Source organism: Phyllostomus hastatus, unplaced genomic scaffold (assembly GCF_019186645.2).
Source record: "Phyllostomus hastatus isolate PE091 unplaced genomic scaffold, TTU_PhHast_1.1 phas_contig_159, whole genome shotgun sequence".
NCBI classification, from domain to species: Eukaryota; Metazoa; Chordata; class Mammalia; order Chiroptera; family Phyllostomidae; genus Phyllostomus; species Phyllostomus hastatus.
In genome coordinates, this window is record NW_025333640.1 from 5,270,518 (window position 1) to 5,342,304 (window position 71,787).

General features: G+C 45.4%; 2 protein-coding genes across 5 annotated transcripts in view; both read right to left on the reverse strand.

The window, feature by feature from the left end:
• Positions 1-2,361: 2,361 nt before the first annotated feature.
• Positions 2,362-20,401, reverse strand: ZNF558 (zinc finger protein 558). 2 transcript variants are annotated; one of them, XM_045831659.1, is made up of 8 exons: positions 20,036-20,401; positions 15,779-15,859; positions 13,293-13,405; positions 12,726-12,814; positions 12,105-12,231; positions 6,539-6,634; positions 5,966-6,048; positions 2,362-5,468 (listed from the first exon to the last, which is right to left on the reverse strand). In XM_045831659.1, exons 1-8 carry the CDS (start codon positions 20,287-20,289, stop codon positions 4,686-4,688), a joined length of 1,626 nt encoding a protein of 541 aa, XP_045687615.1. In that variant the 5' UTR covers positions 20,290-20,401; the 3' UTR covers positions 2,362-4,685. The 2 variants fall into 2 exon arrangements, with proteins under 2 accessions (XP_045687615.1, XP_045687616.1); XM_045831660.1 differs by lacking the exon at positions 6,539-6,634.
• Positions 20,402-51,575: 31,174 nt separating this feature from the next.
• STMN4 (stathmin 4) overlaps positions 51,576-71,787 on the reverse strand; it is a 21,077-nt gene continuing 865 nt past the window's right edge. Inside the window, exons 2-7 of one of the 3 annotated variants that reach the window (XM_045831416.1) lie at positions 58,706-58,797; positions 57,553-57,648; positions 56,801-56,881; positions 56,159-56,367; positions 55,088-55,279; positions 51,576-52,158 (exon numbers count right to left, since the gene is read on the reverse strand). In XM_045831416.1, coding sequence (XP_045687372.1) covers positions 52,099-52,158; positions 55,088-55,279; positions 56,159-56,367; positions 56,801-56,881; positions 57,553-57,648; positions 58,706-58,718 — 651 coding nt within the window. In that variant the 5' untranslated portion in view covers positions 58,719-58,797 and the 3' untranslated portion in view covers positions 51,576-52,098. The remainder of the gene's footprint in view (positions 52,159-55,087; positions 55,280-56,158; positions 56,368-56,800; positions 56,882-57,552; positions 57,649-58,705; positions 58,798-71,787) is intronic. The other 2 variants (XM_045831418.1, XM_045831417.1) reach the window with 2 other exon arrangements.

The following is a 71,787-nucleotide window of genomic DNA, read 5'->3' on the forward strand; positions in this document are numbered from 1 at the left end:
ACAGACTGACAGCTCTTGACAGCAGCTTTTCTCAGGGTTGCAACTGATAACTCTCATCACAGTCCTCTGCTATCCACTTCAGATGCACCTCAGCTGCTTTAGGTGGCTTACTAGGGGGGATGATCCAGAAACACCTGGTCACCCTGTCCGTCTCAGGGCACAGCTGCTACACTTGCTTATCACCCAAATTTGGGAAAGATATCAAGAGATATCCCAGCAGACTGCCAGAGTGCCAGATGTTTCGTCTGTCTTCAATGCCTAACATAAGTCCCATATCCTCCAGGTGGCTAAGTCACGGTGGCAGAAGCCTTGGTGACTCCTTTCCTACTGGCTTGTCTCATAGCAGTCGTAATGTTCAGTGGGGCTCTCAGTCTGTCTGCTTGTGGAAGGGTCCCCCTCTGGAAGCCAGGATCTTTAGGTTAATTATTTATTTTTATCCTCACCCAAGGATACTCGCCCAGAATGGGCATTGGACCGGGGATCATTTGCGCCGGGGCTGGGGATCATACATACCCACATCAGGAATCAAACCTGCAACCCAGGCATGCACCTCTACTGGGTATGAACCCACAAGTCTTTGGCCATGAGACGACACTCCAACTTAGCCACACTGGCCAGGGTGGTTAATTTTATTTACATACATATTATATTTATATATTATATATATTTATATTATATATATCTATTTGGTGGTTAATTTTATTTATATATATTTATATTAATATTGTATGTTTCTTCCCAAAAGCCCCATGGCCCATCATACGTGAAGGAGGCGGCGACCACTGTAGACTGCAGGTAGGAACAGCAATACTTTGGCAGCACTCAGGACAGTACAATAGCTGATGGAATTTCTGGGCAGGGGTCTAAAGTTCCCACTCAGGTGATTCACAAGAGTAGATTCCAAGAAGCGAAAGGAATAAACATTTCTGGACATTTTTCATTAGCCCCAAAGGATCCCCTTCTCTATCTTCTGTACCCAGGGTTAGTCGAGATAAATCACATCCATGGGCTTTCTTACCTTATAGTTTCTGGTTGGGTTTGGTCAATGGAGAGCTTAGGCATTAAATAAAAAAATGAAAGAAAATGAAGTCTTGCTCTGGCTACTTCTTGCAGAATTGGGGCTGGGTACTATTCCTGACTTCCTCTTAACTCCCAGTATGCACCTCTCTCGTCTCCAGTTTTCAATAAATTGTCCCCTCCCCTCGCCCCTTCAGGTTTAGGGGTATTAACAGAGCCCTGCCCTTACCATCTACTGTGTACCACTCACCTTTTGTGGTTCTTCTCTACCCTATCTACAACAGTATGAACAGACCCTTTACAAACACTCTACTCAGATATTTGTTTCCTGCTGGGACTCTGACTGATATGCCAACTCACTGAAAGTGTAAGGAAAAGTCCTAACAATGACCCATAAAACCCAGTGGGACAAGAATCCACCAAATCTGACCACATTACCTTCTACCTCTACTGGTCTCTGAACGTCCCCCACTTGTCCTGCTCTGTTCACACTGGCCTTCATGTGGTTGGCCTTTCCACATCAACACCACTCTTGCCACACAAATTCACATGACTCGCTGTCCCAACTCATTAAAATCTCTGTTCAAGGGCCCCTTAACTAAGAGGCTTTCCTTTCTAATTCTCTATAAAATAGCAAGATCCGAAACTCCCTTAACTATCTTACAGTACTTCAGTTTCTCATATAACACTTATAATAACAATGTTATTATATGTTCTCAATTTTTCTATAACCCGTCTTTCTCCTACTGGGGTGTATTTCAATGGCAAAACTTGAATTTCATTCATTGTTACAGATACCAGTGTCTCTAACAGTTTGGCGTATAGAATACATTCAATAAAGAGGCCAGTGGTTAACTGCACAGACTGTGTGGGTTCAAACCTGGGCTCTACCGCTTACTAGCCACTGCACTCAGGTAAGTAATGTAAGTGTCCCATACTAGTTTTCTCATATGCAAAAGGGGGATATTAATGGTACATACTTTTGGAAGCTTATATTGAATACTCAGTAAGTTGACATTCATAAGGCATTCAGGAGAGTATCTAGTATATGGAAAGTGCTATTTAAAAGCTTGATCATTTATTAATGTATTGAAATACCTGGCTATAAAAATATGGTCCCTATGATAAAAGGAAACAATTCACAAGAAAATAATTAATCCTGTTGCTTAGTTATGGTACATCAAAATATATAAATAAAAAGGACAGAATTACAAAACTGAATGTTAATTTATAACCAAAGTGAAAGACCTGAACACACATCTATCACTAAATATAAACAAGTTTGAGCAAAAATACTCTGAATCTGTATACTGTATCAAAAAACAATGAATGTGAGTTAATGGGTGTATATATAATCTGTATTTAAAATTTATTGAATGCATAATGTTTTCAAACAAACATGGCACATTTATAAAGTTTGACCAATAACAGCTTTACCAGTTAGATGTTGAATTCAGCTGGACATTAGCACAACACCTCCTTAAAAACAAACCCCCCAAATCACTTTGGCTCCAGTCTCTCAGAGGTTACTTTTAATCACATATGAAGCCTAGGAATAAGTCATTCAGAGTTGATACAGCCAAAGAAGCTTCTGGGGAGCCTATATCAGTGTGACTTTTTAAAATTATTTTTTTTTGTCATCATAATCAAAACATAGCTCTTCCAATTCCAGGTCTTGAGCCCACTTTCAAGGGAAAACTTAGTTAAGATGCATAGAATATAAGAAAGGTGAACAAGCAGATGAGGGACCCCCAGTGACTTCTGCCTACTTCTTACAGCCAGCACAGCAGGTCCACACACCTCTGAGCTTTAGGGAAGCTTTACATATTGAGTATTTTCAATATTGTTTGACAACTTGAACAAAATGTTTTTTTCGTTAAGTGAGTAAGTAGGGGAGAATGGGCATTGGGGAAGAAGCTAAAAGTAACTGCTATACTAGGATATAAAGATAAAAATGAATCGACATCACAAAGTCCACTTAGTTGACAAAAATGTAGTTAAATTAAAAGTGTATAGTCTATATAATATTTCATTATGATAAACTAAATCACTCAGCAGATATTCAGAAATACATTTGTAGCATACTGCTATTTTAAAAGTGTAAATGATGATGAACATATTAGATACCAAACTATAGAACATAACTTTAGGTTTATGGTATAGCTATAGACATAAATGTTTATACTAAAACAAAACAACTGAAAATTCATGAGCTAACCGACCAACCTAAGGATTAGACACTGTTAAAGACAATACCACACTCATAGGGTTGATGTTTTCCATTCCCAGTGAAGTTATTTTGTGGCTGCTCAGTGAAGCAGTGAGGCTGAGGCATCGTTGCACTGACTGCATTCCTAGTGTCTCCCTCCAGTGTGAGTTCTCACAGGTCAACAAAGACTGGAATCACAGAAAGATCTTCCAAAATTAATATGCTGACAGGTTTTGCATCCAGGGAGAATTTCATGTTTGTTTTTTTTAATGTAGAAGCTATTATTAAAGGCATTCCCTCAATCTTTATATTCATAGGTTTCTTTGCAGTGAGTTCTGTTTTCTAAGAATGGGAAAAATGGAAGACTTTCCAGTACTGATAACATTTAATCAGTCTTTCTCTCCAGAATAAATCCTCACATTTCTCAAAAATTGAGAGAACATCAAGGCTTTTCCATTGCATTCAGAATATCTCACCTTTTGCTCAGTAATGTGAATGCTTGTGCTGTAGGGTTTTCACATCCTTTATATGAGTGTTTCGCTGCAGTGATTTCTCATGTGTGTTCTAAGGGATGAGTGCTCCTCAAGTTTTCTGCATTCTGATACTTGTAAAGTTTTACCCTCAGTGTGAATTGTCACGTGACTCTGTAGTGGTATCACTGAAAGCCTTCCTATAGCTATTACATTCCTTGGGTTTCTCCCCAGCACATGTTTTGTGCCCATTAAGGTGATTTTGAGCTGAAAGCTTACCACAAAGACTGCACTCATGAGTTTTTTCTCCAGAGTTAATTAACATGAGAGTTTCTGAATAATCCTTCACATCAAACAGATTGAAAGGCCGAAGGCCTTTCTCCATTGATTTCATGGCAAGCTTCTCAGATGGTTCCCAATGATCTCTCTCCTGGTATACATTCCTGTTAGTCTCCTTCCACAGTGTATCAGGACTGGTCTGTATGTCCAACACAATACGGAAGTAATATTATGTCCTTCCACAGGTCAGCCATAAAAGACAACATGGCTTCAGCACTAGCTCTCCCTTAGACCAATGCTCTAGAGGGAACCTGCTGCTATCTTACAAAAATACTTAGACCCTGCGGAGATGCCTAGATGGTGAGGAAATGAAAGTTCCCTGCCAACATCCAGCACTAACTTTCCAGGCATGTGAGTGAGCCATTCTGGAAACAAGCTCCTCAGTAGTGAAAATGCAGATTAATTGTAGCTCCTGCTGACAATCTTGACTGAGCCCTCATAACAGATCCTAAGCCAGAACTACAAAGTTAAGCCATTTATGAACTTGTGACCTACAGAAATTGAGAGATAATAAATGTCTGTTGTTAGAAGCCACTATGTTTTACAGGGACATTTGTTATGCAGCAACAGGTAACTCATACACCTAGGATGAGTTACCACAAGTCGTCTGAGGGACAAGAAATCAATGAATGCTTCCCCAGTTATTGCATTCAAATCCACCTGTTATGTATTTTCTTATGCACAGAAAGGTAAGAGTTAGTGGTGAAAGATTTTCCACAATGATTACATTCATAGGGTTTTTCTCCAGTGTGAGTTCTCACATGTTTCTTAACAGCTGAGAGGTTATTAAAAGCTTTCCCACAGTTACTGCACTCATAGGGTTTCTCCCCGGTATGAATTCTCCTGTGCACAGTGAGGGAAAAGCTACTACTGAAGGATTTGCCACACTGAGCACACATATAGGGTTTTTCTCCAGTATGAGTTCTCATATGCTGTGTCAGATAGGAGCTCTTCCTAAAGGTCTTCCCACAATCATGGCACTCGTAAGGTTTCTCCCCTGTATGAATACTGTTGTGCCCAGTAAGGGAGGACCTTGTGCTGAAGGCCTTTCCACACTGATTACACTCATGATGATTCTCTCTCGTATGAATTCTCTTGTGGCTTTTGAGGTTACAGCTGGTACGGAAAACATGAAAACACTGGTTACATTCGTAAGGTTTTTCTCCAGTATGAATTCTTACATGCAGTCTGAGGGATGAGGGATCATTGAAGGCTTTCCCACAGTCATTGCATTCATAGGGTTTCTCCCCATTATGTATTCTCTTATGAATAGTAAGATACGATCTACTGCTGAAGGATTTTCCACATTGGTTACAGTCATAGGGTTTTTCTCCAGTATGAATTCTCTTGTGCTGAGTAAGGTTAGATTTTGTGCTGAAAACTTTAAAACACTGATTACATTCATTGAGTTTCACTCCAACATGATTTCTTTCCTGTTGATAAAGAGATGAATGAAAACTATAATTTGTAATATTTTCCATATTCGGTTTTGTCATAAATTCTCTCTCCTAGGAATTTATTACATTATTATCACTGATGTTTTCACTGTTTTAGTGCTTGTACATGACTTCTGCCCGGTGTGAACTCTTAGAAATTCAAAACAATACATGCTTTGCCTCAAGTCCTTACCATGCTCACAGAGCATTTTTACTAATTTAAGACCACTTTATGATTCAACAGACAGTATCAGAGACACATTTAAAAATCTTAGTCACATTTAAGGAAATATTTACTTGTGGAAACTCTCAGTGAAAAAAGTTTGGAGCTAACATAATTTCCTCCGAATTCACCATTTTTTCACAGCATCACTCCAGAGACACTATTTTCTTTTGTGTAAATGATACTTTCTTTTAATGACTCTTTTTTTTTTTTTTTAACTTTTAGAATTCTCCTACTGTGAAAAACTAAGAATCACACATGTTAGTCTTACCGCTTTTACGCCACTAGAACGTTTTTTTCTAAAAACATGCTTCTTAGGAGTTAACCATTTGGCTTTAAGTATAGTCTCCAAATCTGAAACAGATTGAAAAGAAATTTAAATTGATAAAGAAAAGAAATAGTAAAGCGCATACATGAGTGAAGCTAGACTCAGAGGGATTAGGGTTTTTGAGGAGGTCTGCAGTGAGAGGGATATGAGTATGAAAACTGCAGGTTTTAAAAAAGGATTCTGGAAGGATTAAGATTTATCAGAGATTTACAAAAGAAGGAATTATCAAGGATGCAAAGTATAAAGAAATAGGACAAAAAGCTCATATGAGACTTTTATTTTAAGAAGGAGATGTCTTTTTTTTAACCTCTGAGTACAAAGTAAAGTATGAGATGTTGAACAGAAGTTTAAAAAAGAAAAAAGAAAGTTAAAACCAAATGTTCTTGGCCATCTCCATTAGGAAAAAAAAAAGACATTTTCTAATGTTCTCTGATATTTCTTACTGTAATAATCCCACATCCCCAATCACTGGCCACAGCTATTCCTCACAAGGGCTCATATCCATGTGGTGCTCACCTGGACAAATGTCAGGGAGAACTCCTCTCCCCTCTGCCATCACCTTGTCTTCTGGCTCCAACGGAGAGATTAGGCTGAGTTTATCAACATGATACCCTAATCATGTAGAAAAGACATGTTGAAGGGGGACTATGCAGGTGACAAGCAACTCCATGAAACTGAAGCCAACAATTATAGAGATGACCAAGTGTGACTTTTGGAACAGTGACTAATTATACCTAAATTCTTTTGAATATTATGACTCTCAAGGAACAAAAATACAAGCATCCTCACTCATATCTAGGTGACGGCATAAATACTGTTGACACTGGGATGAGGGGTTTAGTGGCGCTGACCACCTGCATAGTGAAAAATCTACACTTAATTTGACTCCCCCAAAACTTTAGTTGTCCCTTGGTATCCATGGGAGACTGAGTCAAGGGTCCCCTGTGAAATGAAAATCCACAGATGCTCAAGTCCCTTATATAAAATGGGATGGAACAACACATACAGTTGTCCCTTTACATTCACAAATTCCCAACCCATGAATTGAAAACTACTTTTGATCTGTGGTTGGCTGAATCTTCAGATATGAGGCCTGGGATATGAAGGGCCATCTGTATATTTATTGAAAAAATCCACATATAAATGGACCCACCCAGTTCAAACCTGTGTTATCCAAGGGTCAATTTAGTCCCAAAGCCCATGACAAAGTTTAAGTGCACACTTCAGAAGCTCTAAAAGCTTTAACCATGGAGACATAAAGACAGGGTAGGAAGCAGACACATTCAGTTCATAGTGGAGACATCAGTCGGTAAGCTCTGCAAGGGTAGAGAACACGTCTGTCTCATTCATCACCATACTCCTAAACCAAGCACAGACCCAGGAACACAGAAGTGCTTAAGAAAGACTTGTGAGAAGTAATGACTTCGAAAATGAGGAATATTAAACTTCAAAAGCCCATCCTGCACAAAAACTGTGAATAAACTGGCAAAAACTATCAGAATGAACTTTATTAGAGCTCTGGAAACTTATCACAAGATTACCGCAACTAGGAGAATGCTTAATCAAGAAAAAAAACCCACCACGACAAATGACATTTTAACTGATCCTTGATCCACCCTGTATTCCCTCCTTTGTCTGTGACCTTGAAGACAACATGCCACATTCCTACTACTGGAAGGAGCAGAATGGACCATTACCTCAAGGAACTGTGATAGTTTTGACCTTTCTGAAGGTCTAGCTCAAAGGGCTTGATTTCATTGATCCAATCCTAAGCTGGACAAGGGCTGAGCTGGCTACCCAGCGGGTATGCACTAAACACATTTAGAGGCAAATCTATCAACAACCACCACCTGAAGCAAGGGAAAACAGCAGAAGAAAACAAAAGACTGGCCAGAAACTTAGAAGGAAAAGTGTGGAATAAGATATTCTGGGGAATTTTTGAAATGCTCATATTGTGGGGAAAAAAGGGGTGCTGTAATAAATCATAAATTCCTAACTGGGCAGGTCATGGTTGTTAGTCACATAACATAATTTCTTTAGGGAAAGGTTTTTTAAAGCAAGTCCTGCCCATTGGTTTTAGGCATATATGTTCACACACTTTTGAAATGCCAGAAGTAATACCTCTTGAAGGCACAACCATCCTCAAGAGAACACAATCTTAACTCTCCTGTAATTTGTTCTACACCTTGCTTTTTCACACCTTTCTGTAATCTTCCTTGTGTTCCCTCCCTAATTTCAAATACATAAAAGAAACCACAAAACTGGCATTCTCTGGAGCATTTGAGGTCTTGATTCCTGGCAACTGTCTTTGGTTTTGCTTAAACTCTTATAAAATTTTTGTATAGGTTTTGGACTTTTTTTTACAGTGACAATTTTAATATAATAGCGTCATGCATTCCCAAGTTTGGGCACATGCTCAGAAAAAAACCTGAAAAGGCATGAAAAGACCTGAAAAGACACCATGCCTTCAACTCTGGCTGACCTTTAGGCTCTACATAAGCAGGATGGGAAGGCTATGGCAGAGTGTAAACCCCTTTTATATATTCAGAGCCCATCTGCAGAGACTAGTTTTTTGTTTGTTCGCTTGTTTGTTTTTGTTCCAGGCATTCAAGGAGATTTCTTAACACAGCAGAGCCTTCCGTGTCCATGCACAACAAATTTAGACATTATAAAGTTAGTTCACAAACATCACTAAACATACATACAGCATCAACTACAACAAGCAACAACAACAAACTCTGGGGAATGGAAAAATATTATTCCAGAATTGCCATATTATACTATTCCAAATGTCCAGTTTTCAGCAAATGAAATTATGAGGCAGGCAAAGATACAAATGTATGGCCTGTTATAGGAAAAAAAATTAGAATAGTCCCCAAGAAAACCTAAATATTAAACTTACTAGGTAAAAAATTTAAATTATTTTAAATATGGTTAAAGACCCAAAGGAAACCATGTACAAAGGGACGTCCACTTTAACCACCCTTATTTAACATAGCACCAGAAGTCCTAGACATAGCAATCAGATAAGAAGAAATAAAAGGCATGCAAATTGTAAAGGAAGAAGTAAAGCTGCCATCATTTGAAAGTGACATAATACTGTATATACAGAACTCTAAAGATTCCATCAAAAAACCACTAGAATTGATAAATGAATTCGCTGAAGTGGCAGTATACAAAATAAATATCCAGAAATCAGTTGCACTTTTATGCTCCAATAATGGACAATCAGAAAGGGAAACTAAGAAAACAGTCTCATTTACAACTGCACCAAAAAAACAATACCTAGGAATAAATTTAACTGAGGAGGCAAAAGACCTGTGCCAAGAAAATTGTAAGACACTAAAGAGAGAAATTGAAGAAGATATAAATAAATGGAAGCATACACCATTCTCATGGATAGAAAGAATAGTTAAAATGTCCATGCTACCTAAAGCAATCCATAAATCAAACACCTATCAAAATACCTACCAAAATTCCTATCAAAATACCAATGGCATATTTCATAGAACTACAACAAATAATCCAATAATTTACATGGAACCATGAAAGACCCCAAATAGCCACAGCAATCTTGAGAAAGAAGAACAAAGTTAGAGGTACCATGATACCTGATATCAAACTATACTACAAGGCTATATAGTAGTCAAAACAGCATGGTACTGGCATAAAAACAGATACATAGATCAATGGAATAGAATAGAGAGCCCAGAAATAAGTCAACACCTATATGGTCAATTAATATTTGGCAAAGGAGACAAAAACATACAAAGGGGTTAAGACAGTGTATTCAATAAATGGTGTTGAGAAAAGTGGACAAATACATGCAAAAAAAAATGAGACTAGACCACCTTCTTACACTATACACAATGATAAACTCAAAAAATGGACTGAAGATTTACATGGAAGCCATGAAACCATAAAAATTTTAGGAGAAAACATAGGCAGTAAAATCTTAGACATTTCTCATAGCAATATATTTTTTTTCTGATATATCTGCTCAGGAAAAGGAAACAAAAGAAAAATAAATAAGTAGGACCATGTCAAACTAAGAAATGTTTGCACAGTACAGGAAACTATCAACTGATGAACAGACAACCCACCAAATGGGAGAATGTCTCTGTCAATGATACATCTGGTAAGGGGTTGGTATCTAAAATGCATAAACAACTCATGCAACCCAACACCAAAAAGGCCAAATAATCCAATTAAAAAATGGGCAAAGGACCTAAATAGGCACTTCTCCTCCTAGGACATACAAATGGCCAATAGACATATGAAAAGATGCTCAACGTCACGAATCATCAGAGAAATGCAAATTAAAACCACAATGAGACATCAGGGCATACCTGTCAGAATGGCTATCATCAATAAATCAACAAGTGCTGGCGAGGATGTGGATAAAAGGGAACCTTGTGCACTTGGTGGGACTGCAAACTGATGCAGCTCCTATGGACAACAGTATGGAGATTCCTCAAAAAACTAAATATGATATACCATAAAACCCAGAAATTCCACTTCTGGGTATTTAGCCAAAGAAAACAAAAACATGAATTTGAACAGATATATGCACCCTTATGTTTATTACAGCATTATTTACAATAGCCAAGCTATGGAAGCAACCTAGGTATACATCAATAGATGAATGAATAATGAAGATGAAGTACATATGTACAATGGAATGTTATGCAGCAATAAAAAGAGTGAAACCTTGCCATTTGTGACAACATGGATGGATCTAGGAGGTATTACGCTATATTAAATAAATCAGGCAGAGAAAGAGAAATATTGTATGGTTACACTTATATGTGGAATCTAAAAAACAAAACAAAGGAACAAACAAAACAAAAATAGACTCATAGAAACAGACCAAAGGGATGGTTACCAGAATGGAGGGAGTGGGGGCTGGGTAAAAAAGGGCAACATAGTCAATAATATTGTGATAGGTTTGCATGGTGACAGATGATTACTAGAATTAGAGGGGTGATCACACTGTAAGCTATAGAAATGTTGAATCATTATATTGTACATCTGAAATTAATACAACCAACATAATACTGTATACCAACTGCACTTAAATTTAACAAATTAAGAAAATGGAAAGACACCACAGAATGGAAGAAATTATTTCTGAATCATATTTTGAATAAAGGTGTATTCAGAATATATAATTAACTTTTATAACCCAGGAACAAAAAGATAAACCACCAAATTAAAAAATTGACAAAGGACTTAAACAGGCATTTCTCCAAAGAAGATATACAAATAGTCAACAAGTACACAGAAAAATGCTCAAGATCATTAGTCATGACGAAAATGCAAATCAAAACAATGAGATACCACTTATACCCACAAGAATGGCTATACTCGAAAAACAAATGTTGGGGAAGCTGCAGAGGAGCCTGAACCCTCCTGCATACAATGGCGAAGATGCTGGGCAAAACAGTTGGCCGTTTCTTAAAAAGCTAAACATGGTAATATATGGATCCCAGCATCCCATTCCTAAATAAATACCCAAGAGAACTAGAAGTACAGGGTTAGGTAAAACTTGTATACGAAAATGCATAGCAGCATTATTTATAACAGCCTGGATGTAGAAACAAACCCAAATGTCTATCAACCATTGAATGGGTAAGCAAAAAGTGCTATCTTCATAAAAGGAAATATTATTCAGTATAAAAAGGAATAAAGAACTGAAATACATTCTATAACACAGCTAAACCTTTATATATTATACTGCCTGAAATAAATCAGACACAAAAGATCACATATTTTATGATCCAATAATATGAACTGTTCTAAATAGGCAAATTCAGAGACAGAAAGCAAAGGAGTGGTTGCCAGCCACTGGGAGGGAGTGGGGGATGTATGGGAATTGACGACTTAATGGTGATGACAAGGTTCTGAAACTGATGGTTGCACACCACTCTGAACACACCAAAGCCACTGAGTTGTATACTCTGAAGTGGTTAAGACAGTCAATTTTATGTTATATGAACGTTACTTCAATTTGAAAAAGAAAAAGAAGGAAAGACTTGTTACCAGAGTCAGTAAATAAGTGCAGGAATGATGTCGGGCTTACCAAGCGACGCCAGGTTCCTGCAGTTCTCCAGCATCACATCTTTGTACAGTGTTTTTTGAGAAGGGTCCAGCAGTGCCCACTCTTCCTGGGTAAACTCTACACGCACATCCTCAAAGGTCACCATGTCCTACAACCAACAAAACCCTTAAGGCTTAGCCGAGGACCACCCCACTGAGGCCACACAGGAAAAGGGCCAAGGGTGACAAGAGTGGTGGCAGGGAGTCCAAAGCAGGTGTACATCCGAGTTCTGGGCTCGACTCTCATTTGCTTCTGGGTTCAGCCCTCAACCTCAAAGGTTGAGCATAGGCCTGGGACATTGCAGAAATCAGGAAATACTTGGTAAGTGTATAAATGATTTTCCTAATGGCCACCATCAATTGCTTGAGTTTAGGAAGCAGTCACGTCTTTCCTTAGCATCCCCTTAAGAACTATCAGCAGAACATGATGTAGACAGTGACCTTGCAGGAAACTTTGCAATGCAGTCAGTATTGACATCTGCTGACCTTGTTCGGGCAGCCCCTCAGACCTGGTCTGGCTGTGAGGCTCCAGGTCACTGAAGGTGACAAGTTCAGCTTTTGGCCAAAAAAAGGAATGATTTGGAAAAAGGAAAACCTGACTCACCGGTAACCAGCCTGTCAGGAAGCCATGAACAAACCCTTCCTCCTCTGTGCAGCCTTTCTGAGGAGATGCTGGGCACAGGGGAGACTGAACTGGAGAAGAAGAAATGAGTCACAGGTGAGTCACAAGGACCCGGCACTCACAAACTCCCCTCCTCCCTGAGAGTAAACATCCCCCAACACACCCGCCCTTTCATTAAGAAACCAGTGCAGGGCCCTGTCTCATCAGGGTCAGAACACAGGGCTCAAGAGTCAGAGTGCACTGAGGAAGAGACTGTTCCCATTTCACAGATGAGGAAACTGGAAATCCAAGGGACATCATCATTATTTTGTCAAGTTGGTAAAAAGAATTAGAGGTAAAATTCAAAAGCTCCGGCACATTTACTATACAGGTGACATCTCCCTGGACACTCACACCACTGAAGTCCCAAATACCAAAACCAAATTAGGTACCAGTGACCTCTGGGCTCCACTCCCGCCTCATCTGCTCAGCCCCCTCCCCCTCCCCGCTCTGTGGTACAGGGGCTTTTAACGCCTGGACTCTGAGAGCCTCCACGACCCCACAGCTTACCACACGTGGGGAACAGAACCATGGCCATGATCCTGTGATTCAGATGGTAAATTTTCCCGAACCACAGGGCAGTGGGAGAACCAGGGCGCTCCTCCGAGGACTCCCACAGTGCTCTATGGAATAAATGAGAAAATAATGAAGATCCATAACCTCTCTCCCTCTCCGGATTACCAAGGACGACTGTGGCTTAGCCTGTCCATCATGTCCTCCTGCAAAATGCAGGGTCTTTGTTATTGGGCCTGTATTTTGCCTAGCAGGTGACAGACCCAGAGCCGTGTGAGGGCAAAACTGGTCTTCTGTCCACCATGGTACGATCAACGTACTATTACCGCTCCATCCCATTTTACATCTCAGCTTCACTAAGTCTCTGGGCACGTTCTTCCCATCCACGTAGTGGTCACAATCACGCCCCCAACCTCAATCCCTATTCACTGGAGACTGCGGCCCCACCTCACCCGGATGGTGTCAGGCCTCACTCCACCTGGGCCACACACTTCCATGGGCACCGCCTCAGGCTTAGTCTCCACCCAACACTGTCCCGCTGTCCAGGACAACAGTTCAGAAAGTCCCCTCTCTTTGAACAAAACCTCCCAAATTTCTCCTCTATTCAGTCTTTTTTTTTCTCCCCACATGTGCCCTTCTACCACATAAAGAACAGTCCACCTACTATCCTACTTTCTTGCTACTTACCAGTTACTTTCTCTCCTCATTTCCTGTGTATCGAGCTTGGATTACAATGTCCCTCATTTCCACAAATGTCCTTACCCCTCACCCGCCCTTCCCAGCGCTCCAGCAGCACTCCAACCAGGTGACTGCAGTCACCTGCTGCTCTGTGGCAGCACTGGGGCAGGCCAGCCTGCAGGAGACCTGAGCTACTGTCACCTCTAGATAAACATGGTCACCAGCGTGGAAAGGGCCCTTAATCCTGCAGGACAATCACTCCGATAAGCTGATGGAGCTTCCTACACATCACGCCTTCTCTAATCTCTTTAAATCTCATACATCCTCACCTTTTCCCCTTACAGTAATCAGCTTCCTAGATGGACAATGATTCAAGCCTCCTGATATTCACACCTGCATTTCATTAGGGCTGAGCTGCGTGACAAATAAAATACTGTGGAGGTGACTTCCAAGGTTGGGTCATAATAGACACTGCAGCTTCTACCTGGGTCTCTGGCACTGCTTGCTCTGGGGAAGCCATGTTGCGAGGACACTCAAGCAGTCCTGTGGAGACAGCTACTTGGAGAGAAGCTCATGCCCCTCTCTGACAGCCAGCACGAGATGCCGGCACGTGAGTGCGCCACGTGGGAAGTGAATCCTTCAGCATCAGTGCAGCCTTCAGATGACTGCAGTCCCAGCTGGTATCTGGCTAAGAAATCACAAAAGTGCCTGAGCCAGAACCTTGAAGCTAAGATGAATTCCTGAATAACAAAAACTGTAAGAGACAGGAAATGTTTGTTGTTTTAAGCGACTAAGGTTAGCAGCAGCAGATAAGGAATACACCCTCACTTTCAGCAGATGGATGACCCTGCACCCTACTTCTCAGAGTGATCATCACAAGAGGAATCTACCTTCTTGTCTTGCCACCAAAATGACAATCTGAACAGGGCATCCTCCGTGTCTTCTGTTACAAACCAGGAGCTGTCTTCCCTTCTCTGTAAGGCCAGATTCCACAGCTTTGTTCTGTGTCCCACGCCGCCTGCCTTCAGGAGCTGTACGCTACTGATGGTCTCTCGTTTACCTTTCCCTTGAAGCTCCCCCACTCTACTGAACTCAACTGCACATCATTCAAACCTAATGCAGTATTCTCAGTAGTGACGTAAGTCCACCCTAATGGTCGTTGTCTTTCCAAGTGCCTCCACACCACTGAGCCTCCTATTTTAGAGATTGTGGTGGATTTCAATACCGACCCTTTGGGCTGCCCATGTGTTTTCTCTTCCTGCACTTTAAATTCCTGTTTTTATGTTTTAAATTCACCAATAAAGAGGGAACCCATGAAACCTTAGGCCCCTACCCTATACGCCCATAAAAGGGGAACCCCAGACCCATGCTCTCTCTACCTGTGACCTCCCTGTGGGGCCCAAGCTGTGCTTTCCAGGTCTTGTAAGCAATGAACCTGTATCTTTTCAGTTTCCTGATGGTTACTGGTGAAAGGCATCTTGCAATCATAATCAAACCCACAAGGGCTGATGTAGTCATGTCAGTTATTAATAGACTGAGATCAGTCCAAAACAGTGAGAGTATTCACTGTGGCCTTATTGACAACATCAAAGGGTTAGAAACAACACAAATGGTCACCAATAGGGAGTCAGTTCAATAAACCATGGGATACCCACATCATGAAGAAATAAGCAGCCAAAGCAAAGAAAAATATGCTTTTTAGGTATTGATAGAGTCTTAGCTCCAATAAACTTAAGTGAAGAAAAAATCAAGGTACCAAGTGGCATATATAGAATATTTCCTTTTTATGAGAAGGGAACACCTACCTCCTCTCCCTGTAGTTACAGAATAAAATGTAATTCCATAAAAGTAGCTTCTTGAGGTCTCTGTGTGTGTCCTCCAGATACCTAAAAGATGAAAGTGATAGGGGGTGTGAGTGTGTGCAGGGAGGGGAACATTAGACCCATAAGTGAGTGTGGCCAGGTGCGAAAGACTTGTAGGGAGTCGCTGCCTCCTGGGCTCGTGTGACCCCAGATAACGCTCCCACTTCAAAGACACCGCATTCCGCTCAGAAGCTGTGGCTGTGCTACCTTACCCGGCAAAGAGTTTTGCAGATGTGATTAAGGTAAAGATACTGAGGTGGGGAGATGATCCTGGATTATCCAGGTGGGCCCAGTGTCATCACAAAGGCCCCTATAAAAGGGAGGCAGGAGGGTCAGGGTCAGCAAAAGAGATGTGATGATGAAAGCAGAGGTCAGAGGGTGAGAGGGAGGTGGGAGATGCTCTGCTGCTAGCTCTGAATTTGAAAAGAGGGGCACTGAGACAAGGAATGAATGCAGGAGGCTCTATAAGAAGGACAAGGCAAGGGAACGGATTCTCCCCTAGACTCCAGGGGGAATGCAGCCCTGCCAACCCATTTAGGATTTCTGAAGCCCAGAACTGCAGGAAAATAAGCCTGCAATACTTTAAGCCACAAAGTTTATGATAATTTGTTACAGCAGCTATAGCAAACTAATACAGCTTCTCACATCAAACCCTCCCTGAGCCTCGGTGCCAGTCCAGCAGACCCACACAGCTGTGGCAGAATTTCCCTACCTGCTGCAGGTGGAGGATGGCTCCTTTCTCCCCACCAGGGACCCTGTTTGCAGTTACGAATCGGCACAGTCACTGAGCTGAGGAGAAGGAAGAGCCAGAATCCAGCCACCTCACAGAGCCCCACGAGAAAAGGCGGCTGACAAGGTGCCTGGGAATTTCAGAACCCAAATACCCCTTCAAGGTGTTTTGGCAGCTAAAGTCTCACATGAGGACAGAAGGGGGCTCTGTTTGGTTTACAGATTCAGAGACTTCTGTCCCCTCTTGGATATGTTGGTGCTGGGAGGGTCACAACAGAGAAAGGGCCACCCAATACCACTGGTGCCCCACAGAACCTTCAGTAATGGCAGAAATGTTCTGTAATTCTGCTGTGTTCAATATGGCAGCCACTAGCCACAGGAGGCTACTGAGCACTTGAAATGTGGCCACTGGGATTGAGAAAATGAATTTTTAATTGTATTTTTCATTGGTTTAATTGCAATGGCTACATGTGGCCAGTGGCCACCATGGTGGACAGAGAAGCTGTAGACATTCTCAGGCATGGTTTTCTTTAGGATGTGGAGGAGGGGCATGTGAGTGGCAGAGCAGGGTGAAAACATAGACCTGGGTGAGGGTGAGGCCTGCAGGTTCAGGTGGACGGGCACTAGGAGCATAGTGGGTGTCCTGTGCCTTCTGACAAGTGCATGCATTCATTACATTCTCTTAGTTCTAAACTCCAAGGTCTCTCATTCCTTACTTGTTTCCTCCTCCACAGCCATGATTCCAGGGTTAGGGAACAACCATCTTAATCTTAAACTTCTTCCTAACACCTCCTATCCTCCCTCTTAAGTCCTTATTCTTAACCCCGAATTCCATTTTAACCATTCCATTGTGCAAAAGCCAAAATCACACGGCCTCTTCGGTGCCTGCTCATGGGCCCTGGAACAGAGTCCAGGGCAATGCCTGGTCTGGTCCTGCCTGCCTAGCTGATCAGCTTGGCTCATGTGCCTTCCCCATGTCGCTGTCTTGACTTCAGCCATCCCTGTCTCCCCAGTTCAGGGAGCGCACCAGAACACGTGCACTTTTGGCGTTGCTCTCAGTCAGTTCTCTCCACCTCGGCACTCTCTCGAAGGTACCCCCACACCTTCACTCCAGTCTAGTCCTAGGACCAGCTAAACCCAGTCCCAACCTCAGCTCTCAAGCTAAATATCAGTCCTTTTCAAGATGGCTGGCTTCCCTATTCCTTGAGGTTGAGTCCTCTGTGCCAAGCTCCCACATCAATTATGTGATTGATTATTTAGAATGCAAACTGCATGGAGGAAGACAAGGTCCGCTTGGTTCTCCCCATGCATCTGGCCTAGAGTCTGGCCCATGCAGATGATGAACTGTCCTGGTTTGCCTTTGACTGCACTGGTTTGAACACTGACTGTCCTGTACCCTGGCAAATCCCTCAGCACCGAATAAATAAGGATGGATGGCTGGTCATACTATCCACTGCATAACAAGCAAATATTCCCCTCAAGAATGCTACAGGAAAGCTGATGGAAAAGGCATGCGTGGGAGTGCACTCACATACAACATTAGTAAAGCCCAACCATTGAATATAAAATTACTTAACATGCATCTCTGCAATATGAATCACCAGACTGTTATTTCAGGGCAGTTTTAAGAAACAAAGTTAATTTCCATTAGAAGGCAATTGTGGAGGTCAGTCCTTAGAAACTGGTGTCCTACCCTTCAATCTGTAAATTGTTGCTTGATCCTCCAAATGATTTCAAATCTCATTAAGAAAAAAAATGCACTTGCTCAAAATACATCTGGTTGCTAGTTAGTGTAAATGTCTATTATGGGGATGGGGCTGGATGGAGGGGAGAGATTGATAAAAGAGAGGAAGAACTCATGGGCATGGACAACAGTGGGGTGTTTGCGGGGTGGAGGGAGGGGGAAGAGGGAGGGGGAGGAGGGTAAAGGAGGGGTAAATTGTGATGGATCAGACTTGACTCAGGGTGTGAGCACACAATACAATGTACAGATGTTGTGTTGTAGAACTGTGCACCTGAAACCTGTATAATTTCATTAGCCAGTGTCACCCCAATACATTCAATAAAACCCCCCATAAATTTCTGTTATTGATATACGCTCAAATAATTTTTCCTCCCAACATGCCCATATTTTGAACGTTTGTAGAATATTTATAGAGCTTTAGAAGTCCAATTCAATAGGCCTGAGGAATGCTGCTAAGTAGTCCTGCTGGTCTTGAGTTGGATGACCTGTCATCCTTCATATACAGGTAAAATTAAATATTTATACTTATACAGTATACCCTAACATTTTTAGTCTTATGCAATGTGAGTAAATACACATTTCTAAAGTTACACATTTTATTTTAGTGTGTACTTGTCTATATATAAGTACATATATACATACTTTTTGCATATAACTGTATTTACTGATTTATACATACATAGTCACACACACCTGTTTCCTTGAATATAATCCACCAAACATAAATCATTTTTCTTAAGATTCTCTCACTGTTAGTGGCTCCCTGGGTTTATAATCTGAGCTTGGTAGAGCCCAGTAGCTGTTTTCTGCACAGCAGAGGCAGCTGGAACCTGTTGTTTCAAGTTTCACACAGCCCTCACCTGCTCACAGAGAAATCTTCCACCAGTGAGGAAAGGTGGGCCTTGATCAAGGCTGGTTTCAACTCAGACCTGAGCTGTGGCGGTGCTTGTCTTGTCTGGGGCGCAAAGAAACAGCAGATTGCTCTTGAGTCCTTTTATAGGGCATAATTCGGTTGTTGAATGGAAAAGCATCCCATTCATTTTTCTTTCCCCTATTTACTGATTAACGTGTAATTGTTGGCTGTGACTGGATTTTCCGGATCCCATCCAGCCACCTGCTCCCCGAGTGGGAGAAAGCGGGTTCGTGCTGTGTGCAGTTGGCTTGCTCAACTCATTTGGCCGGATGGTTAGTTGTTGGTGACTCCAGACACTTTAAATATGGCTTGTCACTTGGGGGTCCCTGTAAGTGACTCAGCTGACTTGTAAAGAATTCTCACAGTTCATTCAGGGATTCAGATTTCAAGGCCCTCGGGCAGGGTTTCCCATCCTCGGCCCTACTGACATTTGGGGCTGGATAACTAACTGTTGTGATGGCTGAGCACTGGAGGTCGCTGAGCAGCAGCCCTGGCCTCCACCCTCTAGATGCCAATAGCGGACCCCCCCACCCCCAGCCATTTGTAATAACCCAAACAATGCCACTAGACACCGCTAAAAGTCCCTTGGGGGGCCAGAATTACACCCAGTGAGGGTGATGATGGTCGGGGGAAGCTCTCCAGGAGCGACAGCGCCATCCAGAGCAGGGAGGTAACAGCAGCTTCCGGCCGACCTGAAGGACCAGCCCAGAGGAGGAAACTGGGTCCCGGGAGGGGCGGAGAATCCCTGGGCCGCGACGGAGGTGCCCTAACCCCATGCCCCTCCCTGCACCGCCCCGGACTACCCGCGGCTCACCTAGTCCGCCCCTCGCACTGCGGCCACACGTACCACGTGAACACGTCCCACCCAGAGAAGACCGAACACGTACCGCGCAGCCAGCCACCCACGACTGCGTCCACGGCGCCTCCCTGGGCTTCTACTTCCGGTCTCGGGCTGGCGGCTCCACACGGAAGTTTCCGGTCATGGGCTGGCCACCGCGGAGAGCGAGAATGCCGGGGTCTAGGGGCGGAGGCGGTGATCGGAGAGAGCGGGGGCGGGAGGAGACCCATGGGCGGTTCGTGAGCGGACGCTAGTTTCTGGCGTCCAGCTGGCGTCCGGGGCTAGCTAGGCTCTGGCGACTCCAGACACAGACCGCAGGGCCGTGAGCTAAGGCCAGTTCTCAGAGGGCGGGTTCGGCAGGGACCAGGCTGTGGGTGGCACTAGGTCCAGGGGGCGTGGTCGTGGGTGGAGATCCTTTCTGCCCGCAGTCGAGGGGACCAGGATGTAGGCGGGACCAGGCGCAGTGGACCTGGTTTTGGGCGTGGAACCAGATTTGTGGTTAAGATTGCGGGTGGGTACCAGACCTGGGGGCGAGGCTGGAGTAGAAGGTACGACGAACGGTGGGAAAGACCAATTCCAGAGATGGGGATGAGGCAGGGACGGGGCTGGAATACAGTAGGCGGGTTGGACAGTGGGAAAAAAATCGGCTCTAAGGGCGAGGCTGATGGTGGGGCTTTACCAGGATCCCTAGACTGTACAGGTAACAGGAAGGGTAACCACAAATCTTTCCTCACTTTTTCCACCAGGTTCACACAGCCTCACAAAGCCTAATAGGATGACAAGCTCATGTTTATGATTTTAAATTTTTGTGCGGAGTTTTATTCTTAATTTCTTTGTAAAAGCGTACCATATATTCACATTTCTCTACAACTTGCTGTCCCAAACGAATAGAGAGGGATCTAACACTGTCGCTGTTTTATTTTTAAAAAATGTTTGTTTTTTTTTGACGGGGAGGGACTACATCATAGATAAACATAGTAACACTTCAAAAATGGCCACAGAGTCAGTAGAATATTCTTACTCCCACCACTGTCTCCCAGTCCTTTTACCCAGTGTTGGGGGAAATCCCCCAAAGTCTAAATTCAGGATGAATTCCGAAGAACTGACACATAGCCTTACTCGAATTCGTAGGAGCTTTATTAAATTCAGAGCAGCCTTGATAGGGGAAACTTACATGGGTAAAGCAACTGCTTGTTTCCAGTGGTGGCTGCTGGGAATAAATCCACCCCCCTCCCAGGACAAGGTCTCCTTTTTATAGGGGTTAATAGTAAAACCATATGGTGGGGAGTCACTGCAGACCACCTGCAAGAACAATGAATGCATTTCTATGTTAACATCAAGACGTTATCCAAGCTCTATACATTCATTACCCATTTCCTGGGGCTTGACAATTATCTCTGGGTGGCGTTCTGGCTTTCTGGGTAGTCAGCTAAACCTCAGGCTGCAGAGAATTAAACAGTTGCAGAAGGTTAAACACAGAGAGTCCAACCTTTTCCAGGTGCCTTTACTGCTGGAGACATACTGCATGTCTAAATAAGTTCCCCTACACCCAGGTGTAAACATCCTTTTCGCCTCTGTCCTTCCAGATAAATATAGTGGTGTCCCCAAGGAAAAAAATTGAAGCTGGTAAATTGTCTCATGCATATGAGTCCACTGAAAACAGATTTATATTTCTAGTGCAGAGTGATGAACCAGTGATGAATTGATAGGAAGAAAACAAAGCAACAAGGGAAGTTTAGCATTTTAAAGGTCAAAAGAAAAAATTAGGAAGAAAATGTGTTCATATTATCCTGATGGCACTTCTCTGGATAAGATTCATGTCATAAAATGGTAAATGTTTAATAATAAATACTGAATTTTGATTTTTTGAAATTCTTTAAATAATTATACTGGGCAAGGTAAATTATGTTTTAAATTCTGTAAGAGAAGTACATGCTAATTTTTTTTTCAGAGAAGGAAAGCATGAGAAAAAGTTAAAAGCTGAAAAAATGGAAAAGATGTACATGTAGCTAATGTAGAAAATAGGGTTACAACCAGAAAAATGAAGTTGTTTCTGGAAGTCTGAATAAGCAGTGGGGCAGCTATAAGGCTTTCATTATAAGACTTGAAGTATTAGTTGAGATGAATGTGGAGGGAGACCTGAAGTTGTGTTTCAAAGGGGTCATCAATTCTAAGAGGAATTTATAAAAATGATTCACTTTGCAACAATGGAATATATCTTGAAAATGGCACAATTCAAGAATAAAAGTAAAAATCTGTGATCGTTTTGGTGGAAAAAATGAATGGGTGTTACTTCCCAATGTACATGATGATAACCATTTTACATATGTTATTTCTAAGTTTTTTCACAGTGACTCATAAGGAACAGGCTATTACCTATCATATTTTACAGTAGAGGAAGTTGCTGGTGGCATATTGCTAAAATGTTCATATTACACAGAACTTCCAAGAAGATGCTTCAGGTTTTTTATGCTTTATTTATTTTTTATTGTTGTGCAAGTACAGTTGTCTCCATTTTCACCCCACCACACCCCCTGCCCCACCCATTCCCGCCTCCTACCCTCAATCCTACCCCACTTGGCTTTGTCCATGTGTCCTTTATACAAGTTCCTTGGCCCTTGTACATGGCCCTTCCCCTGTTTTCCCCCATTATCCCTCTCGCCCCTGCTCTGGTTACTTACTGTCTAAAAAGATATTTTTAAATTGTTTATTGAATCTTCTTTTTATTAACAACATAATGTGTACCATTTTAACACATAAGCAAAGAGTATGTAAAAAACTAATAAAGCTCCAGTTTTCTGACATAGCGATCACTTTAAATATAGCGATCACTTTATTATTTTACTATTGTCTGCCTTACATCTAGGAAGATACATCCTATTCTAAAGGTTTACTAAAAACTCTACTAAATATTCAAGAATCAGACTATTCCCAAATATGAAAATTTCCTGAACACATACACAAGTACCATTACAAGCCAAAATATTTGATATGATAACTTTAAATTATTAGCTGATATCCATGCAAATCCTAACTAGGAAAATGTTAAAATTTTAGAAATTTAGAAAGGTAAATTATTATATTAGTGGATATAGAAAGTTTTTTAAATTTTACTAAGTGCCAGGAAAACATTTGGGAAAATGCATTTCGACATTATTCATAATAGCCAAGAGTTGGGAACAGCCTAAATGAAAGCTGATGGATGGAAGGGTAAGCAAAAATGCTATAAAAGGAAATGTGTGTATATGTATATGTATATGTATAAAAGCATATGTACACACACACAATTAACTATTACTCAGCTTTAAAAAAGAAGGGAATCTTGTCATATGTTGCAATAGGCATGTACCTGATGAGTGAAATCAGCCAGCCACGGAAGGACAAATATGGGGCGATTCTACTTAGATGAGGTATCAAAAGCATTTAAACAAAGTAGAACGTTGGCTGCAAAGAGCTGGGGCAGAGGTGGTGGGAGGGTTCAGTGTGAGGGGAAAGTTGTAGTCATTCAGGGTGTGGTGTGGTTCTGAGAACCTGTTGCACACTCATGCACGTGGTCAACAGCACTGCGACATACATGTGAAATTGTTGGCAGGGTGAATTTTGTGGTTTGTGTGGGGAGTTTTTTTTGCCACAGGAAAAAAAAATACAATACTCATTTCTAATATATAATTCACAGAATGAGAAGACATTTCTTAATTGGTAAACATTAGAAGGTCCTTAAAACCTTATTAGTTTGCTGGGGCTGCCATAACAAAGTCCTTGCTGGGTGCCTGAGACACCAGAAATGGACAAATTCCTAGAAACACAGCTTACCAAAGTGGAATCACAAAGAAATAGAAAATCTGAATATTCCTATAATTAGTAAGAGGATTGAACCAGTAATCAAAAACTTTCCAACAAAGAAAAGTTCTTACTGTCTAGAAAGATATTTTTAAATTGTTTATTGAATTTTCTTTTTATTAACATAATGTGCACCATTTTAACACATAAGCAAAGAGTATGTAAAAAACTAATAAAGCCACAGTTTTCTGACATAGTTAAATATAGCAACCACATGACTTCACTGTTGAATTCTATCAAATATATAAAAATGGTTAACACTAATCCTTCTCAAGTGGTTCCAAAATCTGAAGAGGAGGAAACACTTTCTCTTCTGTGAAGCTAGTATTACCCTAATACCAAAGTCTAACAAAGACAATACAAGAAAAGAAAGCTACAGATCAATATCATTTATGAATATTCATTCATATTTTTATTCTCAAAAAAGCTAGCAAACCACATTTAGTAGCTCAGGAAAAGGATCACACACCATAAGCAAATGGGACTGATTGTTGGAGTCCCAGGATGGCCCAACACATGGACAGTGACCGATGTAACACGCCACAGTGACAGAGCGATGGTAGGCAGAAGCGCATGCTCATCTGCATTGATGAGAAAAAGCATTTGAAAAAAACACCCTTTTATGATAAGAACACTCAACAAAGTGGGAATAACAGCAAATTTCCTCAACATAATAAGAGCCATATATGAAGAATCCACATCTATCCTCAGACTCCGTGGTAAAAGTGTGAAAACTTTCCCCTTAAGATTGGGAACAAGAGCAGGATGCTTTTGCCACTTCTAGTCAGCATAGTATTGGAAGTCCTAGCCAAAACAGGAAAAAAAAGAGAGAAAAGAGCAGAAAAAAGAAATTGAAAGTCACCTAAATTGGAAAGGAGAAAGTAAAATCATTTGTGTTTGCAGATGACATGCTCTTATATGTAGGAACTTCTAAAGATCATACATGCATGTGCACACATAAACACATGTAAACATATGACAGCTAATAAATGAATTCAGCACAGTTGCAGGATACAAGATCAAAATGGAAAAATTATTCATATTTCTGTACATTAACAATGAAGAAATCAAAAAAGAAATTAAGAAAATAATTCTGTTTACAGTAGCATCATAAAGAATAAAATTCTTAGGAATAAACTTAACCAATGAGGTGAAAGACTTGTCCTCTGAAAACTACACAATAATGCTGGAAGAAATGAAAGAAACACACTGTAAATAACTGGGAGGACATGCCATGCCATGGGTGGAAGACAGTATTGTAATGTGGGGTGTAATCAAGGGTGGAAGTGGGAGTGCGCCACTCATATGACCGCTATTGCCCCCAGGCACCCACTAGTAGAATTTTGGTTGTGTGTCCATGTGACTTTGTGCTCTGCTGGTTCAGAGTTCTTATTTCCTAGCGAGCTGGTTGTGAACCAGGAGACGCTTTAATTCTATTGATTTGCAAGTTAAGCCTGTCCCCAGCACTTTGGTCACCTAATGCCTCTGAATCACATTTTGGTACTGGCTGGGGTGACTGACCCTGATTATCAAGAGGAAATTGGCCCGCTGCCCCACAAGGGAGGCAGGCCAGCCTATGTTAGAGATTTGGAATATGCCTTAAGATATATCTTTTTATCATCATGCTTTGTGATTAAAGTCAATAAAGGCTGTAAGAAACCAACCCAGGCAGGACAACTAATGGCTCAAGCCTTTCAGGAGTGAGAGTTCAGGGCCTCCCACAAGGCAAAGAACCCTGTGACCAGCCGAGGTGCTTGCTGTGGACAAAGAGGGTGGGTGTGAAATGGGTAAGGAAAGAAGGTGGTTATAAATACCGGCTACTAAAACGGAACAGCTGTAAAACATGGGTTTTACTGTTAAGAGTATTTCTTTATTCTGTCTTAAACAAGTTTGAATGTGATATATGTAACTTATTTATTTTTTGGGCATGACCTCAGTCTGGCCTCTTTATACTCACCTTAGGTTCTGCTGAAGTTGCTGTTCTCATGGGACCACATTCCTTAATGCCATGTGTTGTGTTAGGCACACACACTCAGTGCTTTACTGCCACTGCATACCTCCCTTGCTCGTAGAATACAGTACATAAAATTGCAATGAAAATAAAATGGGGCTGCCTTGAAAGCATGCCCTCTATTCATATTTCTATGCCCAAGGCAACAAGCACTGTACCTTACACATAGTAGGTGCACAAAATCCCAAACTAATGATTCAGTAAGTGAACAGGTATAGTCCACTATTTTACTTTAGTACAAGATAGAAACATTACTCTGCAATAAAGAAGAATAAATCTTGCCATTGTCAGCAACATGGACGGACCTAGAGGGTATTATGTTAAGTGAAACAAGTCAGAGAAAGACAAATACTGTATAAGTTCCCTAATGTGTGGAACCTGAAGAAACTAAAATGAACAAACAAAGCAGGAAAGTAACCCCACAGACCCAGAGAACCCCACAGACCCGGCTGTCGGAGCAGAGGGGGCCCTGGGGGCGGGGTGAGAAAGCTGGAGGTGAATGAGAGGCACAGACCTCCAGGTATAAAATGAGGAAGCCAGTGCACAGTGCACAGCTCAGAGCATGCGGTCAGTAATATCCTTTTTAAAAATTGAAGTTATTGCAGTTATATTATTGATGGATAAAATATATAGGTTTAACCCTGGCTGGTGTGACTCAGTGGACTGAGTACCCACCTGTGAACCAAAGGGTCACTGGTTCGATTCCCAGTCAGGGCACAGGCCTGGATTTTGGGCCAGGTCCCCAGTAGGGGGCACGTGAGAGGCAACCACACATTGATATTTCTCTCCTCTCCTTCCCTTCCCCCCTCTCTAAAAATAAATAACTAAAATCTTTAGAAAATGATATAGGTTTAAAGTGTACAATTCACAGTCAATAATGTCATAATACCTAAGCATGGTGGCCACGGTTACTGCACTTACTGTGGTGATCACATCATGAGGTACATGAAGGTTGAATCACTAAGTTGTGCTATACATCTGAAACTAACATAGCTGTGTAAGTCAACTACTCTTACTATTTAAAAATATATATATATAACCATGAACTGAGCGTGCAGACTTGAGTATGTAAAGGTCCTGCCCTCCAGAATCCACGGTGAGGACGTGTATCGTAATGATAACAGGGCAACTGGAAAAGCACCGGAATAAAGAGGCTTAGAAGTCAGCAAAGTGAACAAAAGTGAGAAAACAGCCTTATGTGGCTAAAGCAGACAATTCTTTATGGAAAGGTGATATTTGGGTTGGGCTTTTAAAAAATAAGAGGGCATTTGTCAGTTAAAATACAGAGGGAATTCTCAACAATGGAAGCTGAAACAACGAAAGTTTCATAAGACTAGGTTCTGGAGGTCTCCTGTACAACACGGGCCTGCAGTTAGCAGTACTGCACCGTATACTTGAAAATTTGCTAGCAGGGTAGATCTTGGGGTGTTTCTGGCACAAAAGAAAAAAATAAAAGTAAACTGTAAAAACAAACACAGCAGGAGGAAGCTTTGGGAGGTGATGACCAGGTTTAAGGGTTTGCGTGCAGTGGCTGGTGCATACTTATCCCCGAACACACCAGGGTGTAGATGTTAAATACATAACGCCTTTTGTATACCAGTCAGAACTCGGTAAAGCTCTTTAAAAATACTTCTGTGAGGCATACTTAGAGATTTGGAATAAGATTAATATCTCTGGAACGAAATGTCGAAAGACTGATCATCCATGATGATGGAATAGATAAATAATTTTAGAAAACCTTATCTTATTTAAAGTACATTCCTCCAGTCTTACCAAATAAAAAAATGAGCAATTCATGACTGCTTCTTACCAGATTCATTTATTTATATTGCTAAATGTTCTGCCAGTGAAATATCATGTTGCAGAAGTGAGCGATGGTCTGGAAGAGAGAAAATATTTATAAAGTATGTTTATCTTTAGGATGCTTCTGGACAAGTATAGAAAAACAAACTGAGTATGTCTTAAAAAAATAAAAGCCATTTCTCGTCTTCCATCAAAGAGACCAGAGCAAGTGCCTATAAGGATTCTCTGTGCCAGGAAAAAATGCACAGTTGTTGTGTTATAAAGATGGAGGAGGAAATGCATTTCATTCTGTTACTTACAATCCCCCCAACCCCCCCCCCCCCCCGCAAGAGATAGGATGACCCCAGGATTAGAGAGTTTAGCACCTGAGCTCAAAAATACAATCAAGCATGCATGGTGTTTTGCTCTGTCTTCTTGGGACCTCAGCTTTGTCTACATGCTGGGTTCCTCATGGTCTCAAAGCCTCAGCTATTTCAAACATCACATCAAGGCAAGTGAACAGAATAATGAGTGCGTATGGGCACCTAGTTGTTATGGTTTTATGACAGTCCAACCAAAAGACCTCTTTGAAGCGGGGGCCAGCCAAAGCGGTTTAGACCTGTGGCCCTCCCCTCAAACACGTGGCTACGTGGAAGAAGTTGAACATCTAAGCACAACTCCATGACGGTTAGGTAGGAGACAGAATGGCTATTGGGTAGGCAACCAGTGGGATCTGCTGCTATATACTTACATAATGCAAAAAAATATTCTAAATGGGAGTGCAAGGACAGCTGATTCATTAGTGGGATGTGAAAATAACAGATCAGTCCTGGCTGGTATGGCTCAGTGGATTGAGTGCCGGCCTGCGAACCAGGGGTTGCTGGTTTGGTTCCCAGTCAGGGCACATGCCTGGGTTTCAGGTCAGGTCCCTGGTTGGGGACATGTGAGAAGCAACTGGTTGATGTGTCTCTCACACATGGATGTTTCTTTCCTTCTCTTTCTCTCTCTGGTCCCATCTCTCTAGAAATAAATAAATAAAATCTTTAAAAACCCCAGATCATTAGTAATGATTTTCCTACATATCAGTAATAATGTGTTGATACAATGTTAAACTAATTGCTCAGTCACAAAACATGAAAATATAACGAACAGAATTCTTTAGTTGTGTTCAGCTGAAAAGTGACAGAGAACCTAACAGCAGCTAAAATCTTGACATTTGGTATTGTTAAAAGGATTCCAAAAATAGATAAAAGGCTTTTTTTCCCCTCTTTTCTCAGCCTACTGATAGAAGAGACCAGGGCTCTATGTAATTTTTGTTTAATATACTTACTGTGTGGGATTATGTTTGTACAAGTATCTGACAACACACACCATCCACATTCAAGACAGGAAGGGAGGTGGGAGAGTCAGCTGTGGCATTTTATTATGTGCGGGTTTTCTTTAGTGCGAGGAAAAGAACACACAATCAAATTGCCCCTGATCTAGGTCACATGACTCATCACCCCGCGAGGGAGGCAGAGTGCACTCTGACAAAGGTTAGCTTACCTTCGTCACAGTTTGCTTCGGTCAATCAAGGTAGGGGTTCTAATAGCTAGTTAAAAGAGAAGAAGGATATTGAGCAGGCAGTTTGTGTCTATTGTGCACAGAATGATTTTAATTTTGGCTGAAATTGTGTTTGAGAAATGTAAAAGAAAATAAAGAAACCTAGCTATATTAATTTTTTTCTAAAATGGAATATCTGAATACTCTGGAAGTCTGTATTCTTTTGTTAACCAATGAAAAGGTTCAGGCTGTAACACAGAACAAAACACATTTATTTGAGCAAAAGAACGTTGCAAGCTGGGAGACACAGATTCAGGTAACCACTACACCGTGGCCAGAGAGCACAAAGGAAGGCAGGGTCTGTAAAGGTAAAGAGCACTCAGCAGAATTCCTCCCTGCAGAGGAGGGATTGCTAGCTAGGTAACAAGGGCTTGGTTAGCTTCAACCTTTAACAAGAGGGTGAAACCTACAAGGAGGTGGTTGGGGCCACGTGTGTCCGGGCGGCAGCTGGTGTTCCAGGACGTGCACACTCAGCACTGAGCTGGGGTGAGCAGCAGGGTAGCCACTTAACAGCAGCTTTGCAAACTGAGGCACGAGACCTGCAAACGGCTCCACTCCCCTAATGGCCTCTGGACTCTATTGTAAGTCTCTCTCTTAGCAATGCTGGTAGTGTTTTAGTTTTTCCACCATCACTTTCCTAAATAATTTTTACTTTAATGCAATTCCAACCATTTATCAGAGAAATTTACTTTCAAAGTAAACATGTTATGCAGAAACATAAAAATCAAGTTAGGCAAATCAAAGAATGGGATTTCTATAGAAGAACAATTTGAAGTGACTAGCTACAGTTAGGGTACGTGTTATTTTAATATTGTTTTTAGAAATAGGAATGAGAAAAGCACGCCCGTTTTCAACAAAGGCTGCTTGGTGCTGCAAGCTCAGAGCTGAGGAGTCCAGACAGAGACCACATGGCCCACAGGACCTAGAATATTTACTCTTTGCCCCTCTACAGAAAAAAGTGAGAAATGCTGACACAGAGGATTCATAGCCCTGGGCACAGCCGGGAATGACAGCTGACAGGTGCTGTGGCACTCCTACGGCAGCTGCCTCCCTCTCTGCCCAGATGACTCTGAGGAATGTGCTCTTCCCGGCTCGGCTCATGGGAGTCCCCCCAGTCCAGTAAGCTCTGGCTGGCCACAGCGCTCCAATGCTCGACGCCCACGATGCGCTGCCTTCCCTTCCCCGTCTTTCCTCCGCCCCATCTCTGGGGTGCTGGGAAACTGCCTGCCGCGGAAATGATTTGCCCTGGAATGCTCAAGTTTCTGGAAAACTACAACTAACATACCAACCAAATACTGGACTTTTTGAAGTTGAATTATCTCTTACTTGAAGCTGAATGCATTCTGATATAAAACTATGGTGTTTTAACATGGGCGTTTATTGATGTGAAGTGTCTGATAACCACATCAGAAGAAAGCTTGTATTTGTGTGCGTGTGTTGGGAAGAGGGAAGAGTGGCTAACCCCGAAACACTGAGACTTTGTTTCTTTTCAGGTAGTGACCGACCTATAGAGTGTGCCCAGCAAGCCAGTGCATGCTGTGAGAGAGACCACGGCTTGCTGAAGGCTGTGACATTCCTGGCATTTGACGCTTCCTTAGGCTTGCACAGCTGTTGGCTTCTCTGTTGTCACCGTGCAGTCCTTGGGGTCTTTGTGAAGCACCGAGGCACGCTCACTGTCAAGGCCAATACTCGGGCTCTCAGCTATGTGCTGCCCATCTCCCTGGCTTTCTGTTTCCGCTGCTCCTTAGTCTCCATCAGCCGTCCTAACACAGCCACCCTCATTCTTCCACAGGTGACCTTTGGAGTTTTTATTGCATCTGTTTCCACAGTCTCTGCCAAAACTGTTACTGTGGCTCTGACTTTCAAGACCACTGCACCAGGGACCAGGATAAGGAGGTGGATGGTGTCAGGGGCACCTGACTCCATCATTCCCATCTGCTCCCTGATCCAACCAATCCTCCATGGAGTCTGGCTGGGAAGCTCCCCCGACTCATTGAAACAGGGGCACACTCTGAGCATGGCCACCTCCTCATCCTGTGCAACAAGGGCCCAGTGTCGGGCCACTGGGCTGCGCCTCTGACCCAAAGGGTTACATTATTTTGTTAAGGCCAGATAGCAACCCTCTGCATAGGCAAAGGGACAAAACACCTCCTGGGAGCAATTACCCTTTTAAGTTTTAACTCCTATGTTTCCTAACATGCACAGAAGACAGAGTGGCGCCATTCTTGTACCAGACATTAGGTGACCATAGGTGATTGCCTGTCTTTGGTGAACAAGTGACTCCCACGGTTTCTCATAGAATGCCAGGGGCTCTTTGCCTCTTGGTCACCCTCCTTTACCGCCTTCGACTGCACGTGGATTCCTCCCCGAAACCTGCTAACTGGTCCTGCCATTCCTGCTTCGGCTGTGTTTGTAGTGTTCACCTGATGCCGTCTTCTGTTGTTCTCACTTACTTTGCTTCTTTCTCATTTGCCTGGTGGACACCATGAAACTTCCTCTCTATTCATCTGGCCGTGTTTACATAATGACCCAAGAGCATTTATGGAATATTCCTTAATGTTCCAGCAATTGAAAATGTCGTTTTTTAAAATACTAAATTCCTACATGCAAATCCGTTTCTAAAGCCCCTCCTTTTCATTTGTTTTTCTCTCTTTAACAAATACTATACTTTTACTATGCCTTCCTCTTTGGTGCGTTTTGGCAGCTTGGAGCACATTTCTTCCTTCATTTTGCCTTTTGCAGTGTTCTCGAGGCTGTTAATGCTGAGTTGCTCTTTCATCTTGTCTGCACAAATAGCTCGTTAAATGTTAGAATAAATACTTCAAATTTGGGCTAGCAGTGTATAGCATTTATAGATTAATTTGGGGAGAATTGGTAGATTTGTAATAGTGCATGCTTCCATTCACCATTCTTTAGTAATGTGATCTATGTGCACACACATATGAGTACACACATACATGTAAATATACATGTAGCCACAAAAACACACATGTACACATGTATATATAGATGGATACATTTTCTTGTCATACTTACCCCTGGGTATTTTATGGAATGTGTTGCTACAATGAAGGTAAATTATTTTTTTCTACCACATTTTCAAATGTGGAAAGATTTTACACATTTGAAAGCTCTAATGTTTTGGTTTTAGTGGGCAAAACAGTAACTGTCTCGACACCTTGTCTGTGCCATTTACTGCTCTTTTGGACTCATTGACGTGGCGTGGGGGGGAATGCAAGAAAAAAGAAAGAAAGAAAGAAAGAAAGAAAGAAAGAAAGAAAGAAAGAAAGAAAGAAAGAAAGAAAGAAAGAAAGAAAGAAACGTTCGTGGTTCTGAGGAAATGTTTAGTCTACTAATGGGGCAGAGGGTGATAGTGGGCGTTTGAAGAGACACATTTTAGAATTGTGTTTCATCCCAATGTAAACACTGTAGCTTTTCAATCCACTTTGGAAATGGGCAATTGTTTCAGACATTTCTGAGTAGCTGTCTGCTGAGGTCTTTAAGGAGGAAGAGGAGAGGCCAAGGGTGAAAAAGCAGGAGGCAGCTGAACACATTTGATGGGATGACTTGGGGCAAGTTGCTTGTCCCCAGGTTTCCTCATGAGTCAGAAACAGGCTTCAGACTCGTGAAGGGAGGAGGCACCTGCTTCAGGGGGTGGCTGAAAAGGCTGATGAACTAACGTGATGCAGATGCTGCTGCTGGCTTGAGTGCAGAGGACAGGGTGCTGCTCAGTGTCCTCGATGCCAAAGGTCTCTTAAACTATCATTTTTTAAAAATTATTTTTTCTTTTTGCTGCTCTGATTGGGTGTTTTTTCCTACCTTGTCTTCCAAATGACTGATCTGATCTGCTTCATCTAATCTATTGTTTATTCCTTTCGGTGTATTCTTTATTTTAGATATTGCATTCTTCATTTCTGACTGTTCCCTTTTTATGGTTTCCAAGCCCTTTTTCACGCTGTTGAGCATCCTAATACTCATTCCTTTGAACTCTCTATCCGATAAATTGCTTGCCTCCATTTCATTCATTCTTCTTTCGGAGAATTCTCTTATTCTTTCATTTGGGGCCTGCCTGTCTCCCCATGTTGGCTTCTTTTTGTGTTTGTATGTATTAGGTAGATCTGCTATGACTCCCAGTGTTGGCAGAGTGGCCTAATGTAGCAGGTGTCCTGTGGGACCCAGTGGTTGAGTCTCCTTGGTCAAGGAGCTGGTAACGCTGGGAGTGTCCCTTGTGCCTGTCGTGTGAGCCCTCCTGTTGTAATTGAGTCCTGATTGCTGTTGGCTCATTCATGCTTGGCATCAACCCTTAGGCAGGATGACTGTGAGGCTAAGCCCCCAACACAGCGTGCAAGCTGCTGTGCAGGTGCTGATCACGTGAAGCAGAATTCACCTTGGCGGGGTTTGGTGCCCACAGAGATCTCCCTGTGGATATGCTGCTTGCGGAGCTTATTGGATCCTGCTTTGTTATTCTGAAGCTGGCCACTGGGTATGTTCATTCTGGGCCTCTTCAGAAAGACTCTGGTGCAGACCTCTGACAGACGCTGCCTGTGACTGGCCGTGGGCAATCTGTTTGGAGCTATCTGTGATCCACAGCTTGTGGCTCCCTCTGCTGGGCTTGGGTGCATGTGGAAAGGACCAAACTGTGCACCAAGCCTGGCTTTTACCAGCACTAGGCCCAGAGGCAGGTCATCAAAAGTCTCAAAGTACTCAGATATCCACCTCTACCTGGAGTCTGCCTGTTAGGCTTAGCCACTGAAAGAGCCTCCAGCTGTACTCTTAAGCAGGTTTTACACCATAAGGTAGGGTGAGAGGGATTCCTGCAGATGGGACTATTGCTGCCCCCAAGGCTGATGCTGCATGGAGGAGATTGCTCTGCTAGAGCAAGATGCTTCTGCAGTACGGGAAATCACTCAGCACAGCGGTCCTGGCAGCTGATCCTTCAGGTCTCTTCCCAGAGCCACCAACCTCAGGTTTTCCTCACATGGCTCTAGTCCTCTCTGTTCCCCCTTCACTGGAACCCAGGGTAAGTGACTGCAAACAAAATTTTGTGCATTGGCCCTTTAAGAGTGTGGCTGCGTCTCTAGCTGGCTCTCCCTGGTGGACAGAAACCTCACTGCTTTTCACAGCTGGATGTCATGCGGGTGCCTTTCTCAGTTCTGGTGCTCTAGGCTTGGGAGCCCAGCTTGGGGTTTAGACCTCTCACTCCCCAAGGAGAACCCCCCACAGCTGAAGCATCCCTCCAGAACTTAAGCTGCCACCTGTGGGAGCCCAGCCAGCCTTCTCACGCTGCTGCATTTCCTGTCAGCCTCAATGTGGCTTCTTCTGTAAGTCCTTGATTTTAAGGCCTCTCTCCAGCTAGTATTCAGCTGATTATTCAAGATGATTTTCCTATAAATCAGTTGTAATTCCAGTTTGGTCCTGTGAGGAGGTTAGCGTAGCTTCCACCTAAACTGCCACCATCTGGGATCTCCAAGAAGGAACAATTTATTGAGCCTCCACAGTGCACTAAGCCTTGGCTGGGCCTGTGCTGCAGAAAGGAGCTCAACACCTGTTGGTCAGCTCTACATAAACACGTTCAGTCATAACTGAACTCATTCTTCATAGGATATTCATTAACATCTTAGGAATGAAATGAGGGTAGATTCCCTAAGTGTTAATGACTATTCTACTAAAATGGGTTCAATTGTTATATGACATTTTGGAAATAAAACAGGATTTTGCATAGATTTTAATATGCTGGTATGTACTGGGAATCTCTGAGAGCAGTAGTATGCAGTCTTTCCCAAACCTGTTAGACCATGTTATCTTTCTTAATGGAGTATTTTGATGAAAAACACATTGAGACATTCTGATGAGGAGGAGAAAACAGATATGGGAATGTCTGAAATCCAATGTGGAAGAAGATAAATGTGTTAAAAGAAGTACATTCTGTCACTTTGACTCCCCCTAGTTACAGCCCATGAGTCACAGAAGAACCTATAAAGAGAAGCAACCAATGAAATTTGCACAATCTGCTCTCTTTGTCAGACTTCCAGCAAGATGGAGGCATAGGTGGACACACCGTACCTCCACGCGCAACCAAGATTGGAACAATAACAATTTAGAGGCAGAATAACACCCAGAACTGACAGAAAATTTATCTGAATAGAAGTCGGACAGCCAAGAAGTTGAAGTAGACCTGTTCATTCAGACCGGTAGGAGGGGCGGAGACAAGCAGCCAGGCGCGGGGTCGCAGAGCGGAGAACAGGGAGAACTGGGCACATAAGGCAGCCAGGAGTGTGTAAGGCATCTGGGGTACATAAGATCGCAGCGGGTGGACCCTGAGTACGCAAGTGGCAGCTGGCGGACCCAGTGAGGTGGTGATTGTGGAGCAGGGCAGAGCGCACAACCAAGGATCCCAGGGAAGGGACTGAGGTCCCACGGAGAATGGAGCTACCGCCATTGTTCCCTCCTACCCCCACCCTCACATATAATGTCACAATCTAGCGACTGGGGTGCCCAACCCTGGTGAACACCTAAGGCTCCACCCCTCACCATAACAGGAGCGACCAGACCAAAAAAAAAAAAAGAGAGAGAGAGAGAGAAAGAGATATGGCTCAAATAGAAGCATAAATCAGTGCCCCAGAACTCATCATTTTGAGTGACCAAGAGATAGCTAACTTATCAGATGCACAGTTCAAAACACTGGTGATCAGGAAGCTCAAAGAATTGGTTGATTTTGGTCGCAAATTAGATGAAAAAATGCAGGTTACCATAAAAGAAATGAAGAAAAATGCATAGGGAGCCAACAGTGATGGGAAGGAAACTGGGACTCAAAACAATAGAGTGGACCAGAAGGAAGAAAGAAACAATGAAACAGGAAAGAGTGAAGAAATAAGAATTCAAAAAAATGAGGAGAAGCTTAGGAACCTCCAGGACATCTTTAAACGTTCCAACATCCGAATTATAGGGGTACCAGAAGGGAAAGAGGTAGAGCAACAGATTGAAAATGTATTTGAACAAATAATAAAGGAGAACTTCCCCATTCTGGCAAAGGAAATAGACTTCCAGGAAGTCCAGGAAGCTCAGAGAATCCCAAAGAAGTTGGACCCAAGAAGAAACACACCAAGGCACATCATAATTACATTAGCCAAGGTCAAAATGAAGGAGAGAATCCTAGAAGCAGCAAGAGATAAGGGGACAGTGACCTACAAAGGAGTTCCTATCAGACTGTCAGCTGATTTCTCAAAAGGGACCTTACAGGCAAGAAGGGGCTGGAAAGAAGTATTCCAAGTCATGAAAGACAAGGACCTATATCCCAGATTACTCTATCCAGCAAAGCTTTCATTTAGAATGGAAGGGAAGATAAAGTACTTCTCAGATAAGGTCAAGTTAAAGGAGTTCATCACCAAGCCCTTATTTTATGAAATGTTAAAAGGACTTTTCTAAGAAAAAAAGATAAAAAAATATGTATAGTAAAAGGACAGCAAACTCACAATGATTAACAACCACACCTAAAGCAAAACCAAAAGAAACTAAGCCAACAACTAGAACAGGAACAGAACCACAGAAATGGAGATCACATGGAGGGTTAGCAACAGGGGAGTGGGAGGAGGAGAGAGGGGGAAAAGGTACTGAGAATAAGTAGCATAGATTGTAGGTAGGAAATAGACAGGGGGAGGGTAAGGATAGTACGAGAAATGTAAAAGCTGAAAAACTTATAAGTATGACACATGGACTTGAACTAAAGGGGGGGAAGTGGGTGGGAGAGGGTGTACAGGATGGAGGGGAGTGAAGGGGGGAATAGGACAAATGTAATAGCATAATCAATAAAATATATTAAAAAAAGAAATTTGCACAATCTTAGGGGATTTTCATGACCTTGTTATGCCAGCCATTATCATTAAAGGAAGCAATCTGATAGTTTATAGACATTGGCTCTTACAAAGGCATAAACATCCTCTATCACCATAGCAACCTGTTCCTAATTACCAAAGTGCAGAGCTCTGGCTTAGCAACCTCTGTTTTTGCAAAACTGTTGCCCAAGATCCCAGAGTGAAACCAGCAAGAGCCAAGAGCACCACCTGGTGGCTTATCCCCTCTCCTGCATGCTCCAGGCTGGTTTGCGATGCAATGCCAGGCAATCAGAACGTCAAGATCTGCCCACCTCAAGTACCTTCCCCATTTCCAGGAAGAAATTCGGCGTGATCACACAGAATTTGCACAGTAATAAACTCCCATTCTCATCTCAATGGAAAAACGTTCCAGACCCAGTGGGACTTAATGACAAATGTTTTGTTGAATTCTCAAAGCCAAATAGAAAGCCAAGGCAGAAAAGTAGAAACTAGAAGGTGGAAATCAAACCATATTTGGTTTTTAAGTGAATGTCTATAAAGTAAGTCTCCCATAGACTCTTTCCCGAGGATCTACCTTAACTGCATTTAATACCGTCAATGAGAAATGAGTAAATAAGTAAATGAATGTTCTCTTTAAAATGAGTGTGCAGCCAGTGCCATTAACAAGCAAGCAAACAAAGAAAAACTGTTGGAAGCCACTGTAGGAATGGCTTAGGACAGACAGCTGTTAAACAGCAGTATATAGACACGCTTGCAGCCTAGAGTGCGCTGAGCCCTCCCTATTATGTGGGCCCATAAATTCCCTTTGATGCTTCCATTGGTTTGAGATAAATTTCTGTGATCCGTACCAAGAGAATATAGATTAATACATTGCATGTTCTATTTATTGTTCACTTTAAATTTTTTATTTCTCTTTTGTCCTCTGCATTCGGGGAGAAAATTTCAAGCTTGTATTACACTTGGCTTAAACTATATATAGTGAGTTATTCACTTATTTATCTCACCAATTTTAGTACATGTCCTATTCTAATACGCATTTTTATTTTCCTTCAATACTTCCCAGTATCATAGATCTCCATATTTCTTCCTTTCTCTTCTCAGTCCATTTCATGTTACTCTGTTTTCTTATCATTTTTTAAAATCTTTGATTTGGTTCATAACTTCTTGAATTTTATTGAGGGACAAAGCAGTCGCTATTTAAAATTTATTTCTCTATCTCATGATAATAAATATTTCTCAAAATAAAACCAAGCATTCTTGTACACATCAATATTTTCATCCTTTTACTCTAAATCTTTTTATGCCTTTATATTTAAAGTGTGTTTCTTATAGGCAGCATACAGGATGAAGGGAAAAATAACGGACATTTTCCCCAAGAATAACAGAAAACATCAAACTGCAGGTTCAAGATCCGAGAACCTAAGTAGATAAATAAGAGAAGATCTTGAAGGCAGTCAGAGAAAAAGATACACACGGTAGCCCTCCTTTACCCAATAACTAGTGTGCTTCATTTTAAGGTTCCCAGGAGCATTTCCTTCGGAATTCGAAGTGTAACTTAGGATGAGTGATGTCAGCATCATGGCAGAGTGACAAAGTATAACTTACTTTGCCTCATAAAGGCTGCACAACATACCCAAGTTTTCTCAGCCTGTGAGAGGCAGAGCCAGCACTGACTGATGTCTCTCAGAGAGTTGGGTGTTGTCCCACAAAACAAAAGGTCACAGGTTTGATTCCCAGTCAGGGTACATGCTTGGGCTGTGGCCTGGTCCCCTGTTGGGGTGCATGTGGGAGGCAACTGATCAATGTTTCTCTCTCACATCGATGTTTTTCTCTCTTTCTCCCTCCCTTCCTGTCTCTAAAAATAAATAAATAAACTCTTCAAGAAAGGCAGAGCTAGAATGTTCTTGGTGTTTTGGAAAGATTATGGGTTCTGTTGTCAAGCTGTTTAAAATTCAGATCTTGGCTCTGCCTCTGAGAAGGAACCTGGGCACTATCCTCTATCCTGTCTCTGAGACCCTCAGCTTGCTCTGGGAAATGGGTGCATGAACCATGCCTTCCGTGTGGGGTCACGGTGCTGAGTAAACCAGATCTGGTAATGTGGGCACAGTGCCAGCCACACAGCAGGCACATCATAAGCCCTTCACGTCTGTCTTCTTCTCCTGAAATACAACGTTAAGATTATAAAATTTCCCTTGGGTATTTATAAAGAAAAAAATCTAAAATTAAATAAATGCCATGTAATATTTCTAGAAGGTCAATATATCAAAACAATATTTAACAAAAAATACATTTAACATCTAGTACCATTAACCGTCAGAGAAGCCACAAAAACAGACCAAGGGAGAAAGTGTGAAGATCCCATTATAAATACATTTAGAGACACTTTTCTCTTTTCCGAAGACAGTAAGTGTTTCGTGGTCTTAATTAAATGTTTCAAAGTTCATTTTGATTCTTCTTTCCAGTCCTTTGAAATCTATTCTGTTACAAGTCTCCAGGCTTTCTTTCCCCTCAGGTACTGCTGGAACAGCTATTAAACCTGCACACGTGTACATTCTGTCTGTCTGTCTCTGTGTGTCTCCCTACCTCTCTCCTCCTCTACCTCCTTCCTTTCCTTTTCCCAACTCCCACCTCTTGCTCCCAAAGTTGTCTGAGTCCCTTGGAGAAAACTGCAATGACACAGTATTTCTGCGGGGAGCCCCTTCACTGTTTTGTTGGCCACAGAACGATGTTCTGCGTGTGGAACGGTGTGATCACGGCCTGGCAGGCCACGGAGGGACTTACCTTCGCAGACCCTGTGACGGCTCCTAAGGACCTGTGGACCAAGTCCAAATGACTCAGTTTGATCATCAGAGCCCTTGCCAATGGCCCAATCACCCCAGGCTCCTCTTCTGCCAGTCCCATTGCATATGGTGTTCCCTAAACACACTAGCCTTCCAGAGAACATTGCCTAGAAGTTGTTCACACCATCGCCTTTACCACACTGGATGTTCCTTGGAATGCCCTCTCCCCACATTCCTCCCATGCCTGGCAATGCACTCCTCATGCTGAGGCTTCACCTTAAAGGTCCCTCTCCCTCAGCCTGGGCTAATGACCCCTCTCCCGTGTCCCCAGCAAACAGCAGCCATGGAACCTACCACCTGTTGTTTTGGTTGGTGAGTTGTGCTGCATCCTCCCTGAAACACAGTTTCAAGGTCCTTTTATTTATGTCCATATGCCAGTGCTTTCGGGGCATTATTATGATCTCAGGATATGGGCAGAACAAAAATTTTATATAAGCTTTACTGTTGCAGACAGAAATTAAATCCAATGTGATTATATTCAATTGTGACTGACAGGAAAAAAAATTCTCAGAAACGAAATTTATTTGCCTTTTACGCATGTGAAGTAGGTTCGTGCCCACAGTGTGAAGGCCAGGCTTCGGCCGCCCTGCCAAGGCCCCAGGCACGCTCTTGTCTTCCTCACTCAGGATGCAGATTGGGTGCTGCAGCTCCACCCATCATGCTCACAGGCAATCCAGCCAGAGATGCAAAGGGAAGAAAAAGGGCACACTCCTGCAGTTAGAAACACTTCCTGGAAGCCACATGCACTGTGCACTGTTTCCGTTTCCTGGCCAGGAGTTAGCGGACTGACAACTCCTCGAAGCGGGGGAGGCTGGGGAGAGCAGAGTCTCCACCTGAAGTTTCACTGTGCAGACAAGACCCACACGCCTGAAGTAGACTTCCTGCAGCTGCCGAGACTCATGATAACTTAATGTGCTGCAGGCAAATCAATGCGCAGTCGATTGTTTGTTACTCTAATTCAAGCATAGATTTTCACATGCATTACAGCTAGCACTTCCATTTAACTCACTCGTGGGTTATATATTATTGCAGTCACTGCCTCTGAGATTGCCCACGTCCACTGTTAGCAGGATTGCTCTGCCCGGCTTGGGTTATTAAACACAGAGCCTCATTATTCCCTAATGGTGTTAATGAAAAACAGCTCATAAGCAAGTTGTGTAACTTTAATTGTAGTCAAGAAATCAGCTTGCTTACATTATTTAAAGAAATCACATCTTAAATTGAATGCCCAAGCCCTGGCTGGTGTGGCTCAGTGGATTGAGTGCCCGCCTGCTGACAAAGGTCACTGGTTCACTTCCCAGTCAGGGCATATGCCTGGGTTGTGGGCCAGGTCCCCAGCTGGGGGTGTGTGAGAGGCAACCACACACTGATGTTTCTCTCCCTCTCTTTCTCCCTCCCTTCCCCGCTCTCTAAAAAATAAAGTAATAAAATCTTTAAAAAATTAATGCCCCAAACTGAATCCTTCCTTATGGAAATTTCCTGTCCTTTCATATTCTCATCTTAATCATAGCACCACTATCTGCACACTTGATCAAGCCAAGAACCTGGAAATGTCTCTATTCAGTTACCGTATTGTGTTGATTCTCCCTGTTTCCGTTCTTCCCTCTAGCCCCTCACCATCACACTCTTAGTTCCGGCTCTCACCTGGCCGGCCCCTCCAATCCGCACCTTTCCCAGCCAACCCTCTGCATCTGGTCACCACCCTCCCCTGTGCCCCTGTGCGGTCAGAGCGACTTTCCTAATCATAGATGTGTTGTTCCCCTGCTTTCAATCTACCTTAAGGCTCACAGGGCCACGCCTGCAATCCCCAACTCCCGCCCCACCAGCCTCAAGAAGCATCTGGACCCTGCCAATCCTTCTGGCTCCAACTCCTGCCACCTCTCCTTATTACCATGAATCCTTGCTTTAGGGAGCCCCTTGTCACATCCAGAATGCCATGTGATGTTCCCCCCTTTGAACATGCTGTTCTCTCCATTCGATTCCCCCACCCTTTTCTCCCCATCCTCTGCCTGTTGGACCTTCTCCCAGCACCCTCCCAAAGTCGGCTCAGACAGCATTCTTCTGTGCAACCGTCTCTGCCCCCGCACCCTCCTCCCACTCCACTGACTGAGGAGTGGGGCTGTCCCTCTGTTCCATCCACACAAAACATACACCACTTTCATCATAGAAATTATCACAACACCCTAACTGCTGTGGCTCAGTTGGTTCACATCATCCTGCAAAGCAGAAGGTTGCTGGTTTGATTTCTGGTCAGGGCATGTGCCTGGGTTGTGGGTTCAGTCCCCGGCTGCGGTGTGTGTGAGAGGCAACCGATGGATGTTTTTCTCCCTCCCTTGTCCTCTCTCTAAAAATAAATAATTAAAATATTTAAAAGAAGAAATTATCATAATATCAGAACTCTATTTCATCTAGATTGTAAGACATTTCAGAATGAGAATTTTAACTGTGTTTATATTTGTATCTTCAAAACTTTGCACAATACCTAATACATAATAAGATCTCAACAGAATGAAAACTAAACATATAAATTAGCATGTTGGTGTATTTTTGCCTATGTACTGTGGTTGTGAATTACAGAATTATCTATAACTTGACATCCTGTTTTTTCTACTAAAAATTATGTAATAATGTTACTTTTATTTCAAATGATCTGCTGAATCAAGCTCCTTATAATGCTAACTTTTTTAATTAAAAGTTTTTTAATGTATTTTATTGATTATGCTATTACAGTTGTCCCATTTCCCTCCTTCTCTCCCCTCCACCCTGTACCCCCTCTCCCACCCACATTCCCCCCCTTTAGTTCATGTCCATGTGTCATTCTTATGAGTTCTTTAGCTTCTACATTTCCCGTACTATTCTTGCCCTCCCCCTATCTATTTTCAACCTACATTCTATGCTACTTATTCTCTATACCTTTTCCCCCCCTCCCTCCTCCCACCCCCCCTGCTGCTAGCCCTCCATGTGCCCTCCATTTCTGTGGTTCTGTTCCTGTTCTAGTTGTTTACTTAGTTTCTTTTGGTTTTGCTTTAGGTGTGGTTGTTAATAATTGTGAGTTTGCTGTCCTTTTACTATACATGTCTTTTCTTTATCTTTTCTTAGATAAGTCCCTTTAGCATTTCATAAAATAAGGGCTTGGTGATGATGAAGTCCTTTAACTTGACCTTATCTGAAAAGCACTTTATCTTCCCTTCCATTCTAAATGAAAGCTTTGCTGGATAGAGCAATCTGGGATGTAGGTCCTTGTCTTTCATGACTTGCAATATTTCTTGCCAGCCCCTTCTTGCCTGTAAGGTCTCTTTGGAGAAATCAGCTGACAGTCTAATGGGAACTCCTTTGTGGGTTACTGTCCCCTTATCTCTTGCTGCTTCTAGGATTCTCTCCTTTGTTTTTACCTTGGCTAATGTAATTATGATGTGCCTTGGTGTGTTTCTTCTTGGGCCCAACTTCTTTGGGGCTCTCTGAGCTTCTTGGATTTCTTGGAAGACTGTTCCCTTTGCCAGATTAGGGAAGTTCTCCTTTATTATTTGTTCAAATACGTGCTCCATCTGTTGCTTTTCCCCTTCCCATTCTGGTACCCCTATAATTCGGATGTTGGAATGTTTAAAGGTGTCCTGGATGCTCTTAAGCTTTTCCTCGATTTTTTTGAATTCTTCTTTCATCATGCTTTCCTGCTTGGTTGATTCTATCTTCCTTCTGGTCCACTGTATTGTTTTGAGACTCAGATTCCTTCCTTTCACTATTGGCTCTCCTCCGCGTATCTTCCTGCATCTCTTTTATGGTAACCTGCATCCTTTCATCTAAATTGCGCCCAAAATCAACCACTTCCGTGAGCTTTCTGATCACCAGTGTTTTGAACTGTGCATCTGATAGATTGGCTATTTCTTTTTTCTTTTTTTTTATTACGTAGGGTTTTTTTTAATTAATTTATTTATTTTTAGAGAGGGAAGGGAGGGAGATAGAGAGAGAGAAACATCAATGTGCGGTTGCTGGGGGCTATGGCCTGCAACCCAGGAATGTACCCTGGCTGGGAATCGAACCTGGGACACTTTGGTTCCCAGCCCGCGCTCAATCCACTGAGCTACGCCAGCCAGGGCTATAGATTGGCTATTTCTTAGTCACTCAAAAGGATGAGTCCTGGGGGACTGATCTGTTCTGTTGGAAACATATCTTATGTCTTTCCCTGTCTCTCCTTTTTTTTTCCCCAGTCTGGTTGCTCCTGTTATGGTGGGGGGCGGAGCCTTAGGTGTTCACCGGGGCTGGGCACCCCAGTCGCTAGATTGTGACATTATATGTGAGAGCAGGGGTGGGGGCGGGAGCAGGGACGGGAGGGAACAATGGCGGTAGTTCCGTTCTCCTGGGCTCAGACCCTTCCTTGAGATCCTGGGCTGCGAGCTCTGCCCTGGTCCACAATCGCTGCCCCACTGGGTCCACCAGCTGCAGCTTGAGTACTCAGGGATCACTGCTGCGTTCTTGTGCCCCGGATGGCTGTCGCGCTGATTTCTCGCCAAATTTTCCCTGACCTCCATGCGCCGCCGACCCACACCAGCCCCACGCCCGCCTGGCTTGTGGTCCCCTACCAGTCTGGATGTACGGGTCTACTTCAACTTCTTGGCTGTCCGACTTCCATTCAGATAAATCCTCTATCAGTTCTGAATGTTATTCTATCTGTAAATTATTGTTGTTCTAATCTTGGTTGTGCGAGGAGGTATGGTGCGTCCACCTATTCCTCCATCTTGCCGGAAGATAATGCTAACTTTTTTACAAACCTCCATTGTATGACTGACTGTCCCATACCTTAAAGATTATTTTCCCATTGATGGACATTCACAATAGTTACATTTTCTATTACATTTAACATTTTGGTGAACATTATTGTCCATAAATCTCTGTACTTCACAATATTTCTTTGGAATAAATTCCTAGAAAGAAAGTAACTCAATCAATGGTGGGCCTGGACACGTTAAGGGCTGTGTCACACACTGCCCAGTGGTTTGTTAAAACGGCCGAACTGCCCTGACTGGATGGCTCAGTTGTCGGCAGTGTCATCCTGCACATGGAAAGGTTGGGGCTTCGATTCCCTGCCAGGGCACACACCTACGTTGTGGGTTCAGTCTCCGGTCGGGGTGCATGTGGGAGGCAACCAACTGATGTTTCGCTCTCACATCGATGTTTCTCTCTCTCTTTAAAATCAATAAACATATTAAAAATAAATAAATAAAATAAAGTGTCCAAACCCACTTGGATTCACAAAAGTAGTGCATGAGACTGAGCATCACATATTAAGAGATGTAGGTGAATTAGAAAGCATCTATAATAGAATGAAATACAAATTTGTAACCATCCCATGCAAATAATTATTGGAGATACATGGAAAGTTTGCCTAAAGTGATGTTGGACATGATCTATCTATCACGAGGAAGATATTGGGAAAACACTGTCATGAGGAATAGGAAAAGACTTCAGTGTTGTTACAGGGAGCAGCGATAGAATATCACTACCACCATTTACTGAGCATTAGCTACATGCCAGGCATTATACTAAGCAGTTTAGCTATACCAGTTATTGAATCTTCATTTTACAGGTAGAGAACTAAGACTTCACAAAGTTTAGTCACTTAGCAAGAGTCACAGAGGTAATTAATAGGAGATCTGGTATTTGTAAGTCTAGGTTTCACTAGTTCTAAACAGATCACACAAGTTTTTAACCACTGCCCGAGGGTTTCCTGAACTTCTCCACCCAAGTGAGCCTAATGGCAGATAAGAGTGAAAGCCGGTCCTAGTGGTATGTTGGGTATGGCAGAGCTAGCCCTCTATAAGCCAGTGAATTCCTAGAAGCCTGTGTTTTTCTTAAAATATCTACACACATTTTTGCAACTACTGTGGAAAACAGTAGGGCAGTTTCTCAAAAAAAATTAACCTTTGGTTGAGCAATTCCATATCTGGATATTTGTGCAAAAGAATTGAAGGAAAGATCTTGAAGAGATGTGTGTACATCTGTGCTCATTTCAGCATTATTCACGTTAGCCAAGAGTGGAAGCAACCCACACGTCCATCAGTGGATGTATGGATGTATGTGATATGTACATACAATGGAATGGTATTCAGTTTTAAAAAGGAAGAGAATGACCCTGACAGATGTGGCTCAGTTGTTTGGGCATCATCCTGCAAAGTGAAAGGTTGCCGGTTCAATTCCCAGTCAGGGCACATGCCTGGGTTGTGGGCTTGGTCCCCTATTGGGCCATGTGTGAGAGGCATCTGACTGATGTTTCTCTCTCACATCAATGTCCCCCTGTCCCTCCCTCCCTCCCTCCTTTCCCCTCTCTAAACAAACAATCAAACAATCAAACAAACAAAAAAAAAAACAAAGGAAGGGAATACTGTTACAGGTTACAACATGGATGAACCTTGATGACTTTATGTAAGTGAAATAAATCATTCATAAAAAGACAAATACTATATGGGTTCACCAATATTATTTACTTAGAGCAGTTAAACCCAGAAACAGAGAGTAGAATGGTGGTTACCAGGAGCTGCAGAGAAGGGGAAAGGGGAGTTGTTTAATGGCGGGAGATTTAGGTTTTGCGAGATGGAAGAGTTCTGTAAATCTGTTTCACAACCATGTGAATATAATTAGCATTATGAACTGTATATACTTAAAATGGAAAAGATGGTAAATTTTGTCATATCTTTTTACTACAATAAAATAAACCTAGGTACCTATTTGTATTGTATTTGATTTTTATATTATCATAACAATGTTTTCCCCTGACTTATCGATAAACATAATTCTCTAGGAAGACGTGCATTTTTTTCTTCTGACTTTGCATATCTCTGCATGTCATGTGCCCCATTCGAGAGGCGTGACCATGCATTACACATCCAAGGAAGCCAAACCCAACACCCTCCGTGAGGTGCTGCAGTTTTTACATCTTCACCCATAGGAGCAATGAACTGCTTTCTTTCTGTTTTTCGTTTCATTGATTTCTGCTTTAATCTTTATGGTTTCCTTCCGGCTACTTTGGGTTTGTTTTTTCTTTTCCAAATCCTTATACTATTGATCTGACATCTTCCTTCTTTTCTAATATAGACACTTAAAGATACTGAAAAATTTTCTAATTATAGGCACTTAAAAATTTCTCTGTAAATTTTTCTTTGTATCCTATAATTTTTGATAGGTTGCAGTTTTGTTTTCATTCAATTCAAAATATTTATGATTTTCCTTGTGACTTATTTTTTTCCTCATGGCTTTATTTAGGTTGTGTGGTTTAATTCCCAAATGGTTGGGGATTTTCCAGATATATTTCTGTTACTAATTACTAGCTTACTTCCATCATGGTGGGAGAACTTGTTTTGTATGGTTTCCATCTTCTTAAGTTTTTTGACACTTGTTTTATAGCCCAGAATATAGGGCACCTTGATGAATTCCAGGTGCACTTCAAAAAGAACATCTATTCTGTTATTGTTGGATATAATGTTCTAGTTGGTCAACTGTTTCTCCTTTCAGTTCTATTGTTTTGCCTTATGTATTCTAAGCTCTGTTATTAGGTGCACATGTATTTAGAATTCACGCTTTCTCTTATTAAATCAACTCCTTTATCATTATATATTGTCCCCTTTATGCCTGATTATAATCCTTGTTCTGAAATCTATTTTGTCTGATATGAATATGACACTCTGGCTTTTTTTTTTGATTAGTGCTTGAATGAAACATCTTTATTCATTCTTTTCCTTTTAACCTATTGTTGTATTTACATTTAAAGTGGGCAACTTATAACTGGCAAAAAAACTGGGTCTTGCTTTTTTGCTCAGTATAACAGTGTATGCCTTTTAATTGGAATGTTTACACCATTTACATTAATGTAATTACAAAAATGGTAAAAAAAAGTGTTTAAGCAAGTAAATCCTAAAGCTCTCATCACAAGGGAAAAACCTTTTTATGTATCTATACGAGATGATGGCTGTTAGGGAAACTTATCATGGTAATCATAAGTCAAGTCAGCATGCTGTACACCTTTTACAGGGTTGTGTGCCAGTTTTATCTCAATAAAACTGGAAAGAAAATTATCAGTATGGTTAGGTGTAACTACCATTTTGCTATTTGTTTTGTATTTGTCTCATTTGTTTTTTGTTCCTTTTCTCCTGTCTTATTTTGGATTGGAATTTTAAAAATATTCCACGTATCTCCAGTCTTGGCTCGTCAACTGCACCTGTTTGTTTTTATAGTTGTCATCTCCCCTGTGGTCGCTGCTATTTTAAGTGTTGCCCTCAGACTTAGAATCACACCCTCAACTTACCTCAGCCTGTCTTCAAACAACAGCATGCCACTTTAGCTACCGTGTAAGACCCTCACGATAGTGCATTTCTATTTTGTGTCTCCAGTCTTTTGTGCCTTGTGATGTTACATTTCACTTTCCCATAGCATAACCAGGCTGAGCCTGCCCCTTGTGTTAACCAAAATCGCTGCTGCGCATGTCCAAAATGCCTTATAGAGGGCGATATTGCCCCTACTGAGGAACACAGGCTTGGGATCCTAGGATTTAAAGCACGCCTCTCTCACACTCTGCCCTTCCTTGGCCCCAGTTCCTCATCTTGCCACATCATCGAGAGAATCCCAGAGCCCTTTGCTTTGCATGTTCTTCCTGGGTGACGAATTCATCCCTTCTGTGGCTGCAGCTACTGCCCACTGCTCTTGGCTCCCAACACATCTCCAGCCCTCCTTCCGGCTCCTGCCTCTTCTGTTCGAAGTCTGCTCCTCCTTAAAGGCTCAGAGCAAGTGCTGCCCACTCTGTGAAGGCTTCTCCGATGACTATTCTTCCTTTTGCCCTTGGAGGTACTGCCTACAGTTTAGTTCTGAATTGTACAGAACTCCTCAAACGGGAGTCAGGATCGGCCCCTAAAATCCTGGACAATGGCTTGTTAAAAAGAAGGTTTCAAGCAACATCCACAAAAAAGAATATTTTAGTAAGTCTGGTCAATTATTTCCATTTATAAATACCTGAAGGTAAGAAATGTACACTTTAAAAACTCTCAGAAGGATTTTGATAGAAACTGAAAATCTAAGAACCAGCGCCTTGGACTTTTCACTGCATGAGTTTCCAAGCCGGTGCACAAACCCTTCCGACGTAGGGCCTGCTTTTTCATCAGTGGGAGCTAGCCCCGTGCCGAGCACGTCATCGGAGTTTTCAGTTTTCAGAGCCAGGCACTGGGGGTTAGTGGGGTCCAGGGGGTGCCTTGGTGGTGGGTGTTAGTCTCCGGCATAAACTGGACCAGCCACCTCCATTCTTCGATACGTGTGATTGATAGTGCTTTCTGGGTCTTGGATACAGTGCGTCAGCGAAGACCTATACAAATGACGCTTTAACATCAGTACCCTGGACTTCCCTTCGACCAGACTGCTGTCCCTAATGCCATCCTATACAGAAACTCTGGAGCACCCACAGCCTGGGACACAAAGATGAAGAAAGATGGTTCTTCTTTGTAGGGAGAGAGATGGGTAAACAAATAATTACATGGTACTCATATACATATAAGAGGTACAAAAGGCCTTGACCAATATGGTTCAGTTGTTCGGGCATTGTTCTCACAAAGCAAAAGGTCACTGGTTCGGTTCCCTGTCAGGGCACATGCCTGGGTTGCGGTTCCGTCCCCAGCTGGGGTGTGTTCGAGAGACAGCTGATAGATGTTTTTCTCTCTCATTGCTGTTTCTCTTCCTCTATTTCTCTCTCCCTCCCTTCCTCTCTCTTTAAAAATAAATTAAATCTTTAAAAAAAAGAGGTACAAATTTATTGGCCGAGTCAGGGAACTTTATCAGGAGTTTAAAGGAATGCATAAGAATGAATCCAAGCAGGCATGGAAGATGAACCCAAGCAAGGGAACTGCATGTGCGAAGGAGGGAGGTTTGCATCCGCACAGTTAATCAGGGGACGAATGGTAAGTGTAGGAGTTGGTGATGGAGAGTGGTGGGAATGGACCTTCCTCTGGGCCTTGGGTATTCCCCCGGGGAGGAGGGAGACCCTGATGGGGTAGACTTGTGGGACTATACCCCTCAGGGCATTAGCATCTCCTTTCACTCAGGAGCAGATAGTTCTCGAAGGTGTGGCCACAACTCCTCCCTTTCCCTAGCACATCAGGTTCCGGAAGCCCCTGGGGCTGTCGCTCTGGTCCCACACTCACTGTCATGCACTGACTTTCAAAGGGTTCGATCGCAGCCCCCAGGAAGAAGTACACTTTATGCTGTGACCTAGAACTTACTTACACAAATATAACACTGGCACACGATTTTCATAAAGTAATCCTTTCCTTATTGCCTGTGATTACTTTGATATTTTGTTTTCTACTCTATTCCATTAAAAAAAATTTAAAGTTTGGTGGCACCCATTAAGTTATTTCACAATGCAATGAGTTACAGCTCATGGTTTGAGAAACGCTGTCCCAGGAAACACACCCTAGTCTGAGAGTGTCAGGACCCAGCGCCGTGACATGGCTAAGAACTCACACTCGGGAACACTGTGGAACGGGACTCCTCGTTCTCTCACTGGCCACCTGTGTGGCCTTGGGCAAGGTACTGATGGAGCCTTTCCGTACCTCAGTTTCCTTGTCTTAAGTATGGGAGTGTGACGGCACCTACGCTGTGGGGTTGTTGTGAACATGTCACGTATATACAGAGAGAGATATGTATCTCTCTCTCTATATCTCCCATTTATATATATATATTAATATCTCCCATTATATATATCGCCAGACAATTAAGTCGTGTGTGTGTGTGTGTGTGTGTGTGTGTGTGTGTGTATGTGTATTTCCAGACAATTGCCGGGCATACAGTAAGTGCTTCCTAAGTGTCAGCTGCTATTATTATTATTCATCATTATTTTCATCATCATCTTTGACCCCTCTGCTATTGCATCCTAAGATGAAGCTAAGCTGCAGTACCACCGGTGGGGGCAAAAGCAACAGCAAACAGTTTATTTACAAATCTATTCAAAACTTCAGTGCGTGGGGCAAGGTGGGGAGATGCCCCCGGACCAGCCCCCACAGGCCGCCTCCCACCACTCTCCTCTTTGCAGGGGAGAGGACCCCCACTGCTGGTGAACGGACCTCCTTTACCAGCCACAGTGGGCGTTCTGGGTGCGGTGACTTCTGGGTCTTCAACGACCCCTCTTTTTCACTAATACACGCTTTATTTCCTCACTTGCTTTTTGCGGCCACCTGTAACCCCACACCCCCCAAGTGAGGAGAACTTCCTTGGTCCCAGGCATCCAGGGAGCACATTAGAAAGCTGATCCACAGAAAGACAGATTGGACTTCTTTTCCCATCAGTTCAGTGCACGGATTCCCATAAGGGACAACCCACAAGGAGGAGGAGGGGAGGGACTGGGGAGGGAGGAGGGGAAGAGCAGCAACACACGTTTTGGTTATGCCAAAGGCCGGCATGGTCCAACCCACCTCGCCATCTCAGGCAGGAACTCTGACGGTCAGAGTAAGGACCAACAGGGGCCTCTGCCACCTGGTGGGTGGGAACCAAATTCATGAACATCCTCTCAATCACTCAAAGGACCGCTTCAGGAAATAAAGAACCGGAGACTTGGAGTAAATGTTTCATTGGTCGTGATGATCAAAAGATGACGGCGAACACATACACACTCAGACCTCATCCCACCCGTGCAGGGCTGAAGCAACACCTCTGGGCCCCCCACCCCCTCACTGGGCTTCTCTGGCCACACCCTGCAGCCACTGCCCCACCCAGGACTCTGTCCTTCACTCGGACTTCTGCTCCACTTTCACCTTCTCTCGACACGGTGCCTGGATGCTCACGGTCAAGAAGAGTCGAGGACTTGACCTGAGTCTGCGGTGGGCAGGGTTGCAGTGACCACGAGTCCTTCTTCATCTCTCTTTCCCCGCTTCTCTCCTCGCCCCTCTCCCACCCCATCATTGTTCCCCAGAAACAAATAGGATGGCTTCACTGGTCAATTCTTTACATGTACAAACACCAAAAGCAGAGGGAACACCCTGGCCACCCCCCTCCCCCCAATCCCCAGTGCTGCGAGGGCAGCCAGCGGCGGGTGAGGCTGCCTCAGGAACTGCGGAGCTGCTGCAGCTGTCCGGCTGTTCTGGAAACTTCTTTGGCCTCTGGGCTTTACCTAGAGGCCTCTTCCTTCAGCTCCTTGTTTTTCCGCACCTCTTCTGCGTGCTTGTCCTGGGAAGGAAGGGAGGGAAAAGGGCAGGTCACACCTGGGGGATGAAGGGAGGGACAAGAGAGCCCAAAGAATGGCCATCGCCGGAAGTGAAGAGCAGGGTCTCAAGGAGTCCTGAGAAGGGACAGAAGGTGGCAGGTGAGCCTGGCAGGAGGCAGGTGAGTGTGTCTGCTGGTGTGGCCCCAGGGGGCTTGCTGACTGGGGCCAAGCTCCCAGGGGACCCACCTCACAGTGACCCCAGTGCCCACCAGCCTCTGCGTCCCTCACCTGGCCGTCCTGGGGTTTGCAGTGAATATGCTGCTTGGCTTATACAAGGAGCCACTCAGTGTAGCTGCCAGAGGAGCAGGCAGAGCAGGCAGGCCTCACGGCAGGTGTCCCCCCGACACGCGTGCAACCTGACTGCTGCTTCGACATCCTGTCTGTCTCCTTATGGAGAGTCAGGACTCTCCTTACGAGAGTCGTCCGACCTGCCTTAGTAAGAAATGAGGGCTCTTAAAGTACAAATGAACTGAAGAATTTTTGGAAAGGTTGTCCAACCCCGAAAGGTGAGGATTCTTACAAGTGCACTACGAGAGCCCTCTTTTGCCTCACAGCATCGTCCAGCCAAATGACGGGATCTGGCTTCAAAGGCCCATCAGCTGTGTGGCCTTGACCAACTGTCTTCACTGATCAGGCCTCACTTCTCTGGTCTTTGAAGAGCGGGTGTGCATGGGAAGCTCATGTGCTTCTAGAATTCTGCATTTCGAGTGTCCACCCCTCGGACTTATCATTACAGCTCATTCATTGTGCGGAGATCCAGGTCCTCCATCGGGAGACTTCCCCACGGGCAGCGAGCGTGCCTTGTTCTTTTTTGTATCTCCCAGATCCTCCTAAGGCACCTTGGACATGCTAGGCACTCAATAAATATCGTGGCTGCCGGACCCTGGCATCATCACATCCAGATATCATCACATCCAGATACCAAGAACCAGCCCTGAGCAGGCACACAGAGGCAGTCCAGGTCCCCAGGATATACCACCTTAAACCATACATCTGTCCCTGCAGAGGTCCTAGAACTTTTCCTGGCCCTGGGGAAAGTATGGGGAGCGGTGGATCTAAGACAGTGGTCCTCAGCCTTGCTACGTGTATCACCACGACCTAGGGTGCTTGTTAAATGGCAGGTCCTCGGGCCCCATCCCTAGATAGCCTGCATGAGTAGGTCTAGGAGGGGATCCATGTATCTGTAGTGTGAAACCTGATACCACGTGACTCTGGTGCAGGTGGTCTGTGACCCACACAGGTACTGACACGCCTCGTCGAAAGTGTCCCTGGCCTGAGCCAGGGCAGAACCCACATACCCATCTCCTGCTTCATTGGTGGGCAAGGGGGAACAGAGGCCGAGACCCCAGAGGAGCGAGGCCCGCTCGAACGTCTGCTCCAACAGCTTGTTTCTTTGAGTTATACCTGACCTCCGAGCTGTTAGCCCAGGGCCTGGGCCTCCCCAGTCTCTCAGAATCTACCTCCATGCCCGGCTGAGCTCACTGGGCAGAGCCCTAGGTTTCTGGACTCCCTTTCCTTGGCCCCCAGTGTTCTCCTCTCTAACAAAAGGCCAGTAGGACAACCAGGTCCTGGCTTCCCTGAAACAAGCTGTTGAAAGAGCCTCCTGGATATGTAATCAAAGAACTGGGTTCTGGTCCCAGCTCCACGGCTTAGTGGCGGTGTGCCCTGGGCAGGTCATCTGACCTTCCTGGACATGGTTTCCTCATCGGTGCAGTAAGGGTAACACCTCCCCTTCTTACCACACGGACTGGTTGTGCAGATAGGGGTGTGAAGAATCAGAAGTTTTGGGCCCTCTTCCAAATACCGTATCATGCCCTGGACTCAATGACTTCCTCTGGGTTTGGTCTGGGAGCCCATGCCCCATCCTAACTCAATCCCAGATTTTGCCTGTGAGAGCTTGCTCCTAGCCGTCCCTCAATAGCTGGGGAGGCCTGACATTGGACAAGGTCACTTCCCTCCTATCTGGTACTTGGCAGAGGCCTAGCTGCCCCCAGAAGGATGGAGTAAAACTGTGGAGGGGCTGTGTGCATGCTGGCCAGCTGCAGGGACTAGGCGACACTCAGGTCCCCTGTCTTTCTAGTAGCTGTTGTGAAGGGGCCTGCGACTCTAGGTCGATGGGCAGGAAGGAGCGGGGACCACGCTGCTCACCATGGGACGAGGCCACCGATCGGGTCCAGGGAGTCACCGCGCAGCAGGCGGCTCCTGGAAATAAAACACAGAGCTAGAGCTCTCCCAGGGGCTGCAGGAGAAACGGGGGCAGCCTCGAGACTCAGGAAACGAGGCCAGCGTGTCCTCAGCAGAATGCGCTGTTATTCTGCTCACACGTGGGACCAACCCCAGCCTCTTGCGCTCCTCATATTTAGGTGACACCGTTTGGTTTATTGATGAAAGGCAGCGTGTTGCAAAGACCGGTGACTGCCTCGGTCCATATCAAGAGAGTGGGAAAGAATCGCGTTTCCTGCTTAAAGGGCAGCTCTGGCCACCACGCCCTTGGCTCAGAGCCAAGAACTCAAGTCAGCGTCTTTCATGGAGTCAAACTGGTCCGTTCAAGGGTGAAGCCAGGAGTGTGCAGCTGCTTGCGCGTCCCTCCTCCCTTGCACTAGGTGGGTGTCCTCCAGATGGCAAGAGGTCTAATCTCCAGGAGACAATGAGAAATTTCGACTGTGTAGCTCTGCAGCGCTCCCCCAAGGAATTCCAAAGCTCAGTGTGTGTTTCCTGCCTGTGACTTCCCAAATCATCCCTTGAAACTCTTTAAGGACCCAGCCTAACAGAAATATCCCCACTCCTGCCTGAGGCTGCTTGCTCCCTGCAACGATATACAGGCTCATCATACTTGCCGAGGGAAGGAAGAGAGCATCCCAGGAGCCTCCTTTCCGAGTCCAGACCACTTACCTTCTCTTGCAGCCGTTCCAACATGGCAGCGAGGTGGGCCTCTCGGTTCTCCTTATTGGACTCCATCTTCTGGGCCAGTTTTTCTTTAGCCATCTTGATGAAGTTGTTGTTTTCCTCAATGGCTTTTTGGATCACTTCCCGCTCGTGTTCCCGTTTCTCCGCCAGGTGCTTCAGGAGCTCAGCTTCCTGATACTAGGGATGCACAGAGGGAGAAAGAGACCCTTGAAGGTGAGCGGGCCAGGGATATTTTTATCAGCATGACTTAAAGCTCCACATCCAGGTCAGATGACTCCCCGAGCCTGGTCCTGGCCTGCTGGCAGGAAGCAGGATGTTTCCTGGATTTGCCCACTGTACCCTCAGTTCTCTGTTCCACATGCCCATCATTCATTCATTCATTCATTCATTCACTCACTCACTCATTCACTCACGAATACTAAATGACCGTATACTATGTGCCAGGCACTACTCTAGAAACTTGGGAAAGACAAAAGGCTATTAGAGGTCACACATACTTAAAGAACTTGAACCCAGACTAGCGCGTGACATTTGCCTTCAGAGGCGGAGAGGAAGTGCCGTAGGGACTCACGGGAAGAAGAGGTTATTTTCTACTTGGAAGATGAAGAAAAACTTACACAGAAATGACATCAGAGTTGGGCCACAAGAATTGATAGGAAACACAGCAGGCACGCTGGGGGGTGGGGCTGAAGTATACCACGTCGTGACCTTCCCCCTCCCAAATTAAGGAGCTCCCTCCAGTTTTTTCACTTGTCTAGTTTTTCCCTAAATCCTTAGTGTTTCTCAATGTCTTACTCTTGTCGCTGTGAATACAAGGCTACCTCTTGGGTGTCTGACGCAGTGCCTTGTCCCCCTGACCAGAGTGTAAGCTCCTGCAGACCAGGGACTTGCCCTTGGCTCCTCTCAGCGACGCCCCCTTCTCTGTCCCGCATATGGGAAGTGCTGCCTAAATATTTTTAGGTCGGTGGAGACTTGACCCCAGCTCAGAGCCACCACCTATCTTCTCGAGCTCCTCCCCCTGCTGCTGAGGTGGCGGGGAGAAAGGACAGCACTTACCTTCCTTCGCTCTTCAGCTGCTTCTAGTTTCTTCTGTATCTCTTCCAGAGACGGGTCTCTCCGCCTGGGCAGGGAGGCGTTGAACTCGGGCACCCCGTCGAAGGAAGGCGGCTTCAGGATGACTTCGAAGGACTGGCCGGAGGTGCATTTGTTCAGTTCGATGACTTCCATGTCAGAAATGACACACCAGTTCAGGTCCACCGTGTCTGCTGCAGGCAGAAGACAAGGAGCTGCTCACACTCTGAAGGCTGCGTGGGCCCCCATAAAGCATACACACACACGCACACATACGTGGGGGGCCTGGGTGCCCATGGCAAACCACTGACCGGGGTCTGGGCCTGCCTCCAGCATGGCACCTAAGTTCAAAGGGTGGGATGGGGCCAGAGGAGTTGGTGGCCACAGTGAGGTCTCAGGCTCCAAATGTAAGGTCCCAGGCTGTGTGATTTCTAACAAGGCCTGTAGGACCTGCTTTTTCTCCTGCCACCAGGCTCCTCCCGTGGTTGAGCTCTTGCTCAGGGTGTCATCTCTGGCAGCCACCATGGCGCTCACCCACTGCCCACCGCCCAGCCACTCCTCCAGTCCTCGTCCCACTACCAGTCTGATGGCTCGGCCTGCGGACGCCTCTCCCCCTCTCCCTCCTACCCTGCTCTCTTCTTTCTCTCCAGTCAGCACTGTCTTTCCGCTGGCTTTCATCTTTTCTCCTACACTGTCTCCCACACCAGCCTAAACAACAGAAAAAAACAATCTCAGGTAACCCAAACACCCCCATCTCTCATTTCCAGACCAAACCCATCCCTTCCTTTTAACCCCCAGGAAATTAAGAGGTGACCTATGCCCTGACCACCCCCCATCAGTATGTGGCCATCGGGCGCTCCAGGCCAGCATCCTGGGACACGGTGTCCTGGGAGCTGTCCGTGCGGCTATCACAGAGCCTCCTCGAGTGGCTGCAGGCGAAAGCCCTCTTCCCAGCTCTGCACTCTCTCGGGCCATTTTCTGCCCTCCCCGGAGGAGCCTTGGTGACCACGGGTTCTGTGATTTACCCCTGTCTTGCTTCCTCTCTGGTCTAGGCGTCCCCGAGGCGTAGTCTCTGCTTCCGCCCTGCATCCTCCATGGCATCATTAGTTCAATGAGTGAATGAAAGCTAAGATCTAGAACACTCTCTGCCCAGGGTCTGAGTCAGACCTCCAGCTGCGGTCCACCCCGCCAGGCCCAGCCTCACGCACGGCGCCCAGACCCTCAGAGTCAGCTGGGGCGATGTGGCGGGCTCTGGGAAAGGGCAGGTGACACGGGGAAGAGAGCTTCAGAAAGCCGGGCTGGGGTGGGGTGCTGTCCTCGAGGGTACAAGCCACAGAAACTCTCAACCCACTTCTTTCCCGACTGCGGCCCTCTCTTACCTTCATATTTATAGGAGGACTTATTGAGGGGATCGGCCAGGAAACAGGAGCAAAACAATGACACCAGTGGGAGCTCCTTCATCTTCTCTTTGTAGGCTGCGGAAACACCCAGCAGGTGGAGATGGTCACCCTCTCCTAGACTCGGAGCCGGCACCCATGGGAGTCTGCATGCCCAAGCAGCCGGGGCCCTGGGCTCTGCAGAGGCACCAGACCCTCCCCTTGGCCGGGGATCCAGTCCCCTGTGCCCCAGATGGCCCTGGTTAGGATTCCTGTGTGTGAGGCAGACCCCATCCTGTCCACCGACTAGACCCTGAGCCTTCCAGAGCTCTCAGGTGACCCCGTCTGCTCCCCGATAGGTCGTCTCCTTTACTCGTGCTGCACACAAAATGCTCTCAGGTGAAGATCGTGAGCACCAGTATCTGCAACCACCCCAGCTGCGCACCCTGGCCCAAGCTCTCTAACTCCCCATGCTTGTCCAGGATTCTCCTTTTTTTTTTTTGGCTCCAGGCAGTGTTTTCCTGGGGACCCGGAGGTAAAGAAGTAGGTAAGGCAGCTCACTCCCATCCCTCTGCTCTTGGCCCTCAGAGGGTGGCCAGGTCAGGCTGTGAGCCTTCCTTACCTTCCCAGCCTAGGGGTCAAGGCCAGAGGGGCTGCATCCACGACAGCTAGAGTGGTACCCCCACCCCTGTCTGGTCTCTCTGTGTCTGGGGGCGTTTGAAAACCAGAAGGTCACGAATCAGAGCCCACTCCCCCCTGGTGTGGCACATGCTCCGGGCACCCCTTCTGCCCCCGCCTCGGGACTACGGGCCTGGTTCTAAGCCCAGGCACGCTCAGGCTCTCTTGACTAACGCCCAGTGCGATGCCATGCCTGGGCACTCTCTTCCTCCTTTCCTTTTACAAGTTGAAAACGTAGTTGACTGCAAAGATAACACATGTGCATTATAGACAGTTTTTAAAGCACACGCAGAAGAGCCACGGGAAGCAGAGCTTGGCTGTGAACCCCATCCCCGCCCCACCATCTGGAGGTGACCTCTTTTAATCCTGGGTGCCATTCTTTCATCTTTTTTTGTGCGCACGGAAGCACCTCTGTGTGAATACAGAGACAGCCTGTGCTGAGGGGCCCCCTTCACACAATAAATAGTGTTGCACCTACCAGCGAGAGTCATGTTTTCTGGAATGTGAGAGCTGAATCTGGCCGCAAGTCACAGAGTAGGTCTGTCACCAGCTCAGGACGCTGTCACAAATCTGAGAAAAAGAGAGTGTGTTACCACTGACAGGATATTTGGCTGAGGAAGGTCTTCACTGAAGCAGGGAGGGGACTCCAGCAGGAGCCCCATCCACTCCCACCTCCGGGCCCTCTGCACACTGACTCTCCCTTTCGCAAACTCCGACCACCTTGCCCACATCACCCTGGTCAAGCTCAGTTTCCAGACACTCCTAGTGGCTTTGGAACTGGTTTTCCAGCCCCCTGAGTATGCAGAAGTGGGTTTCCCTAAACCGTAGGGATCAAGGGGTGTTCATCTGTCTCTCTGAGCCACTCGCTGGCCTGGCCCAGAGCAAAGGTTAGGGTGAGAGACAAAGCCTGAATCAGAATTATCTGGGAGACAGTCACAAAACAACTGTTGTGAATTTCTTCTTGAATCTACACAGAGCTTTCCAGGGCCCCGTTCTGATGTGGGGGAGAGAGAATCGGCCACAAGATGCCCAAACGCCTCCCCAGGCGCCCTCTCACTCCCTCCCCACAGGAAGCACCTGACTCAGCCCTCCTTGACCTCACTTAAGACAACCCCAGGGTACCAGAAGAGCACACCTCATTAAGAGACAATGTCATAAAACCGTAGTTCGTGCAGAGACGGTAAGCGGCGCGCAGGCTCACTGTGCGAGCCGAGATGGAGCTCTGTGCCCTGCGTGAGGCCTGGAGAGCCAGGTAGGGCCCCCTGGTGTCAGCAGCACACAAAGAGCCTTAAATGGTAAGTCAGAGTCGGTCGGGAGAGGGCCAGGAGGGCGTTCTGCCACGAACGGCACACACTCGAAGGGCGAAGGGCGGGGCCGAGGAAGCTTGGTCTCAGATGGTTGACGATGGACCAGAAGGTGCGAGGGAGGAGGGAGTGGTGAAACAGGAGAGGCAGGGAGGGAGCGGACAGGGGAGTGTCTGGGGACGGCAGGTGACAGGGCTCCCCTGAAGGAGACTGCTGCATGGAGTGAGAAATAACCAACAGCGGGTGGCCGTCATGGGGACCACTTGTCCCTTGGACGTTGTGATGGTTAGCTTCTGGTCAGCCAGACTGGGCTAAGGGATGCCCACGTCGCTGGTAAGCATGGTTTCTGGGCATGTCTGTGAGGATGTCAGAAAGAAATGAGCCTGTGAGTTGAGAGACGGAGTAAAGATGGACCCCACCACGGAAGGCGAGCTTCATCCAACCCCTTGAGGGCCTGCACAGAACAAAAAGATGGAGAGGAGGTGCATTTGTTCCCTCTGCTAGAGTTGGGACACCCATATCCTCCTGCCTTTGGTCATGGGAGCTCCTGGTTCTCACGCTTTCTGGCTGGACTGGATTACGTTGCCGGCTTTCCTGATCGTGGGCCTTGTTGGCCTCCATAACTGCACGCACTGGTCCCTCATAATCACTGTCTTCCTGTGCATCTGTGTCAATCCTGCTGGTTCTGTTTCTCTGAGGAGCCCTGACTGATGCAGCCCCACTCAGTGGTCGCTGTGCCAGCGGAGGGTGGCATGGGCCAACAGCTTCCCCGCCAGCACCCTCAGAAGACAAAGGACACTGAGACAGACTTAGAGCCCTTTCCCCACTGCATGAGGTGTTTTGCCTCTGGGGCCCAGGGTCTGCATGGGCCAGGGATGGGCAGGGGGCCAGTGGTGCGGTGGGCTCAGTTCCAGCTTCAGGGCTCAACCTGCGAGGAGTCAAACACAGACTCCACCTCCTCACTAGCTCTCACTCGTCACCCTACACCTCCGACCTTGCTTTCTGCACCTGAATTCCTCACTGGACGGTGCAGATTAGCGGAGAAAAGCACAGGCACTGCACCCAGCAAAATGAGGTGCGTGACAAACGTTAGTTTCCCTTCCTCGGCCTTTCCCAGCAGCGTGGTTACCCGGTGCCACGCCTGCTCCACAGTCACGGCCTCTGGTTCTCACCGCCCTGCGAGGACTGTAGCCCCCATTTGCAGATGAGGAAATGGAGGTGCAGTGGGTTTATGTGGCTGGAAAGCAAAAGAATGGAGATTTGAAGCCAGGTCAGCTGGCTGCAAAATGCACTCCTCTCACAGCGTCTCCCTGTGCCCTGCCCATCCCAGTGCAGCACAACGGGGCAGCACATCGGGAGCAGCTTGCTCGAGGTCAAGCTGCTCCCGACAGTGCCAGTGGGTCCCTGAGCAGGGAGGCAGGCCTGAGTGCCTGGACACAATGTCCTTGGCCATGGGCCTCCTCTCTACACAGTCTCTGCTCATGACCCCCCGACTGTGAAGGCAACTGGTGGAGTGAGTGAGCCCTTGCCAGGAGAGGGAGTGGCCTTGGACTTGACCCTGGGTGATGGATCAGAAGTGGGGGACCAAAGAGATGAAGTAGGTACAGAGAAGGACACTCTGAGAAAGAAGGGGGACTGAGCTGGGCTTTTTGTATAGGGGCAGGTACCCGGAGTCAGGGAGTGTGCCCCTGGGTGTGAGCTGAGAATGGGCACTAAGACCCTGCGCTTGTGAAACACATTGCAGGTCACAGGTTCTGTCACCTGCGCTATCCCAGGTGGCCTTTGCACGATGCTGGGCCAGGCTGACAAGGCAGGCATCATCAACTGCACTTTCAGTTGGAGAATCTGGGGCTCGGAGAAGGTACGGCTTAGGCTAAGGTCGCACAGCCAGCTGGAGGTAGAGCTGGTTCTAAGATCCAGGTCTTCTGACTTGTTAACCCCTCCTCGTGGGCCGTGGCGGGCCTAGGTGCTGACTGGTCATTCTTCCATGGTGCGGGGGGCTCAGGAAAAGCCAGTCTGGCCTGAGGGCATGATTTAATGATGTATGATTTAATTATATATTATATTTAATCATGTGTGTATTATAATATATATACCACGTAGGTGGTATATATATTATACCATACATATAGTTCCATATATATATATTTCTAGACCTCTATGATGCTACTGTCCTCAGAGTTTTAGGAGCAGGCAGAACCAGGTAGAGGACTCAGGGCAGAGAGGCAGAGAAGGAGACCAGGTCAGGGGACAGGAGCTCCCTGGAGATGGACAGAGGTAGGCATGGCCAAGGGGTTTGTCACTGAGAGCACTCAGTTTCACAGGGCTGGAATCTGCATAATTAAAAATGTGTGCTTGTAAAGCATCTACTCTGTGACAGATGCATTCACTTTAATTTTCATAACAACCTGGTGACAGAGGGACTGCTGTCCCCGTCTCACAGATGCGGGCGTGGAGGCTCAGGGAGGCCGTGGCGTCTCTAAGGTCGTCGGTGTAGTGGGCTGAGGCGTCCTCCAGTCACGTATAGCCTAATCCTAGCTCCGGCAACTTGTGAATGTAACTTCATTTGGAAAGAGTCTTTGCAGATTTCATTAAGTTAAGGATTTCAAGATGAGCTCATTCTTTGTTATCTGGGTGGCAGGCACCTCAATCTAATGACAAGTGTCCTTGTAAGAGACGTACAAAGGAGAGACGCCCAGGGAGAAGAGCGTGTAAAGATGGAGGCAGAGACTGGAGAGATGCTGCCATAAGCCAAGGAATGCCTGAGGCCACCAGAGGTGTTGGAGGGAGTATGACCTTGATGTTGGACTTCTGGGCACCAGAGCTGCGAGAGAATGAATGTCTATTGTTTTAAGCCACTAAGTTTGTGGCAATCTGTTCCAGCAGCCCTAGGAAACTAACACACTCAGGAAGTGACAGAGCCAGGTTCACACCCATGATCCTTCTCTCGTCTACCAGTGTTTTCACATGGTCTGGTATTCTCCTCTGTGTGCGTGTCCCTGTGGGTACATGGGACCCTTACCAATCTTTGTGCCAATAGTCATGTCATTTCTATTGTGCTCAACACCCAAAAGATGTTGCTGCCCGTGGGACATTCTGAGAGAGGATATAAGGGGGCCGTGAGGAGGACATGGCTCTTTTGAAGGGCCCAGCAGTGCAAAGGGGCCCTAAGCCATTGGCTGGTGGCAGTCGCAGCAGGGAGCCTGACTTTACCCCAGGTCACCTGCGGCGCCAGTGTTGGGTAGGGCCGGTTACACCGCCTCTCTAGCACTCAGCCTGGCTGTGAGAATTCCAGGCTGCCATGTGGGTTGCACCTGATTGAAGGCACACCACCTGGAAGATCTGGTGATGCTGACCTCTGGCCAGGAGGCCCTTCAGAATGGCTCTTAGGCCTCTGTTTCCCTCTCTTAGACACCTACCACCCAGGCCGTTCTCCTGGGCACGTCCAGTCAACCCTAGGGCCCACCAAGCAGCTGTAGTCCTATGGGCCAGGGCCTGACAAGCTTCTCACGGAGCCGTGGGATCTGTGAAATGGCTTGCAGGTCTGGGTCATGCTTTCATGCCTGTAACTCTCGAAATGCAGTGGGGCCACCAGGTCTGTCCTGGGGGCAGTTCGGGGGCTGTTGCCCAAGGGCAGACAGAACAGAATGCCAGGAATTCCAGCAGGCAAGACAGAGAGAGAAAAGAGTGGGCATGAGGCCATGAGGTCAGGCCTGTCAGTGGGAGATTCTAGGAAGGGCATCAGACATCTGAGCACCATAAAGCAAAACTCCATGCCGAGGCAAACCCCTGGCCCTCCTAGGGGCTCCTTGCTGTGTTTTCTGTTAAGGCAGAGGCTGATCCTAGGCCTTGTGTAGCCCCTGAGGAAGGCTGCAAACTGACTGGATGCACTGGATGGTAGCAGGGACCAAAGGGGCCCCCACCTGAGGGTGGATGTGTCACAATGCCTCAGGTGGTAACTACAGAACCAGAGCTCGAGCTCAGGAGGGTGGCCTCCTGTCTCCTGCCCCGTGCTCACTCCCAGGCAATTCTGATGGACACAGACAAGAGGCAGGGCCACCCTGGGCTGTCAGTTATGATCTAGCATAGCAGCTGGTGAGAGCGACTCAAGCTTTGGATGTGAAAGGTGGGAGTGTGATGGGGTTATTATGCAATTTAGTTTTGGCAGTGCTTCTAATCTTGCAATGGCTTTGGAACTTGACCATGTGATGGCCGTGTGACTGAGTTTCATGAGGGTGAGGGGGGCCCATTGGGCTGCATGCAGGGTGCACTGGGGCTGATTGCCAGAACAGGAAGGGGAGGATCAGAGATCTCCAGACCGGGGAAAGAGTTTGTGCTTTATCTTCTACTCAGTGGGAAGCCACTGACATCTTCTGAAGAAGGGGAGAGGAAATGGTGATGCCGATAACAGCCGTGACAATGGCTACCATTCCTTGAGCACCTGATTCGTACCAGGAAAACCACAGACAATATCACAGATTATTCCCTGAGGTTCTTTTGTAATGAGGAGATGGACGCTCAGGGGAGCCAAGTTCATGGCATCACATCCTCCGTGGAGTAAGGAGCAGAGCTGGGATTTTCATTCTGAAGCCTGGCTCTATCTTTAGGTTATACTACTGGTGCAAGAAGATTCATCTGGCAGCATGACCTTCAGGGAAAGATGGGGAGGGGAAGGCTAGAGGCTAAGACTGGGCGGGAATCATCGAGGACCTGCCTAGAACAAGTTAAACCCTTGACTGTTGGCAGTCCACCCAGCACTGCTTTCCTGCCTGCAAACCGATCCATACATGACCCCCAGCTCCAGCGTCTAAGGGTCTGTATGGAAAGGCAAGTCATCACACATTTCCCCCCCTGATGGACTGAACCATTAGCATGATTGGTAAAATTATTAGTGATAGCCCCACCAGGCAGAGATCCGGGGCCATCAGGAGGTAAGATGCAGAATGAGCAAGTGTTGATGGGGGGTGAGAGTGGCTGACAGCAAAGGTCTAGAATCAGGCCGCTGGCTGGAGGGGGATCTCCTGGATCCCCCAGCTTCCCCCAGCACGTCGGAATGTCCCAGCTGGAGAGACCAGGCCATCACTGGCCGGCGGTTCTCAGCAGGGGGCAGCCTCACTCCCAGGAAGTACATGGGACTTTCTGATGGTCACTAGACTGGGGGTGGTACTTGGAGGCATTTAGTGGGCAGGGGCCAGGTAGGTTCAGTTTCCTTCATTGCACGCAACAATCCCACACAACCTACGACTGTCCCTTCTGAGATCCTGATGCCCTTCTCCTGGGGACCAAAGATCCTGAGGTCACACTGAGTTGGTGGCAGAGGTAAGACAAGAGTCCAAGCTTCTGGATCACACTGTCAGGACCCTCCCCTTCGTACTGTTCCCTTCTCTCTCCCAGACCAGGATGCCAGTGAACAGCCCACACGGGGGCCGCCAGAGCCGCAATACAAAGATGGGGATGTATAAGGGACACCGTAGCAGGTAGACTCATTCACATGACCAGACATGGTGACCCACACTCGCAGGCTCTTTGTAATGCGGTCAATGACCAGCAGCTGACAGAGAAGAGCAACCAGTTCTCAGAAGCCAAACATCCATTGATTGGGTGCACGCCTGCCATTCTCAGGTGTCTCTGATGGCCCCCCCCCCACCCCCCTGCACGGCCAGAGTGAGCAAGCATTTTATTTGTCACCTCAAGAAATGCCTGGAGAATGCCATCAGGATGTGTCAATTCCCATGTGGATTGCTTTTGAGAGAGAAGAAGCTAATGCAAATCTAAGTGGTTTGAATAGAGCAGTTTCTGGCGAGGGTGTTCAGAGACTGTAAGGACTCAGCACAGAACTAGGGCATGGCAGCCGTGAGTTCTGACCTGGGCTGGGACCACACGCAGTATGGGCACGCGGCTCTTCAGGTCCGTGCCAGCACCCAGTGTGTGTAAGGGCCCCGCTGAAGTCACGTGTTTCCCTGAAATGAGCGCACAAGCCACCTAACTATCTCGGAGTCATATCATCTCGGTGCTGTAACCCTGGTTCTTTCCTGCCGATCAGAGGCCCTGATTGGCAGCCTTATTTTATTTCGGTTAAAACAAAAAAGAAGATAAATTATTTTTTTCATGAATGTGGTTTTCATTCTTTCCACAATTATCATTGAATATTTAAGTCTATGCCAAGCCCTCGGCTAGGTCCTAAACTATAACCACAGGGGTTTTTGATGATGAAACATGACACACGTCCCCTGGGTGGGAGTTTGGAGCCTCTGGAAGTTTCCCGGGCGCTCCGCGGGCCTCGGGCAGATCCCCGCTGTCACGTGGGACACGTTATAACGCGAGAGGAGTGGGCATTAGAGAGCGCAGGCCAAGGAGGGCTAGCAAGACACTCCAAGGGAAACCTGTCTAAGCAGAATAGCGTGCGATTCACTGGTTTTAGGGGCTGGTGTTTGTGTGACCACACCCCCCCCCCTCCGCAGGCTCGGCTTCGAGAGGAAGAGACGCCAGCCAGTACCTAAGAGGCTGAGCAACGCCGCTTAGGTTGTGCTGCTAGGAAATGAGGCGGTGCCACCTGTTGGCGCACACGGAGCTCTGGGGTCCGTGTTTATATCGGGAGGCAAGCCAGAGAAGGAAAACTAAGGCTGGGTGACCGACAGCACCAAATAATCCACACAGTGGTGGCACCTTCTGGGCTATTTTTACTTTGAGTCAATATATATGGAAGAAGTGACATATTAAAAGTTAAGTTCAGGGGCACTGATTCCATTCAGAGCTGCTGGATGGGGGGCGGGGCTTTGCGATCCGGGAGATGCGTGGAGTTCCCCGGGACGAGGTGGGGCGGCGGCGTTATGGGAGGGATCGGCGCGTGGAACGGGCCTGTGTATTCTTACTCTAGTCTCAACTTTAGGAGTATTTTGCAGTGTTTTCCAGTTTACCAGGCACTTCCATACGCATAGGTATGCATATATGCATTTTATATGCACTGTTTTAATAACAAGCATGTTAGCATCATATTTCAGACCATCTATGTTACAGAGAAAAGAAAAATTGCTGGCACCTTGCTACTTTTTGCTATTAGCATTTCTGTGTATTTTTCTTGTGTTTGTTGTCTGCAATCTGGGTATGTTTGTTTTATCATTTCTTTTTCCCCAAATCCTATGAAATAGATACTTTTATATCCATTCTACAGATAGTTCAGATAAGTGACTTGATTTGCCCAGAAGTCGTACAAGTAAAAAATAATGAAGACGGGATTTAAACCTAAGTCTTCTCTCAAAGGCTTGTTTCTAGTTGTTGTTGTTTCTAGTAAACTCCATGGGGCTTCCTCGAATGCAAGGCCAAGCATGAATGGAAGCGAGAGACATGGCTGCCTGGAGTATGAGGCGGAAGGGTGCAGAGCGGCTCATTTTCCCCAGATCTGCCTCTCACCTGGGGGCGCCTAGTGCTTCGAATTCTCACTGCTCAGCTCTCCCTTGAGTCAGGCACTGCCTCCGAAAGCTCCTGGTGAAATGCGCACACGCGACCTGCCAAGTGTAGTAAATTAAACCATCTCCCTATCAGCAGAGCGTGGGCAATAGAACATGTAGACATTTCCAGAAGTCAAGCTCTCTGCTCATGGATGGGAGGAGCCATGGAGGTTTCTGGCGTTTTCATTTCCCGCCCTTTTTCAGATGAGGAGACAGAGGGCCCAGGAGACCCAGGGTGTTACCCAAGACTAAGCAGGAGTAACAGCCAGGGCTAGGGCCTGCACTGGGATGCGCTAAAGGGAGACACCTTTTGCGATAATACTCTTGTTTTCTTTGTTCTCTCATTCTCCAGGGCTTTGTAAGTTTTATATCTTGTTCTATCTTTAAGTTAATGTCATTTATACTTATATTTCACTGCATTGAGAATAAAACAGTATCTAATGGTTTTCTTCATGTGACATAGTTTTTTCAGAATAATCTGGGTTTTCAGTTGTGAACTACCATTACTGATTTATTTATTGAGAAACTACTGTGAGCGCTGTGTGAGCTACTAGGAAGGAACACAATGGTGAATTTAACAGACATCTTTCCCAGCCTCAAGATATCTGACAGTTGCATGCTGCTTTATAAATGTGTCGATTACAATTAGACCATGACCCTAACTTCTAGTGTTTTCTTTGTTTATGACCATGATCAATATCCTTTTGGTACTAGAGTTCTCTAATTTGATAAAAAAATCATGGATTAAAAAATTAGCTAGACTACTCCTGGAGTAATTTATTTCTAGGAAGGACTCATGAAATGCTTGTTGAGTCCTCATGTGTCTTGTTTGGTGGCAGGAGCAGAAGACAGACAGACCTGTCCCCGTGTCAATAGTCAAGGTGTGTCTGTCCTGTCTGCAGACAGAGCCTTTCCACCTGCTTCCACATGCACTGGTCCGCCCCCAACTGCGGGGGCAAGTCTGAGACCCTACTCAGTGCCTGAAACTGCGGCTAGCACTGAACTATACACACTATGTTTTTCCCTGTACATTCAGGGGAAATGAATATACATTCAGAGGAAATGAATGTATAGGGAAAATATCACTTCTCACTTAAAGGAAGCACCTGGCGGTTTCTTTGACACGCCTGCACTGCCAGCAGCACCAACCTCGCGCTTCGGGGCCATTGCTAAGTAAAATGAGGGTGACTTGGGCAGCAGCGCTGCGGTGTCATGGCGGGCGGTCTCATGACCGAGATGGTTCTGGGTGACCTGGGGGTGGAGAATGGGTGCAGTGCGGAGACCCCGGACCTCCTGGGTGGGACAGAGCAGGACAGGGTGAGACTGCATCACGCTACTCAGAACAGCATGCCAATTAAAGTTTAAGAATTGCTTATTTCTGGAATTTTCCACTCAATATTTCCAGACTACTGCCGACCGCGGGTAACCGAAACCGTGGAAAGTGAAACTGCGGATAAGGCGCGGGGATGGCTGTACTCAGTTTGAGCCTTGCTCCCTACCTAGTCTGGATTGCTGGGTGCTGTCACCCAAACTGTCCACTGGAACTCGCTCACCCCTCTTCCCCACTGGGTCTTTCACCCTAGAGTCTGGGCTCAGAGCTTTTTTCTGGTTCACTTTCCCCGATTTGTTCTCTGAACTCCCAGGTTGCCACTGCCCTGTCATAAATTAGGCCGAGCAGCCCACACTCCTGCCTTTTCTCATCTGTTCTGTGCTCCTGCTTCCCACCACCCACCTCTGACCGCACGACCCCAAGCAGGAGGACACACAGCTGTCAGCTTTCATGGATGGAAAAGGCCAGTGAGCTTCGGTGGGGAAGATGGGGAGGGGGTACGGAGGCGGGGGTTAATGTGCCTACATCTGTCTGTCTTTCTAGTGGGACTAAAAATGCAAAGTAACCCAAAATGCTTTTTACAGTGGCAGGCAAGATTTTTTTTTGTCTTTACTCCTCCCCAAAGGAAAACTGAAAAAGTAACATTTCCCAGGCTATCACATCTCTAAATATAGCCAATTCCAACTTTATAGGCACACTAAATTGTATAAGCCGAGAGAGGGAGAGAATTTGGTTCTTACAAAAATTATAAAAGTTACATTTAAAAAGTTATAAGGCATTATAAAAATTACATTTTGCATATTTTATAATTTCCCTCTAGTTTATACCCCTCTGTCATAAAGCCTCATTTCTAACTACCCATGGCTTCAAAATTTCTAGGGATTTAATGCCTTCAAATGGGAATCTCCAGATAAGTAGAAAATAATATAAAAATATCAAAGAGGCCTAGGGAGGGAGAAGATCTTAGGGGGTTCAGGAAAAAATAAGCCTTTTTTTGGTTATGGTCTTTATTTTTTAAGTATCCAATTATTTAAAATCAAGAATATAAAAGACCTGACCTTTCTTGCCCTTTCTGTGTGGTTGGGTCGATGAAGACACTCTCCTCTCCCCCCTCCCCTCTCCTTCTTCCCCTCCTGGCCCTCGTTTCTCCCTGGGTCCTGGTTCATCCACCTTTGCTGCTCTGTTTTGAACCCTCTCAGCCGCCCCACTGCTGTCCCAGAGGGCGAATGTGGGTCAAATGGCCTGGCCGCCTGGTCAGCTGAGAGAAGGCAGCCAACCTCACTTAGCTCTTGGATTTCCTTTTTTAAGATTTTATTTATTTTAGAGAAGGGGATGGAGGGAGGGAGAGAGAGAGGGAAGAAACATTGATGTGTGACTGATACATCAATAGATCAGTTGCCTCTCACATGACCCTAATGGGGACTTGGCCCACAACCCGGGCATGTGCCCTGACTGGGAATTGAACCAGCGACCTTTGGATTTGCAGGCCGGTGCTCAATCCACTGTGCCATGCCAGCCAGGGCAGCTCTTGGATTTCTTTTATGGAGTCAAATGAAATCTAGACATTAGTCAAAAATGCAAGACACTCCCACTAACCCATCACCAATAGTGTGTCTGCTCGACAGTCCTGCAGCTCAGGACCCAGGACCTCTCTGTCTTTCATGGAGGCTTAGAACAAAGTACCTCCCTAAAGAGACATAACTTTTTCCACTTGGTTTTGCCTCTGGGCACTTATTTTGTACCTGGTCTTAGGGACACATAGGAACAAGACAGTTCTCTGTGCGAGGGGCTAAGTCTACAGCACGGGTGGACCTTGAGGACGTTATGCCAAGTGAAATAACGCAGTCACAGAAGACAACTACTGTGTGATCCCCCTCACACGACAGAGTGTGCAGTGATGGTGGCCATGCACGGGGCAGGGGTGGCTGGGGATTGTGTCAGGGGGACACAGTCTCAGTCTGGAAGACGGAAGCGCTGTGAAGATGGACGGTGCTGGTGGTCCACAGCATCGGGGGTGCGCTTGCTGCCCTGAGCCGCACGCTTAAAGGTGACTAAAATGGGACGTTTGACATTATGTGTATTTTACAAACATTAAAAATAAAAAAAATTTAAAAAGAACTTTATAGTCTAGTAAGAGTTATCCATAGGCTTACAGTCTTACAGTTAGAAAAAAGGAATTACAGGTTTCTCAGCCCAGTGTTACTTAAACCTTTTCCTTACTGGGGTCCACAGTAAAGTTCAACATCATATAGTGTGGCCCAGCATGTGCATGCCATGCCGTTGATATATACGTGTGTATATTGTATACACACATACATGTGTATACACACATATACATATGTATACATACACACATAGTCATGGATATACACATGTATGTAAAGACAGGCAGGCCCATCCATGTTTATATAATTGAAATACAAGCATAAATATATCAATATCTATATTTATAAATATACTTATAATCTTTATATTTATAAATATACTTATATTTATATGTATATGCTTATATTTATAAATATATGCTTATATTTATAAATATATACATAATTGAAAATATATAACAAAAAATGGTACAGGAAACATTATTTACTCTACTATATGGGAAGTATTCTGAATTTTTTTTACACTCTTTTATCTTATTTTATTAAAAGAAATACGAGTTACAATCCACAAATGATTTTACAATCCACTAATGGGTCTCAACCTACAGTTTGAAAAACATTAATTTAGACCAGTTTCCAACACAATGCAGAAATCTCCTCTATAGCCACCCTGCTGGTGGTCATCCCACATCTGCTTGAATGCCTTTTGTGATGGGGAACTCACTCCCTACAAAGCTCTAGGGTGGATCCATCTAGCAATTAAAGATTTTCACCCACTCCAAATCTGTCCCAGAAAGGCTCGGACCTGCTGACAGGTGCTTAGGTGCTGGTGATGACAGGTGAGCTTCAAGGAGGGGTGAAGGCATAGTTCCAGAGAGCAGGGTGGGGGTTTGGGGCGAGTGGAGGAGAGGGAGATTGGCTGGCCCTGGAGGATAGAGCAGGGTGTCTGAGAGACTCGAGGTCTGCTGATTAGACCTTTCACTTCTGCCTCCTGATTGCCTGCTCCAGCACTGTGATTATTTCCTCACCTGACAGATGATCTCACTCTCCCAGCACCCTGACTCCCTGCCTGTGGGAGGGGTTCCCTCTCCCTAGAGGGGGCCTCAGCCTCAGCAGAGACAGACTCCCCACCTCCCGTCTCCAGCTCCCGCCCTTCCTGCAGGACCCCAGCAGGCCACTCCTGCCCGTCCCTCCTGTTATTCTCTTGGTCTTGAAACACGGGGTATCCGTGCCCCGCTGTTCAGACATGGGCTGCCTGCATATTTCCGAGTCCCCGAACAGTTCTGGAGACCTGCCCTTTTTCAGGACAATGGGACTCCTCCACACCTGACTGTCTCACTGAGAGGAATTAAACAAAGACAGCACCGCCACGT

What these genes read in the sequence shown, in the direction of transcription:
- ZNF558 (XM_045831659.1), bottom strand. Translation starts at nt 20,289, where the DNA reads ATGGGTCTCCTCCCGCCCCCGCTCTCTCCGATCACCGCCTCCGCCCCT. An exon ending in TGTAACTACAGGGAGAGGAG is followed by an intron (nt 13,406 to 15,778) that starts GTAGGTGTTCCC and finishes TTTATTCCATAG; the next exon opens with AGCACTGTGGGAGTCCTCGG. An exon ending in TCTCCCTGACATTTGTCCAG is followed by an intron (nt 6,049 to 6,538) that starts GTGAGCACCACA and finishes AATCTGTTTCAG; the next exon opens with ATTTGGAGACTATACTTAAA.